This window comes from Aphidius gifuensis, linkage group LG3 (genome assembly GCF_014905175.1).
Source record: "Aphidius gifuensis isolate YNYX2018 linkage group LG3, ASM1490517v1, whole genome shotgun sequence".
In the NCBI taxonomy this organism is placed as follows: domain Eukaryota; kingdom Metazoa; phylum Arthropoda; class Insecta; order Hymenoptera; family Braconidae; genus Aphidius; species Aphidius gifuensis.
The window spans coordinates 8996047-9068135 of record NC_057790.1 but is presented as its reverse complement, the minus strand read 5'-3'; the positions used below and the strand labels follow the sequence as shown (position 1 = coordinate 9068135).

At 28.1% G+C, this 72089-nt stretch overlaps 1 long non-coding RNA gene and 1 pseudogene across 1 annotated transcript; both read right to left on the bottom strand.

Annotated features, from left to right (window-relative positions):
• Positions 1-29120: 29120 nt before the first annotated feature.
• LOC122850852 lies at positions 29121-52554 on the bottom strand (annotated as a pseudogene).
• Positions 52555-55550: 2996 nt separating this feature from the next.
• LOC122851897 lies at positions 55551-57872 on the bottom strand. The gene is made up of 3 exons (XR_006373750.1): positions 56408-57872; positions 56092-56318; positions 55551-56015 (listed from the first exon to the last, which is right to left on the bottom strand). It is a non-coding gene; the product is annotated as an uncharacterized LOC122851897 (long non-coding RNA).
• Positions 57873-72089: the final 14217 nt, after the last annotated feature.

Here is a 72089-nt window from a genome sequence, read left to right as displayed (position 1 = left end):
TAAGTTGACGGAACCCAAATCAGTATTACAAACAAAGCAGTGAGTGTATGGTTGTGGTTGTTTATGAAGCTGATAAATATTATCAAAGTTTTGATCATCATCCAATATTGCAGTGATAGCATTTACAATATTTGCCAGATTTGTTGCAGAGTGAGTCGTAGTATATTCATTTGACGTAACATGATTTTATTGCATGAACAATAATTTTTTACACTTTATAGTGTACAGTTTGCTATCAAAATGTTTTCGGACTCTGAGCTGACAAATACTGATGTTGAACTGTGTACGGTCTACGAAAAATCACAGTCCAGCAGTCTTTCAAAATATTAATATTCAACCGTGTATGGTTTGTCCATTGAGGCCATAAAATTGTAGGCCATGTGTGGTCTACATCGTACATGGTTCGATGTTAACATTTTCAAATGACTGATACAACGAAAAATTTTGATTTTCATTTTTTGATTCGTTAAAGTATTTAATGTATGCAAGAAATATGCGAGCACCTACTTTATTACTATTATAAAAAAAAACTACTATTATAATTTAAAAAAAAAATGATCATACAGTTGCTGGAGCAACTGTGCCTTCCCTGCGGGGGGAATATTAATATATATCAAAATTCGTGACTACAAGTTTATTTCATTCTCCATTGTTATAATGATTATTGTTACAACTAAAATTTATTCAATTTTTATTTATTTTGCTTGTTCCTTCTAATCGGTCATCTTCATGTCCAGAATCGCTTTCTTCTAACCTTTTAAGCTCACTGTTTTTATTCATTTTGTTGTACCATGATTTTAGCTTGTCAATGTTAAATATTTATTACGAAATTGTCGAGTTCGATTGTATTTATTTTATTTACTTTTATCCCCTCGGTTGAATCAGGATTTAACGTTTCAGTTGTTGCTGAAGTCGTCGTTATATATTTAATTTTTTTATATTCATTTATTTTCAATTCCTTTAATGCTATCACATCACCTTTTTTCCCTCGAAATTTTCTGCCTCTTCATTCCATATGGTTAGTTCCATCTAAAATATATTTTCTTTGGTAAATTTAATATCTTTATTCAGTTTAATCGAACTTTTTTTCATTTAAATTTTATTTTACTTTATAATCACTGTCGTCTGCTAATGTTATTGTTCTTTATTTTGAAAACCGTCCTGACATTGCATATATAAATTCCACTCCATTTATTGCTATTATGATTGCGATGATGGATAGACTTCTATATTTTGGAATAAGATAGATAACTATTTCATAAACCTACTCCAAAAATTTTAAAAAAAGTCAGAGATAATCGAGTGTTGTTCGAACTCCCTCAAATTGTCACATTAAAAACAATTATTTCTTTTCCGACAAAAAAAAAAATTGACTATTTCGATTAAATATTGCTTGTATTTATTTGATAGTAAAAAACGAGTTGTATTTAACGTGCTACATTTTTTTTATGAAGAAGTTTTTAACATGGTGTCTGCCAGTCTCACTTTCTATATATGTCTTTCTGTATTTCCAACCGTCAACTCCTTACAACTCATTTTGGCGACAATTTTTGAAGATAATGCTGAAACTAGATTAAATGATTAAATTCAACAATATTATATTTTTAACGTGCGTTTGCACATCTTTAGGCGCGGGTGACCGTTGGAGTGAAATGAAAAAACCAAAAAAAGAGCGTTATATCCTTTGACGGATGTTAGCCTGAATCCATCACTATAATAAGCGCAATGGTATAGTATAATAGGTTATCCAGCGGTCGGTATCTGTTACCATGAGGCAATTTTGAATGTTTCATTCAATGAAAATACAAAATAAATTTATTTTATATTTGGAAAAAATCTTAAGTAAATTCAAAATATATTACCTATTTGTACAGACATAATCAAAATTGTTTTAAAATTTACTTTCCGTTTTTTTTTTGTAAATTTTTTTGAATAATGAATTAAACATAACATTTTGATTTGTCGTTTTAATTAAACTATAAAATACACACTTTTTACCTTGAAAATCTAAATTGGCATTGTATACAAATTCTAACAGGTATAACTGAAATTTATTTACAATTTACTTTTTTTGTAAATAGCCAAGGAAATTTTTTTTTTTTTTTTCCATAAACATTAGTCAGTTAAACGTTTCAGCTGCATATATTACTTTTTAATTATATTGAAATATCGTAGCCGGATTACTTATTAGACAACCCAATATTGCCCTATAAAATGACCCTGCTAGATATTCCCTGCTATGATTTTAATTAATTAGCCCTATTTATCCTGCTCACCAAAGAAACATTAGAAGGGTAGGGAAACGATTTTGCGTAATGTAGGGAGAGGTAAAAAGAAACCGGAAAAATACGCGAAAATGTAACACAATAACACAATAAAAATAATTAATTTTAAACAACGCCTGTAATTTTATAAAAGTCGGAACACAATTTATTTTAATATAAAACAAGTTACCCTTTACATGAAAATTCGATACAAAACCTTTAAATTACTTAATCCACTTATTAAAAATAGTCGCGCGTCGCGTGAAAAGAGAGAAGCTAAAACCATGCGGTTGTTACGGAGTCAGTGACTAAAAATTATTTAAATACAAAAACGACCCATCAATTAACGATATACGAAGCCCGAAGCATACACGATGGGATTGAGAAGCAATCCAGTCATTAATTAGACAGAACACTGACTCTAAACTTGACGCAACGATGACTCGTGGTTTTCACATAAGTTAAGTTATACAAATTTTCTAATTTTCGCGAAAGAAACACTGAATTAAATTTATTTAATAAAGGTACTCACATTGGTTGTGGATGTTTTAATTTATAAATCTGGTGACGGCGTGTACCTTGGTTTGACCTCGAATTTGGCTCGTATACGACAGGTTGGCTTGGTTATTTTTATTGCCAATTAAATAATGATGTGAAAATATATGTATATATTTATATATATATATAGATGCGGTACAATATTATTATACAATTTGGTTGTATGATGTCGAAGGTTGAATTATGTCAAATTACAGACACAAGCGTAGCACTGATTTTACAGTAAAATTGTAATAAAACTTTTACTTTCATTCGAATTTAAATATAACACTTATATGAAACTTTTTACTGTACTTTATGAGTCGTATTTAAGATCAAATGGCTGACCACGAGGTCGTGAATTTTTATAATTAAATATTTAATTATTTTAGATAAATAACTTGATTATTTACTGCAGCAAATTGTAATTTATATTATTCAATATTTATTTGATTAGTTAGTTTGACACAATGCGTGCCTTGAATTTAATTTACACGAGCAAGAAAAATTCAGACCATGCGGTCGTAATTTATTACAAGTTAAAATTGCAAATAATTTGATGAATTTGAATTGATAATTCAAGTAACTAAATGTTACCTAAATATTGTTAAAACAACAATTTAATAAAATAATCAATAAACTATTGAGTAAGAATAACTTACAGTTTGTACTGTTTCGTAGAAAAATATTCTAATTTTTTAAAGCAATTAAATTCAACGAGGCAATGTGCCTAAGCTATTAGAAAGTTAGAAAGTTAGAAGCTAGAAAAGTTGGTGTAGGTCGAGGAACTACCACTGACCAAGTGACCGAGATCTAGCGATCAATCTCACTCGATACTCTCAGAACATAAGGGTAGGTGGGGATCCTTCGGGGATGTTCGGTTCTCCTCCTTGGTCCATTTCCACTTTTCTTTATGTCAGTTATTTTTTATTGGTCGAAAAAAATCTTATGATTTTCAATCATTAATTAAAGTTATTTCTAGTCATTTAATTATGACATGAGTGTTATCGAAAGAATCCTTATATTTTTAGGATTTCGTCGATATCACTCATTATATTAATTTATATCTAATTTCCCCAATTAAAATTAGTGGTAGATGCGCTTGGCAATAGTGCCGGCTCAAGTAATATGTTGAGGGTGCTGAACCTCTAGCTCCCCTAAAAATAGTATACCTATACTCTGTAAGATGAAGCTCGGGGTGTCGAAATGCACCTTGAATATTTAGTATAAAAAAAAAATAAAAATTAAAAAATTTTGTGAGCCATCTCGACTCGCGGGTTTATTATGTGTAAACATCTTCGGCGTGTTTCTACGAAAAATTCCTACGAATGCGCAAAGTGGTTAAAAATGGAGTTGAAATATGAAAAAAACGGCTATTTATCGGTTATATGTCGTATAGTTATTGAAATAACGATTAATTCTCAAGTTTAATAATGGCAATTAATAGAGATCGTCGGAAAGAAGAAAATGTTTTTAAAAAAATTTCGAAATCTCGAATAGTTTTTGAGTCATAATATTTTTTAAAATTTCGATTTATCGATTTTTTTTTTTTTATTAATTTAATAATAGAAGTCAATTGAACTCATCAAGGAGAAAAAAAAATCGAATACAATTTTTTGATCGCGCGAATAGTTTTCGAATTATCGATATCTTTCTAATGTTAATAATAATTGTTTCGTAATTGATAATATAATAGAGCTAAGTAAAAAAAAATAGCTAAGTAAAAAATATAGCTAAGTAAAAAATATAGCTGAGTAAAAAATATAGCTAAGTAAAAAAAATAGCTGAGTAAAAAATATAGCTAAGTTGAAAATATAGCTGGTAAAATTATGTAGATATTGTGTGTTTGGCTATAAATATATAGCTAAGTAAAAAAAATAGCTAAGTAAAAAATATAGCTAAGTAAAAGATATAGCTGATAAAATTATGTAGGTATTGTGTGTTTGGCTATAAATATAGATAGGTAAAAAATATTGCTAAGTTAAAAATATAGCTAAGTTGAAAATATAGCTGGTAAAATTATGTAGATATTGTGTGTTTGGCTATAAATATATAGCTAAATAGAAAAAATAGCTAAGTAAAAAATATAGCTAAGTAAAAGATATAGCTGGTAAAATTATGTAGGTATTGTGTGTTTGGCTATATAAATATAGCTAAGTAAAAAATATTGCTAAGTTAAAAATATAGCTAAGTAAAAAATATATAGCTAAGCAAAAAATATAGCTAAGTAAAATTATGTAGATATTGTGTGTTTGGCTATAAATATATGGCTAAGTAAAAAAAAAGCTAAGTAAAAAATAAAGCTGATTAAAAGATATAGCTGGTAAAATTATGTAGGTATTGTGTGTTTAGCTATAAATATAGCTAAGTATAAAATATTGCTAAGTTAAAAATATAGCTAAGTAAAAAATATATAGCTAAGTGTTACGTACCAGGTTGATTTAATTAAATTAGTCTATGAAATAACAAAAGAAAAGAAGAATATTGAACTTGAAAAATAATAATATAATTTATTAGGAATAATTTAATTCAATCAACCTGATATTTAACGTTTTATTCAAAATCCTCGTATTTTGTTATTGCCTACAGGGTAACGGGTTAGGAGGGAATGTGTAAATTTGTAGATTCTACCTTGTTGTTGTTGGTTATCCAAAAATAATTTATAGAGAGCGTGTCAATCCGGATGGTCGCCTGATGATGTTGAAAATTTTCGAATAATCCAATAGGTAACACAACTCGTAGCACAGAAAACAACACCCCGGAAAAATTCACAGTCAATGTTAGGATTAAGGAAGGGTATATTTTGTAGGAATAATTATTTTACACAGTTATTTAATTAAATTTTTTTATGCACTGATAATATTATTTGTTTATTATTAACTTCTTCAAAGGATTAAATTTATTTTGTTATAAGATTTTGTCAATTAGAATGATCAATAATTTATTATAAATTTATGAAATATTACTAAGTATTTGTTTGAATTTAAATTGATTTAAAATTTTAATTAAATGTTGTTCGGATTAAAGTCATCGCGAGAGTGAAGCTCCTTAAAATTAAAAATAAAATTATTCCCATAAAAATTAATTGTTAGGTAGGGATGAAAAGTGGTGCCATTTCTTGAACCAATCAGATACAATGGTTCCCATAGTAGTCAGCATATTCAAGTTGTTTAAACATTTAATAAATAATAATTTAGCAACTTCAACGGATGTGGCATCTCGCGTTGCAGAGGTGACTTTGAAAACTGCTTACCAAAATTTATATAAAAAATATAAAAATAAATTGTTTTATAAAAATTGCAAACTATGAATTTTTATTCCGTGTGAAAATAAAAATAAATAATTTATTATAAAAAAAGACGAATTTTATTGCTTGCTCGTCATCTATTGAATTTGTTAATTTTTTATTTATTATTGATTATTAATTATTATTTATACCAAGACGTAACAATTCCTCCCCAAAAAAGGTCGTTGTCTGTCTGCAAAACGACAGCAGCGAATAAAAAAAAAGAAAAATTTATCAATCGTTGTTACATTTCGTTCACTTAAAATTATAAACATTCAATGGCAAAAAAAAATTTTTATTTAATCCAAAAAAAAATTTTCTACTTCCTATTCAAGACTTCTTACGGACGATCGACGGCTAGAATTACTCCGTGCGAGTCGAGCGTGACCTACTTTTTATTTGATTCAAGTTTCATTTCTGTGTGATATTGTTGAGCTTTCATTCTTTTATCTTACCTTGAAAATTATTTAATATTAAATTTATTATTTTTTGATTTATTGTTTTTTTTTGTTTATTGTTAAAAAAAAATATTATTGTGATTTTTTTTTTTTTTTTATTGAAAATTTATTGATTGTTTATATTTTTTTTCTAAGGTTTTTCAGCGATGTAGAATGAAAATTTTTATTATATTTTTTTTTAATATTGTTTTGATTTTAAATTCTTTTAATTATTCTTATTTATTTATTTTGATTTGAAATTGAATTAATTATTGGTAAATCACCTGCCCACACGGAATTAATTAACCACCGACGCGCGCAGTAAGAAATCCCTTACAATTTTCTAAGCTAAAAATTTTATTATTATAATATTTTGTTTGTCTTTTTTTTGTAATTTTTTGTAAATTTTTATATCATTTTTTTTATTATTATTTTTTTTTTTATATTTTGTTTACTTTTTTATTTGTAATTTTTAATTGATATTATTGATTAAAATATTGTATTTCATTTGATTATTGAATATTCCCCTTTTTATAATATTGAAATTTGTAATTAAAAATTCAAAGAAAAATTTAATAATTTTTTTGTTTTTACGAATTTTTATATTATTTTTTTGTATTTTTTTTTGAAAATTTTTTTAAAAATATTTTAGTAAAATTCTACCATTCGTTTTATTAAATTAAATATTTTTTTGCAGTAAATTTATTTTTTTTTATAGTAAAATGTAATGATGAAATCCAATTTAATTTAAATATTATCATTTTTCCCTCAAAAGTAAAAAAAAGTTTCATTTAATTTTCCCAAAACTAAGTTCAATAATTAATTAATTTTCCCATAAAAAAAAATTATATTCTTTGAAAAATAAAAAATTAAAAAATGTAAAAGAGTTTAGAATAATTATAAAATAAAACTTATTTTATTCCTCTTCTTCGATGTACTCCAGGATGTCCTTGAATTGTAATCTGTTACTACTGCTTGCATTGTCTCTCCTCTCCGGCTTCCACTGACGCGGGATGGCTTGATAAACTCCCCTCAATTTCTTTTCTGATGCATGTTGATGACTTGATATTGTTTTCTTCTTTCCCTGCTCTCTCTTTTTAATTTACTGACCGCTACCATTAAATGAGATGCAATATTGCGGCGTTGCCATTTATATTACAATAAAATCTTCAGGCCCCGTGAATTCGCGACTCCCCGTGAACTGCACTTTATTTATTTATTTCAGGATTTAGGAAGATAAGGATTAGGATTGTTACCCTTTATTTTTTTATATATTTTTTTATTTTCAAAAAAAAATTTAGTCTCAGATTTGAATTTATAAAAATAGTATTCGATTTCAATTCATTTTAATTTTATCATTATTAAAACAATTTTGTTGTTTAAAAAAAAATTTAATTTATATTTTCGTTTTTACCATTTCTCAAAAAATATTTTTTTGTTTATGTTCAATGTGTTTATTTTAGTATAATATTTGTGTATTTGTTTTGTGTATAAAAAAAAATTATCAATTCATATATATATGTATAAAATTTTATTTTCAATTTTATTAGGAATATTTATTTCGATTATTAGTAATTTTTTTGTTTATAAATTTTTTGTTATATATTTTTTTTATATTTATATTTTTTTATCTAAATTTTTTTCGTGTATTAATTATTAGCAATTTTTCTTCCAACGAGCTTTTACCAGGTTTATAATATTTTAGATTCGATTTTAATCTCGCCCTATCCGGTCTACGTTCCCCCTTAAATTTTTCTACAATATTAATTTCTAATTTACCTTTGTCAAATACTTTATTTTTAAACTTCATCATATCCGACTTTAATTTTTCATCATATGTTTTCATTAGGTCATCTTGGGACTCATTCGCTTTAATATCTAATTTCTTCAGACTCATATTATTTTTCATTCTATTCTTTTTATTACTTTCATTAATTTTATTTAAATCAATTTCATTTAATACATCATCGGTTTTTCCATACGGTTTAATTATTACACTCTCAATATTATTATTATCTTCGCAATTTATTTTTTTATCATTAACTTCAAAATTATTTTTATCATTATTTAAACTTTTTTTATCAACGTAATCATTATTAACATTTTTCTCGATTTTATCCGCGTGTACGCATATATTTTTATTATTTTTGACAGTAACTTCGTCATTTATTTCATTATTACTTAAACATCTAGTTTCATTATTTTTCGACACAAAATCGTCATTAAAATTATCATCAATAAAATCTTTGTCAATATCAGACTTATTATTATATTCATCATTTAAATCATCATTATTTTTATTATCACTCAAATTATTAAACAAAAATATTTCGTCATTATCGCGGAAAATCTTTGTTTGATTACGTTCATTATTAGTTTCTTCAATAAATTTAATTTCTTCGTTAACTTCTTTTGCATTAGTAATATTTATATTTCGCGTAACAATATTTAAATCTTTATTTTCATTCATTTCAATTTTATTATTATTATTCGATGTCTCTTCCGATACAGATATTTCATCTATAAAATTTACTCTTTTTATTTCATTAACATTGTCATTTTTATTTTCTTTTTTTATCAAGTTTAGAATTAAAGTTTAATTTTTCTGGTCGCACGATAGGTTCATAATAATTATCAACAGTATCTTTTGACGTTGATGGTATTGGATTAATTATATTATTATTATTTTCAAATTTATTTTTTTTATTTTCAATTTCATTAATAGAATTTAATATTTCTTTTACTTCTGATTTTAAAATTAATTTGTCTGTATTAGTTGATCTCATTGAGGTATTGGCCATTCTTGTTTTCCTCCCTCTAGGTCCACCAGCCCATCCCCGTTTTTTTGAGCTTGACGTTCAACATTTTCTCTGAGCATTTTTTAGTGCAAAGCAATGATTCATATCATGCCTTGGTTTTTAGCAAAAATCACAAACTAAATTACTATTCGTTTGATTATAATCTTTTTCATCTTGATTAATATCATATGACATAAAGCCATTATCATTATAAACATTTCTATTTAAATTTTTATTATCAATTGAATCATTTATTGGCGCATAAGAATTATTAAAATCATAAAAATCATAATTATTGTTGTAAGATTTTTGTAAATAGTCATTTGTTGAATTTTCATATGAATTATAGTATGAATTATTATTATTATTATTATTATCGTTTTCGACTGGATTCGAACCAAAGATCTCGGGTGAATTTACATTTGAATTTTTTTGCGTATTTAAATCCATACTTTGACTTGAAACGATGGGTTCGTTTACTTCATAATTACCAAAATTGTTATTAAAATTATTATTATTATTTCTTGAAAAATTATTATTATATCTTAGATTTGAAAAATTATAAGAAAAATTATTATTTGGTTCCGTGACTACTTCCGATGGGTTCTCGATTTTATTTGCTTGCACGGTTTTAATTTCTTTTAATTTTCTAAGCTTTAAACTGTCAATATATTCATTATAAATTTTTTTAGTAATATTCCACACTTTCAAAAAATCTGTAGTGTCTATATTTTTACATTCAACTCTCAAACATACCTCAGGCAATAACCCTTTAATAAATTGACGTATAGTTTTTTCCTCAATTTTAGATTTACTCATTGTTCCAAAACTATCATTATTACCCTCATTACAATCAATTAAATCATTATATAATTTTAGTACTCTACTTCCATACTCATCCACATTCTCATTGTCATTCATTAATACGATAGATAATTCATTCCAAAGTGACTCGAAACTTTTTCCCGTGTATGTAACTGTACGGAGCAATACTTCTAGCTCATCAAGAGACGAAAATTCTGTGTTAGCAATTAGACTAATTTTAGAATCTGTAATTTTATTTTTAATAGAAAGCATAAAAGCTTGTGTCCATTGTGGATCTAGAAGTTTCAAGGCTGATCGAAAACTATTAATAAATCCTCGAATAGAATTTGTTTTTCCGTCATAACTAGGAACTACGTCTAAAGAGTCTCGTAAGGAACATTTACCGACCGTAATTGTTTCAACTGGCTCTGATATTTTTACTGTTTGATTGTTATGATTTATTACAGAAGGTATTGGTCCATTTAATTGTGAATTTGGGCGTTCAATTTTTAAATTAGAATCCATTAATTAAGTTTAGACATAATGAGGCAGTAACCAACTCTCTCCTTTTCTCTAAGGAAATCATACCTAATTTTTTACACATTAGAACATTATCAGTACCTTGAGGAAAGCTTTCATGACATTTCAACCAAAAAAACCGCCTAATAAATTTTCTTTGGATTTTTTCAACTTTATAAACCAGCTGCTTCGTGCTTGGATTCCAAATAACCCCACCATAATCAGTAATTGGTAAGACAAGACTATTATACAACAATTTTAGCGTTGAAATGTCATGAAAGCTATCCCATTGCCTAATAATACACCCTAAAACTCGCATAGCCTTAATAATCATTTGATCAATATGTACTTTAAATGTTAATTTTGAGTCAAACACTACACCAAGATCTCTTTTAACTATTGATCTTTTCAATACCAAGCCATTTAATTTATAATCATACAAAATGCATTTTCTTTTTCTTGCAAAAGTGACGACTTCACATTTACTCTCATTAATTTTTATTTTTTTATCATCACAGAGTGATTTAAATAAATTAATTGAGTCCTGTTAATTTATTACATCATTCTCACTTCTAATCTCAAGATAAATTTTTGCATCATCCGCAAAAAATAGAACATTACAGTTCATTTTAATTATGATATCATTAATAAAAATCAGATAAAGTAAGGGGCCCAGGTTCGAGCCTTGAGGTACCCCTGAAGTGGGCTCAAAAAAATTTGATACACCACCATCAATTTTAACAAATGTTTTACGTTCTAAAAGATACGAAATAATAAATAATGAAACCATGCTGTTGAGAGGCCACAAATGGCTCAAAGTATGATAATATAATTTCATAAAAACATTTTTCAAAGACCTTTGACAATGAAGAAAGAATAGTAATTGGCCTGTAATTATGTACATCATTTTTACTACCTATACCTTTAAATATTGGAGTAACACATGCTATTTTTAAATATTCTGGATAAATTTTGCATTTTAAACATGAATCAAAAATAATTTTTAGTGGGTAAACAAACTCATCACTACAATACATTAGCAAACTTGCTGGCAGACCATCTTGACCAGTAGCTGCCTTACTTCTAAGTGATTTTAATGACTTAAGAATAAGTTCAACACTAAATAAACAATTTATACCTGTAGCTGAACTATTAAACATTTTTAAAAAATTAATATCTTGAGAACTACCTGGGTCATATACTGTACAAAAATAATCTGCAAACAACTGTGCAACTGTATCTAAATTACAAATGTATTCGTCATTTGATTTGATTACCCACTGTGAAACTCGAGTACTTTTTCGTTTTTTAATATAGCTCCAGAATAAATTAGATTTGGTTTTAATTTTATCTTCCAAACATTTAAAATAATTTCCTTTATCCAAACTTATTTTATTCTTTACTAAATTCGACTTAAATCTAAAAGCTTTGTAATCATCATATGATTTACTTTTTTTATATTTTTTCCTAAAACTATTCTTAACTGAAATCATTTGTTTAGTCTCCTTTGTAACCCATTTTGGATATTTATATTTAATTCTATTAATTTTTGTCTCAAAAACTTTACCAAGTTGTGCATTAAGTATATTAAAAAATAACTCAATCATATGATTTGGATCATTACATTGCAAAAGGCTAGACCAGTTCGTAAATGACAATAAGTATTTTGCTTGATCAAAAAGATCCTGATTAAAAATATAATTTATACCACATGGTATATTTCGAATGTCATGATCGATATTAATAATTTCACCTTTACTCAACCATTCAATATTAATAGCTAATGGTGGATGATACAATGTTGAATCAACCAACTCCTCATGAGAATATTCAACCTCACAGTGTTGTGAACACAAAACTAAATCCAACAGCCTTCCTTTACTATTAATTACATTATTAAATTGATTCAAGCCTATATAGTTGATAAATTCAACAAATATATTTGAAAATTTATCAACAACATTACCCAACGTATGTTCACGAAACATAGGGAGGTTGAAATCACCCACAAGAAGTATATCACCTGAAACATTTAGTAATATATCTGATAACGTATTTCGAATAGCTTTATATGAGACAAAATTAGTATTGTAGCATGGAGGAATATAAACAACCAACAGATTCAGTATGAGACCTTTATAAATAATTTTAATAGTAAGCAAATCAATATTGTCATATGGAAATTGTAAGTTGTTTGTAAGCTCAATAACTTGCAAACCTTTATCTTTTTTCACAGCAACTAAACAGCCACCACCTACAACTCTAATTCTATCTCTTTTATCAGCCCTATATACATCAAAATAATCTAAATCAAAAAATTCAGCAGATAACCTGTTATCATTTAACCACGTTTCCGTAAGAATAAACAAATCAAAATTCATAGCAACAATATTGATTGATAATAGCTTGGATTTACCTAAAATGCTAGTAGCATTCTGATAAAAAATTGACAATTTATTTAATTTCAGCTTTAAAGATGTTGATGATAATGATGAATTAATATTTAATGCATCTGACTTGCACCCTGATGAATCAGGAAGCACCCGTTTTTCTCCTTGATGTAAAGATTGGCTTCCCCTTTGGCCACAATCTGACGAAGCTCTTCCTTGGTCTTGTGATACAACTTTCTTTGATAGACTGTACGATCCTGTGCAACAAATATTGCTGATTCCATTGCTACTTTCTTTTGTTTTAATAATTTTTTCAACTCCTGGAATATCAGCAAAGCAATTGCGTTATTATTAAATTGAATCAAAATAGGCCTGGGCTTAACACCAATTTTACCAACACGCATGAAGGAATACTTGTCTAGTGGTTCAGTAATAGCCTTATTATTCATTGCTGTATCAATCAAGGATTTGACTAGAATGAAATCATTATTATTAACATTATTGATATTACCTTGAGGAGTCGAACCATTTTTTCCATAATTAACAAACAATTTTCCTTGAGGATTAGCATTCTCACCACCTTCATCATGCCCATACACAATAATATTTTTCTTCCTCAAACTCTGCTCATGGAATTCATTCAAACAGTTACTCATGATTTCATCATCGAACCTCTCTATAGCCATATTATTATTGTCAACATTGGAATGAATGACCTCAAGAGACTTATCAATTCTGGAAATTTCATCACCCATTTTTGCAATTAAACCATCATGCAAGGAGAATTTATTCTTCAAGTCCTTAACAACATTAACAACATTTGACATTGTTGTTTCGATTCTGTCTAATCTCATATTGACACCACCTTCCAAGACTTTGTTCATGACACGTTCAATGTCATCCAAGGTAAATGTAGAATTTTCCATACCTGTTTTTGTAGGAGTAACATAAACATCATGACAAATAGGCTCAGTATCTTGTGAAAAATGAGAACCCCTTGTAGACCTTGTAAAAAATGAATTGACGCATAGAAGGACGTCGGAGTTAACTTGATGAAACTTAGAAAAAATAAGAAGTCCTGTGGTCTACTGGTCGAGGCGTTTGCCCGGAAAGCAAAAGCCCCGGGTTCGATTCCCGGCAAGGGAACTTCGTTATTTTTTCTAAATTTCTGGTTTTTTTTTTTTTTTTTTTTTTTTTTTAAATTAAAATGCATTTTAATTTCATGTGTCCAACTTTCATCTGTGGATGATATCAATATATCATCTACATATACCACTACTAATAATAATTGTTTATTTCTCTTTGACATATATAAACAGCTGTCATACTTTGACTGTACCATATTCAAGCTTGTTAACACACTATTTAACTTTTTGTACCATTGTCTACTGGCTTGTTTCAATCCATACAAAGCCTTGTTCAAGTGACATACTTGGTTACCATTTTTCAACTTGTTTAACATTTGTTTTGCTTTATGTGAACAATCATTATTTTCTTGTACAATCATTTTTAATGATTCATGTATATATTCAGGTATTTCCATGTATATATTTTCTTCTAAATTAGCATTTAAAAACGCTGTATTCACGTCTATTTGATGTACCTTCATGTCAAATTGTACTGACAGTGACAAGAACACTCTTACTGTGCTCAGCCTCACTACTGGTGCAAATGTATTGTTATAATCCAACCCTGGACGTTGTGAATAACCTTTAATTACAAGACGTGCTTTTCTTTTATTTATTTTACCTGACTCATCATATTTATTTTTCAATATTATTCTACTACCAATAACCTCTCTGTCATTTGGTCTAGTTACAGTATTCCAGGTTTTATTGTTAAGCATTGCCTCAAATTCTTCTTTTATGGCAATCTTCCACTCATTTGTATCATCACCATTTAGTGCATCTTCAACTCGTACTTCACCAATACATGCTGACTCTTCTTCATAGTTTAACGTCTTTTGATGTTGAACATTTTGATATACTTTACGTGGTCTACCACGTCCACCAGTTCTAATTATCATTGGACGTCCTTTGCCTCTTGGTGTTACATTATCTTGTTCAAGATCTAAATTTATTATTTTGTTCATCTTTTCTTGATGCTTATTTACATTTTGATTACTTTTACTTATTAAAGCAGGACTGAATCCTTTAAAACCATCATTTATACTGGTATTATTATCATAATTTTGTATCATGTTTTCTTCATGTTCATTATCTTCATTGTTTATAAACTCATTTTCTGACAACAAATGTTCTTCATTAATAATTTTTATATTGTTATTATCAACATCATCATCAAGTATAATAACATCTCTACTTATTTTTAATTTGTTTTCATTTGTTAACCAAACACGATATGCTTTAGTTTCACTTGTTCCTGTTGTCATCTTGTCATCATCGTATCCAAGAAAAATACATTCTTTTGTTCTTTCAGCCATTTTATCCTTGTTTGGATCTTTATTCGAACAATGACCTTTTGATCCAAATATTTTTAAATGTTTAATACATGGTGCTTTACCATTCCACAATTTATAAGGTATTTCTCCATTGATGCTTTTTGATGGACACCTGTTTCTTAAATAATTGGCAGTAGCTATTGCTTCAGCCCAAAAGTGTCCCTTTAAATTTGCTTGTAATAGCATGCACCTTGCCATATCATATAATGTTCTGTTTTTTCTCTCTGCAATACCATTTTGCTGTGGTGTATGTGCCACAGTTAATCTTCTAATAATTCCAGCATCGGATAAAAACTTATCAAATTCATTGTTTAAATATTCTGTTCCCCTGTCACATTGTAATTGTTTAATCTTTATGTTTGTTTGTGTTTCCACCATGTTTTTATATTCTTTGAATGCATTTAAAGCTTGATTCTTGTGCTTTAAAAATTTTACAGTGCACATTCGAGAAAAATCATCGATAAACGTAATCACAAACCTCATACCACCTTTGGAGGGTACCCTGTAAGGTCCAGCCAAGTCTGTATGTATAATTTCAAGTAACTTTGTTTTTCTTTGTGACTTTTTTGGGAATGACTTTTGACAACATTTTCCTTTAATACAAATTTCAGATTGTGGTGTTTCAATGTCATTAAAATTTATATTTAATTGTTTCAACAACAATCTTAAATCTTTATAATTAACATGACCAAGTTTTTGGTGCCACAACAACAAACTTTTATTTTTATTTTCACTTGACAAGTTTGCTTTCTCAATTTCTTCACTAACAAAGTATAAACCATTTTCTTTTCTTGCAACAACAACAACCTTATTATCTTTATCCAATATTTTTGCTTTATCTTTATCAAACAATATTGTAAAACCATTATTTGTAATTTTTCCAACTGATAATAACTGTGTTCTAAGGTTAGGTACCAATAGTGTATTATCCAATCTCACTATTCTGTTTTCATCATCATTTTTAATCTTAATTTTTATTGTTCCTTGTGAATCAATATCTGCTGTTGTATCATTAGCCATATTTACACTTGTGCCAATACATCCCTTTTTATTTATAAACTTATTTTCATGAGAGCTCATATGTGACGTTGACCCGCTGTCAAGACACCATTTGTATTGTTTATGTTCATTTTTGTATGTATGCATTGACGATTCACATGTAGCGACTTGTGAATACCATCCAGTTTCATCCGCCATTTGTGTCGTTTCATTATTATGATTCACATTAAAATTACAGTCGGCAATTTTGTGCCCAACTTTACCACACTTGTAACATTTTATTTGAAACTTGTGTTTACTATAATTATTTGATGCATTATGATTATTATTTTTACCTTGAGTTTTTTCAATGTTTTTATTATTGTTGTATCTATTTTGTTTCCAACTTTGTTTATTATTACATGTTGACACAAAAGCATTTGTTTTATTATTATTTATATTTTCACAATCTTTAACTTGTCTTGCATCACTTTCTTCAAGAATTTTTATTTTTAAAGCCTCTGGATTTGGCAATGAGTCACGACTTTCTATGGCACATCGAAAGTTCTCGAAACTTGCCGGAAGACTATACAACAGCATAACTGACAACATATCCTCGTTGATAACTACGTCCATGTCCAACAATTTATCCACTGAACTCATAAACTCACTTATATGCTCTCTTACATTTTGATTTTCATCCATTTTATTCAAGATTAATTTTTTCAATAACGTGGCCTTTCTTGCCGGTCCACTTGATTGATATATCTCATGCAATGTTTTCCAGACATCGTTTGATGTTGTACACTTCTTGATTTGTCTTAATTTAGATGGTTGAATACACAATATTAATTCTGATTTTGCTTTTCTATCATTTTCTTTCCATGTTTTTATTAATTTTTCTGAGCTTGTTCTTGTTGTTTCTGATGTTGGATCTATTTCGGGTTCTTTTTGTTCACCACACACATAACCCCACAAATTATTTTTCACCAACACTGCTTCAACTTGCATTTTCCAAGTATCAAAATTCTCTTTATTTAATAGTTCAATTCTTGATGCATTATTTGAACCCATTTTCATTTTCAATTGTTATTTTGATTATTCACTATTTCAATGTTCTATTAATACTTCTTTTCAATATGACGCTTCTGGAACTTTCCACGCTACCACGTTTTACTCACTTTTATTAAAAAATTTTATTGCTCCAATTTTACTAATCCGTTTGGATTGTGTCCTGGGCCCATAACCTATTGTGATTATGATTAGGAAAATGGTGCAATAATGTAACAACAACAATTATATTATTGATATTTAATAAAGAGTAAAAGTATATTAATTACAGGTGGAATGTGTGACATCCTCGCTTGAGGTGTCGCCAGAAAGTGTATGTACTTTGTGTGTGCATGAATGTATATGTGTGTGTATGTGATGTCACCAAGGCAACTGTTTGTATTTGTGTGCGTCGTTCAATTTCCAACATTTTTAAATAAAAAGTAAATATAATTTATATTTAAATTATATCTTCAAAATTATAAAGTAAATTGAAAATTTACGTCATTTAAATTCGTAAAAAGATATAACTCAAATTTATTTTCGATTAACTTTTCTTTTGTAAATTTTCGTAAGTAATATAAGTATAGTCAATAAAAAAATTAGTCAGTTAAACGTTTCCGCTGCACATATATAACAAATAATTTTTATTATTAGTAATTATAATCATTAGTAAATAATTTATTACAAATAACCAAATGTTCGCCATTATATTTCAAATAAAAAATGATATATACCTATCTATTTATTGCAATTTTAACCATAAAATTTGAAGATTAAAGATACAAATGTAATCAACTTGAGGGAGATTTTTCGGAAGAATGTATTTAAATACAAAATAAATTTAATTTATATCTTCCTAGTGTTATGTCCGAATTTACATGTAATAATTGTGATTTGTACTTACTTGGATTCGATCCTAACCTTGCGGTCAATAATTCAGGTTCACAGCGCGGAAAGGGAGAGACAACGGATGAGAGAGAGATATAGGTTGTTGTAATTATTATAATAATATTGATTACTTATTAGAATTATAAATGACATTTATTGAATCGTCGCGGTTATGTTATTACGAGTGGTGTGTTGTGTATAATATAATTTTACAATATTGAGTAACTTACGTTAGTTGATTGGTTTACAAATATTTCTGTGTTACAATTGCTTCTGGATTTGTCTCGCTTAATCGTGATCTGGTTACTGAGTGATTACAATGATTACGATTTGATTTCCAGTTGATTGTTGATTGATTATAACTTGATTGTTAATTGATGACTGGTTGATAATGAGTCGAGTATTGATTTTATTTCACAATCACTGGCACTAACTTTATTTTCCGTGGCAAAATATTTCTATTACGAATAGAAATATTGATAAAGATTTTTACACAATAATTTCAATTGATTCTAAACTTTGTTGGCTAATTAAATTCTGGATGTAACCTTTATAACTTTAAATTTTTTTTATGAACTCAAAGATGAAAATTTTCTAAGTTTTAATTCTTTATAAAATAATTATGTTGAGATTCAAGGAGACGATCTATAGTTGGTCCTGGAGTTTCGATAACTGAATTGTCTATAATTTTCCGGGGTTTATATATGGAACTGGGCCTTGGGAACACTTAGGTTTTTCGGGAGAGGAGAATGTCGGGTCAAAGTGTCACCGAGGGCATTCTTAGATACGGCGTTTGGTCAATCAATATTTATTCTGTTGCATTAGATTGTCGATGAGTTATTTTTTTGGGTTTCGTATCTCTTTGGTCCAATGTCTCAAAGTCGTTCTTTTTTTGTTGTTCTTCTTAGAAAACGCGATGAGAGATTGATTTCGTTAATGTTTGCCTCCTTTTATTTATTGTTTAATCCCTATCTAACCACTATTTGACTTGAAAAAGAACTAATATTTTTACATCCCGTCGGATGTAACACTAGTCAAATTTATAATTTACTTTATAGTATCGATAAATATAATTCAAATATAAATAATATTTACTTTATACATATATAAAAAAAAATTAATGATGCTTACAATTTAATTTTTTTGACTGCATAAATTCTTAGCTACTCCTTTTTTCTGGTATTTTAATTTATCAAAAAAAATCATATTAATATTATTTGTCTAATAAATAAATTGAAATACCAACGAAAAGCAGCAGCTAAGAAGAAATGGAGTTAACGAATCGATGCAGCTTACTTTTTAATTTCTTTGGCTGCATTAATTCTTAGCTCCAATTTTTCCGTGGCCACTGCTGGTCTTTGGTTATTATTAATTATTCAAAATAAATTACATGTATTTTATTTGTTAAATAAATTAATAAAAACCAAAGAAAAGCAGTAGCTAACAAAAAGACGAAGCTAAAGAATTGATATTGCTTACCATTTAATTTTTTTGGCTGCATCAATTTCTTAGCTTTATCTTTTTTTGAGCGACTGCTTTTCCTCGGTTTTTTTTCATTCATTTAACAAATAAAATACATGTACTTTATTTTGAAAAATTAAACAAGTATAAAATTTATTGATCCATAATTAATAATTGTATTCTATACAAAATGTATTTTAGAAGGAAAAGCAGTAGCTAAGGGAAAAATAAAGCTCAAGTATTGATATTGAAAAGCAGTAGCTAAGGGAAAAATGAAGCTAAAGTATTGATATTGCTTACCATTTTTTTTTTTTGGCTACATTAATACCTTAGCTTCATCTTTCTCTTAGCTACTGCTTTTCTTTGGTATTTTAACAAATGAAATTGATGCAATTTATTTCAATAACATAAAATACCAAGTCGCCAAAGAAAATGACAAGCGTTATCAATTCCAATTATTATCGTTATTTTAAATTACAGCAACACGCCGAAGATGTTTACACATATTCCGCGAGTCTAGATAGCTCACAATTTTTTTTTTTTCCAATGTCTTTCCAATATATAATTTGAAACATACTATTATAATGTAATAAATTTTAGTCATACAGCTTGTCAATTTCATTACAAAATAAATTTTTTAAAAATTATATAAATTATAAATTATAATAGTTTTTTTGTACTTTGAAAAAATCAATTCATTATGTGACCATAAAATTATTATTATTTTTTTTTTTAATTGTTAATGTTGTATATTATTCATCAAATTGAGTATGGAAAATAATTTAAGTATTTGTTACATCCAACAGGATGCAGCAATATTTAAATTAGATAAAAATAGAATGAGGCCAATGAAAGATTGAAATAAACAGATAAGATAAATACAAAAACTGTAAAGCAATAAAAACCTAAAACGCATTAGACATAAAAAGATATTCCAAGAAAAACTATAAAACTAGAGACGAAACACATGACTAAAATGAAAAAAGTACATAATAAAAAATATATAAAAAGTGCATAGGAATTAGGGAAAAGTTAAAATTCCAAGAAAAGTAATAAAACTAGAGTCAGACCCTTAGACGATAACACAAAAAACGACAGACTGAAGCAATAAAAAAAACTACAAGACGGACCGACAAGAATTATAAAAAAAAGGGATATCTTGAGAAAATAGAAACGACAAACACTCAGAAAAGTAATAAAATGTAAAATTTACGACCCTCGACCCATGGGACCTAGCGTACCCTCTTTTGCACACGAAAACGACGCTTTCCTCTCCCAAAAAGCAAAGCGTCCCTAGGTCCCAATTCATATAAATACTCCGGAAAATTTATCCAGAGTTAGTTATCGACACTCCAGGACCAGCTCTGTATCGTTTCCTCGACCCTCGTCTTAATTATTATTTCGAAGTTAAAACTTAGAAAATTTTCAACATTTGTTTTACATAAAGTTTAACTTTACATTTATCTTATATAAAAATTTGAATCAACAATTAGTTAAAACAATTCGTAATTTGAATTTAAAATTCCAAATAAATCTTTTGTAAATATTTCTATTTAACAATAGAAATATTTTTATTAATTAAAATAAAGCGTAGAGTCAGTGCGAGTGTTTGTGAAACGAATCAGCACTCGACTCATCATCGTTCAACCTCAATCAATAATCAATCAACAGTCAATTCATAATCAATCCAACACCGAGGGATAATCAAGAGAATCAGAGCTAAACAATTGAATCAAAACCATTATAACCAAGTCAACCAATGTAAGTCATTCATTATTGTAAAATTTATATTACTAGACCAATTAGCGCGCTTCGCGCGCTATTATATGTAATGTTTTGTCAATGATGTAAGAAGGTTGTAGTAAGAAATTTTTTGATCTTGATGACGTTTGACACGCATATCGAAAGTTCTAATATGAGTGATGGCAACCCGCCGTTTTGTTGCGCGCGTAATATAGTTAATGTGACCGCGCTCTATTGTTGTTAACTCAATAACTTTTTTAATTATTAATTTAAATTTTTGAAGTTTTAGAAATATATTCTACATATATAAATAAACATTTTTTATGCTGGAAGTTATTAAAATTTTCAAATTTCTTCGCTAAACGGGTGAGTCAAAGATAAGAAGATTCAATTTTCTATTGACACAAATTAAATAAATAATATAAATAAATAATATCATTATTTTCTAAAAATTTTCATGTTTCATTATTCTTTGTTAATAAATATATATATAGGTAAAATTTCAAGAGTTTTTTATATCGATAAACAAAAGAGATATACTCGTATTATTATTGAAAAATGAAAAAAATCAGAGATGGAATAATTTTCTTAATTAATTTTTTTCAATTTAAATAATTAAAAAAAAAAAAAACTATATAAGCAATATATTTTTCTTTTAACTTTTCCTACATGCCTATATTTTTTAATTTTTTTTTGACAACTTTGAAAATTAAGAATTGTCCAAGCCATTCGCCAATACTTTTACCGTTTTTCGAGCGTGCAGGTCGTTATTGCATCCGGACCCTCAATTCTAATTTAAGGCGGTATGTCAAAATATTGAAAAAAAATTCCCTCTCACAGATTTTGATCAAAGAAGGCTTATTTTTTAATTGAAATAAAGATCTATTTTATCAAATTTTTTTTGTAATTTTCTACCACGATTTAAGTGAGATAATTAGGGTCAAAGTTGACAACAATTAGCACTTTTTACACACGCATAGGAAGCATTGTCACGTTTTCCCTTCTATTGAAAAAACGCTCTCACAGAAAACCTTCATTTTACTACAGCTTATACTTCATTAAATTACGAAAATAATAAAAAAAAAATCATTGATTTCTACCACGGATTTTGAAAGTTATTAATTATTTAAGACAAAAGTTTAGAGTCAAAAAGTACCGGGCGAAGGATTGAAAATCTGCTGAAGTAGATTAGTGTGTGTAAATACGGGCCGCCCACACTCATACTTCTAAAGACGCAGCAGTCAAGTATAAAAATTTTAGACATTAGGGAGCGCTTATTATTTTTTTGAACTATGGTTATTAGGGTGCCCTTTGCACCCAAAGAGTCGTCCTACTTTGGGATTTACATACTGCCTTAATATAAAAAATATTGCTGTTAACGTACAACGCTAATAAACTTGATGGAATGAGGATGTTATGAAGTTTTGAGATTAGATAAATGAAATATTAATGCATCTTAATGTGCCCTTAGAATTAGAGGTACTGGTATTCGTTTTTTTTATATATTAATTATTAAAGTCTGCCTGTTTTAGAGAGGTTATACGTGGCTCTTATGGGAGCAAATGTAACAAAATAATTTCGAACATAAACAAATGTGGTCAAATGGAGTTACAGATTTCCCAAAAACTACTGAATTATAAAAAAAAATATCAAGTTTCTTTTGATACCAATATTATTGTGGTAACCCGTATTAGATTTTCTGTATATTATATGAACTATCCACAAAAAAATGGAATTTCATCAGGTTTTTCACTGTTTATCACCATCAGTCTGACAACATAATGAACACAATTCAGTGTTTTTTTTTTAAATACGATTATAAAATTTTTTTTTATGGAAAAATGATTCTTTATGCTATAAAATAATTATACTGATTAAAATATATATAAATAATGATTGATTTCATACAAAAAAAACTAATTGAAAATATTTTTTATTATTTTTTTGGGGTTGTCAAGCATGAATATTTCCTGTGTTAAAGGATAGGAGCTGGATTTAGGCCCCGCCCCACAAATTTTGCTAGCGTTGTACGTTAAATTAATCTAGATTATAAATTAATTTTTTTGGTTATCTCCTTCCTTTAGCAACATTTGCCAATAGCTATTTAACTAATTAAATATGGCAAACGTTGATAGCCAAATAAATTGATTTGTTATCTAAATTATTTTTTCAGCAATGTTTTCCATTACCATATCAATTTTTTATGGCAAATATTGCTGAAGAATTAATGAAAATTGTTAATTTATTTATTACATACATACTTTTTACTATTTACTACACCTTCTTACATCATTGACAAAACATCACATATAAGCAAAAAATAAAATAAGAACGGGTACACATAACAACGGATTAACAAAATAAAAAATAAATTATTTAAACAAAAACAAATATATTATTATAAACAGCCAATCAAATAGCTCGAAGAGAGGCCTCATTCTCCTTTTTATATAAGGATACACTACACACAACACGAAATAATACAACTGCAACGATTAGTAAATTAAATAAATGTCATTCATAATTTTAACAACAAATCAAGTGTGATCATTACAACAACAACCTATCCCTCTCTCTCGTCCACAGTCTTTCTCTATTCGCGCCGTGAACCCGATCTATTGACCGAAAGGTTAGGATCGAATCAAAGTAAGTACATATTACAATTATTACGGGTAAATTCGGACATAACAATTTGTAATTATCTTTAATCATGATGGTTTTCTTTACATTTGAGAAAGTGGCACAAATGTTTCTATTTTTTTTTTTTACATTGACAAGGTTTCCTGGTGATGCCTACTATACCGACACAAATTGATCATTTTATTTGTTTTAAGTTATTTTCCAATTTTTAAAATAGAAAATTTAGTATAATTTATTTATTTATGACGTATGGATTTTCAGATGAATTTTTAAATCTATAATTGATTTTTTGTTGTATTATGTTTTTTGTGATAATAAGTTGAGAAGAAATAAGTCTATATTGTTTCATCAGTTATTTTGTCTGACGATTTTTCATGACACTTGTTACAAAACCAATCTTCACTTGAGTTGATTGACTCAACAAATCCAACATAATCTTGATGGTACCACAAAAGACAACCATCACAATAAATCATCAGTTTATCATTGTCTTTACAATCACCAATATGTCCAGCACAAGTTAATAATTTTTTTTCTTTAAACTCAATCAATTTTTTTGCTATTGCTCTGTATGCGTCAGTTGTAAAAAATGGTTTCAAAATTTTAATATTAACTATATTATTATTAAACGATTCAATCAACTCAATATTCAACAAATCATATTTTTCGTCACCATTTATAATGCTGTTTATCTCTGTGGTATTTACTTCGATCCATACCAGCATTAATTTGACTTGGTCATTAGAGTCAAAATCACAAAATTTGAACAACTTTTTGGTTTCAAGAGACTTACTAATTGTTTTTTGAGGACGATCTCTTGGCCTGACAATTGTTGGACGATCATTATTGATTTTTTTTTTTTTTTTGATGCATTACCACTCCAATCAATTTCAGTTGACGCCAAGCATCGTTTTTTCCTTGGTTTTCTAAAATGTTGTTTATCATTTTGTTGTTCATCACTTGGATTATTAGACTGTAACAATGATAAAATATCATCAGGCAATGAATTGAAATTTTTTAATGTACCTAATAGTATTTTGTTTTCATCTTTCTTCCATAATTCAATGACGTCATCCAGAGATTTTATTTTTGACTCAACAGTACGATACGGAATATTTTCATAAAGTTATTGAATGTTATTAAACATATTCTGGACCTTTTCTTTGTGCTCTCGAATTTCTTCCTTAGTTTCGATGGGTTTCGATGAAAATGGAAAATGAAAATTAATTGTTCTGTCATTCAAATTATTCAAATGGATGATTTGATAAAAGAGAAAAAAATCTACATCAGAAATTCGGTCAATTTCATTTAATACAATATCAATACGAAATTGTTAGATTGTTCAATAAAAATTAAAAAGAAAAAAATATATTGACTTGATTCGTTTAAAAAGACTTATGTCACACTATACATAATTATAGTGTGTCAATATGCATCATGGTTTAATCATAACTTAATAGTCCAAAAAAAAATTTATTGTCATATTATTTATATTAAAAATGACAACTGAAAATAATAATAAATAAGTAATTAGAAATTTTTTTTTACTCCTGATTAATCATTTTACATTTATATGATAATTTTTTATATATTAGATTTTTATTGTATCCTTGAGCTTCAATTAAATCGACAAATGTTCCACGTTTGTAATACTTTCTTAATGTTTTTGAATTACAAATAATTATTTTCAGATCATATTTTTCAACGTCATTACGTAGAACTTTTTTAAAATTTGACAATGTTTCAAATTTTTCACCAACTTCTAACTCGACTTGTTGATCCATTTTATTATTTTTAAATTTTTGGAATATTATTTTATCGACAGCAATAAATGATAACTGTTGTCACATAGATCAGTGTGAGTGCGTGACAATTTCAAGTGAAGAAGAAAAGGAGAAGAAAAGAAATTCCCCCACTCCTAAGAATGAGAAGATATTCAACTGTTTTCCAGTGAACCAAGCAGTGGTATTTTTTTTTTGTTTCTATTGGAGCGAGAAATATATGTATGTATGTATTGATGTTGCATTTGATCTTTTGAATTATTATTGAACTTTCTTTTCTCCAAAACATTATCAGTTGAGAAACAACTCTTTAAACTATGGAAAATTCTGTGATTTTAAATTCATGAAATATCTAACATAGCTTTTATTAATCATTTTTTCATTAATTAATAATTATTGAAATTTTTTAATGTAAAATATCGTAGCCGGATTGATCATTAAACAATTGATTATCGCCCAATGAAGTAATTTCGCTAGACATATTTTTATTTAACCCAATTTACCCAGTGCCCTTAAGACGAACTATAGGAAGGTTGGGTAATAGTAACGTATTTTAGGAAGGTGAAAAAGGTAGCTGAAAAGAATGCAAAATACAATATGAATAAATGAGTACAATTCGATTATAAAATAATTAGATCAACACAAAAAAAAAATTTGTGAACCATCTAGACTCGCGGGTTTATTATGTGTAAACATCTTCTGCGTGTTTCTACGAAAAATTCCTACGAATGCGCAAAGTGGTTAAAAATGGAGTTGAAATATGAAAAAAACGGCTATTTATCGGTTATATATCGTATAGTTATTGAAATAACGATCAATTCTCAAATTTAATAATGGCAATCAATAGAGATCGTTGGGGAGAAGAAAATGTTTTTAAAAAAATTTCGATATCTCGAATAGTTTTTAAGTTATAATATTTTTTAAAATTTCGATATATCGATTTTTTTTTTTATTAATTTAATAATGGAAGTCGATTAAACTCATTAAGGAGAAAAAAAAATCGAATACAATTTTTTGATCGCGCGAATAGTTCTCGAATTATCGATATCTTTCTAATGTTAATGATAATTTTTTTCATAATTGATAATATAATAGAGCTAAGTATAAAAATAAGAATGTGTCTATTTGCACGCAGTCCGTGTATGTACGTGTGTGTAACACACACGTATTTACACGTCAAAAAACGTAAAAAAACGTAAAAATATAAAAGTCACTATACTAATTTTCCCTAGATTTAAATATTTTTTTGGAGTTTTTTTACGTGCGTTTACGTTTTTTGAAGTTTTTTTACGTGCGTTTATGTTTTTTGGAGTTTTTTTTACGTTTATTTAATTTTAAATTTATAGAGATGTATTACGTGAACTTACGTTTTTGTAAGTTTTTTTTACGTGAATTTACGTTTTTTTTTTTTTTTTTCCTAGTTGTTTTACGTGAATTTACGTACCGCGTACGTAATGTGTACAGTGTAAACCAATGTAAACTGTAATTGTGTATGTATACTGTATACACATTACGCACACACGTATCCACGTATCTTCACGTCTAACTCTGTAAAAACACCACAAATCACAATGATTATTTATGGATGAAGATAATTGATAAACAAATAAATTAAAATAATTTAGGTAATTCAACTTGAATTAATGAATTTATTGTATTTTCTTGTAAATATAAAAATACGTACACACACACACACACACACACACACACACACACACACACACACACACACAAATGTTGAAAATATTAAAGGCACATCAACAATACCATGTGCAGCTCTAACAGGACAAATAGTAGTTGTTGCTAGTAAAAATAGACTACTAAGTGAACCACCAATTTTACAATGTACAACTATTGGATTTGAACAATGTCCTAGTGATTGTTCAGACATAATATCAGTTGCAAATGTTAAAATAGCACCAGGACTACTTGGTAAATTATTTATTGGCCATGATATAATTTGCATATGTACAACTGTTTTTTCAATAACTTTTTTATTGTCAATAATATTAATTATACTTTGTATATATGTTGTATGTTTTGTTAAATTTTTAAGTATCAATGTAAAGCCACCAATAATCATTGGTACATCAATATTTGTTGACCAATAAATATTATCTTGTTCACTACTTTCATTTGATAATGATGCAATAACTTTGTTGCTGTTGTTGTCGTTATGAATAATTATTTGTTGCATTATCATCACTTGCATTATTGTACTGTTGATAATATGATGTTTGTGGTACAATTTCTTGGCTATTTAAATCTCCATGACCACTTCTCATAATTGATTGTTGCTGATTGACACAGATACTTGTGGCACTTGATATAATTGATTATGATACTGTGATGCATTATCATAGCCACCACTTATTGGATAGTGACTACCACCACCTGGTTGTTGTTGTTGATTACCATTAAAATAATTTGCATATACAGAACTGTCAGCTGATATATCTGGTTCAGAAATTTCTGCATCATTAACACTATAAATGATATACCTTTGACAAGTGATGCACCATTACTTGTTGGTAATACATCTTCATCTGGTACTTCTTCATGATATATAAAATCATTTTCATCTGTTGCTGCTTTTTTTTACCTTCAATAACATCATTTGTAAATACAAGTGAATCTTCAATTATTATTGATGTTTTTGAATTTGTATATAATAATCTTGCTGAATTAAGTGATGACAATGCTTTTTTATATAATGCAACTGTTTCACCCATTTTTTGTTGTTCTTCAGCTGTAAGACCTTGATATAAATATATGTTACTGACATAATATGAACGTTTAAATGTAACATAATTTCCCAACTTTTATATATTTTTGTACCAACTGTTTCTGATATTAAATTATCTTCATTTTTATTTGGTTCTAATGTTTGACATGCAAAAATATAATAATCAACAATTTGTTTAGCAACTTTAGCAACAATTGTTGGTTTTCTATGATCAAGCATACTTTTTTCAAGTATACATTCTTGTGCTTGTGCTAAACATAATTGATTCATAAATTTCATTAAATCAGATGTCATATCAACACCTGGTGGTTAAGGATTTGTATTTTGTAAATTTTCAAATCCCCATGTGATATTCAGCATCAACTGCTTGTTGATTATGAAGTGGTCCATAAAGTGTTTTTTCATCTAATGGATTACCAATTCTCTCAAGTATACTTTCAGATGAAATTTTTAGCTTTTTTAGAAATTTAATCTTTATATTTTTATGAATAATGAGACGTCTTGTTGTTGTACATCTTTGTCCAGCTGTACCAATACATGAAAATACAGCAGCACGTATTGACATTTCTAAATCAGCATCATTTGCAACTTGATTAATAAAAAAAACAATGAAAATATTTAGCTACACCATTGTATCTTGTTTTATTTTATATAATTTTATTTACTAATTAGTGCATTGTTACCACCAAGTTCAAGTAACAATTTACCAAATCTATTTTGTACTTTTAATCCAACTTTTTATTATCAACAAGTGTATCACCAATATCACCAGCACCACCACCAGTAACAAGTGATGCAACTGATCCAGATATACCATTTTTTTCAAGAGCATTTCATATTATTTTCGTTGTTGCTATTGATACAAGTGGTGTTGTTGATGAACCTTTCCATACAACAGTATTACCACATACCATTGCAATTGCACTATTCCATCCATAAACCTTTTTCATATATAAAAAAAATTAACCATATAACAATTAAATAATAACAAAATATAAAAAATAAAAAGATCTGGTAACGTGTGTTGGGGCTGGTGGCCCGCGTTACCCATTGAAAATTAAAAATTTTCAATACTCCGGCTAGGGCCATTGCGTGGCCGTGTTACGCGATTTTGTAAATAAAATTTTTTTTCATTAAATTTATTAAAATGCTTACGTTCTATAATGGCTATTGCTGCTAGACATTAAATCCTAAAAAATAAAGAAAATAGACAAATAACTTCCAAAATTATAAATTCATTTAAAACTTTTTTATTTAGTTTTCCAATCGTTAAAAAATATTTTATTAGTTTTGAAATATTTTTTAATATATGTACAATAATACCATAAGAAAAAAAAATAATAAATAAAAAGCAACAAGTACATAAATATTTATATATTAATTTTTTTTTTTTTGTAACGATTGAGTTTTCGATTTCCGGTCTTCATCAGTTCTACTGTTGTTATTACTTAGAATCATTCCTTTTATTAAAATGACGATATCAAATCCTGAAGATAACGAATTTATCCTGTTTTTCAGATAAAAAATAAAAATTAGAATAAAAAAATTAGAGCTAATGAATAATATTTTTTTTTGAAAAAAAAAAAAAAGAATAGGCTTTATATAGCGTCATTTAAAACTCCATCACGCTCTAACAGATCCAACTCGTTATTAATTTTTTTTTTCCAAGTAAAATACATCGAAATCGAATAATGAAAAAAATAAAAACCTTCATTTTCTTTTTTTTTTTCTTTTCCTTGAAAATTATAAATCATATCTTTTGGGACCTACATGAAGTCGCTGCGATTATTTTATCGAGAGTTATCGATTGAGTAACGTTACGCTAACCATGTAATAACAACGGGAACCTCGATAACTCTTGATAGAATTGTCGTAGGGTTTTCGTATATAGCTTAAAAAATGCGTCTTTCGAATACCATATATTTTTCTACAATATTTTTTTTTTTTTATTTATAGTTTCCGAGAAAAAACAAAAAAACTGTTTTTTTCGATTTTTAGTTTTTTTTTTTTTTCACTAAAAAGTATAAATAATTAAAAATTAATTTTGTAGGTAAGTGAAAGGTATTGGAAAGACGCTCCTTGGAAGCCTAACATAACCTCGCTACGATTATGCTATCCAGAGATATCATGTAATATCGTGTGAAAATCGAAAAGCGAAAAAACTATAAATTCGATAACTCTCGATAGGATTATCGGAAAGACTTCATTCTAGGCTTAAAAAAGCGTCTTCAAAAACTCTAGAGCCGCGTTCAAAAATCACTCTTCTAGGCATTATTGTTTTTCGCGAAAATAATAAAAAATAAAACAAGAAATTTTTTTTTTTTTTAGGAAATTTTAATTTCCTATTGTTTTCGCTTTTCTTCTGGACCCCCCCAACCATGGTAGACCCCCCCCCCCCCCCCCCCTAAAAAATTTTCTAAGTCCCTTAATCTCAATACAATAAATATGGAAAATATCAGTAAATATGAAGGAATAATCACTGAATATAAAGAAAAATACGATAATTATAGGAAAATATCAGGAAGATATCGGTGAATATAAAGAAAAATATAGAAAATTATAGGAAAATATCAAGGAAAAATTATTGAATGTAAAGAAAAGTACGATAAATATAGAAAATAACAGTAAATATGAAGGAAAAATCACTGAATATAAAGAAAAATACGATCATCATGAAAAAATATCAGTAAATTTGAAGGCAACCCCAACTAAAAAATATGAAAAAAGTACGATCAATATAGAAAATATCATTTATTAGAAATAAATAGAATGAACATAAAAAATTAAATTCAAAATTCAATACAGTGATATAATTCAGGCACGAATTATACATAAAAGTGAAATAAAGGAATGGATAAACGAATGAGGAACTGGTAAAAAATTTACGATGGATATATGGGATGAAAGTGACAAAATAAGATGTATTTTTTTTGAAAAAGCTGCGAATAAATATCGAAGATTTATTGAGGTACCGTTATCAATAATATGTATATAAAACAAAAAGGTTGCAAAAAAAAAATTATTTACATGATAAATTATTAAACATTCAAGTTAAACAAAATATATACGATCACTGGAGAATCAGTGAGAAAAGTTAATGAACAATACTCATTAATAAATAATAAAGAAATAATGATACCAGTAGAAGCTAATATAAAATTCGAAGACGATGAGGAAAATAGAAATATACCAAAAATTAATTTCGAGTTGAAAAAAATACAAAAAATCATACATCTACCAATTAATTCATTTGCAGGTAAAATTATTTTGGCAAAAAAAAAAATATAATATGACTTCAATAACAACTAAAACGTTAACTCCTGATTTAACCGAGGGAAAAAAGTAAATCAAATAAATAAAATCGAATTCGACCATTTTATAAATAAATATTTGACATTGACAGTCTAAAATCATGGTACAACAAAATGAGTAAAAACAGAGAATTTAAAAAGTTAGAAGAAAGCGGTTCCGGACATGAAGATGACATATTAGAAGGAACAAGCAGAATGAATGAATGGTATATTATATAACTAGTCGTGGAGGATCACCTTTTTCACGTACGAGTTATATACAATACTTTTTGACACGAGGTTTGTAATATAGACGCCATTTTGCCCTAATATAGTTCGTAAAAGATACTTTTAACAAGAAATCGTGCGTAAAAGTATTTCTTTACGCACTATAATTGGTCCGTAATGGCGTCTTTTACAAACAAAGTGTCAAAAAATAAAATAAATTTTAGTTGTAACAGTAATCATTGTAACGATGGAGAATGAAATAAATTTGTAGTCACGAATTTTAATATATAAAAAAAGAAATTAAAATTTTCCCCGCAGGGCAGGCACAGTTGCTTCAGCAACTGTCTCATCTTTTATTTTTTTCTCAAAAACTATTACGCCTGGAGGGATAGTTTTCCGATGCGGCTCTAGAGTTTTTAAAAACGCTTTTTTTGAGTCTAAGATGAAGTCTCTACGATGATCCTATCGAGAGTTATCGAATTTATAATTTTTGCAATATGACGTTTTTACACGATATCGTCTCAATTACATAATCCTAGGGAGGTTATGTTAGGCCTAAAAGAAGCGTCTTTTCAATACCTTTCACCTACTTACAAAATTACTTTTTAATTATTTATACTTTTTAGTGAAAAAAAAAAAAAACTAAAAATCGAAAAAAACAGTTTTTTTTTTTTTTCTCGAAAACTATAAATAAAAAATTTTGTAGAAAAATATATGGTATTTGAATGACGCATTTTTTAAGCTATATGCGAAAACTCTACGACAATTCTATCAAGAGTTATCGAGGTTCCCGTTTTTAAGAATTCCCTAAAATTGCCTTAAAACCGTCATTAATGCATCCATTCCTGCCCAAAAATATCTTTTATGAACTTATTATTATACAGCTGAATCTCTGAAAGAAAAAACATTGCATGATTAATAGTCTAACTTCATTAGTTTTCACTCTATAATTTTTTGAATGATGAAAAAAATCATCTAATTTTAAGTTTTCTTAAGTTTTCTTAAAAAAAAAAAAATAATGAAGAAATGTTTTCTATCACGTGCGATAGTGTTCCCCGAGACGCATCTTTTGAGCCCTAAACGAACTCTCTAGGACAATTATTTTATAAGTTATAACGGTTTTTTTTTTTTTGCCGATGATTTCAATACTGCGGCTGAGCCTTATGGCTCCTAGCCTCCGTAATAAATAAATACTTACAGCAACTGGAATATTAAATGCAGATATAACACCAACAACACCAATTGGATTCCATTTTTCTAATAATACATGATTTAGCCTTTCAGATGGATAAATGTAACCAGGTAACATTCTTGATAAACCAAAAGCATAATCACAAATGTCAATGTATTCTTGAACCTTCTTGTAGTATTTTACCCATTTTAAATTTTGCCTTAATTCATTACCAATTTGACGTACAATTTCACCACGTGCTGGTGCTGGTATTGATGACCATTCAATCCATGATTTATTTGAATTATTTATTACATTTATTGTTTTATTTTTTGTTGATTCATAACACTTGCTATTATTTCTCCAGTTGATGGTGATATTGAATCAATTATCCTTAATTTTATCAAATCAATTGTTTAATAATATTGTTTTTTGATAATTTTTCCTTGCCTGAGCCACTCCAGTTACCATCATAAACACCAGGATTAATAGATTCAATTCCTAGATCTTTTAAAAATCCATATTTTGAATTTGTCAATAGATTTCTTAATATTATATGGCAATTTTTAACTCAGAAATTTAATAATTGACGTGACATTTTGATTTGAAAATATTTCTTATACAGCTAGTCTTATTAACTCTTGCCTTAACATGTTTTTTATCTTACAAATTTTATTCACTGGGTTCAACGAGTCATCATAAAAGTAAAAAAAAAAAACAATTGATAATAAAAAAAGCACTGAAACACGTACCTATTTATGTTTGTTTTGAAAATTTTTAATATTAAAAAAATTGTTATGAACATACTTGTTAAAAAAAGATTATTTTATGAAAAAAAAAAGGTAGCAATTAATGTGATACATTATAATGGATAGGAAAGAAAAATAAATTCACAAACGTACATGATTGTAATAATTAATTATGAAAATTTTAATTTCGTTCAACTGGACTGCATATTTAATAGCATCGTAAATCCGAAAAAAAACGTAGTACTGATCTAGTAAATGTTGGTTGATCCTGAAAAAAAAATAATAAAAAGAGTTTAGTTGAATTATTATTATTATTATTATCATCAATTGGTGAATTAAACTTTTTGCTCAAACAATACTTTTACAAACAACAACTTTTAGTTCAATCTTAATTTTTGTTGATTTTTTTTTTTATTTTTAACTGGTGTCTTGGTGGCGTGCACTTTACATTTTGTTTACTTTGAGCTCCAAAATTTTTAATTTGTGGTGGAAGTATTATAGATGAAATTTCAATACTTTTATCATCAATTATATTTTCATTTTCTTCTTCAAGTATTGACAAATCTGCTAATCTGTCAACTTGATGCATTATTTTTTCTTTATTTATATCATCTTTTTTTGCAGGTAATATCAACAGTTGTTTATTTTGTCGCCGATTTGATACAATTACTCGTAGTTTGTAATATAGAACATCAAATTCTTCTTGGGGAAGTTTAATAATACAAGACTGAAAATTTTCAATTATAATTTTTTTTTTTTCACTGATACTTATTACTTCAAGTAATTTTTTTTCAATTGAATTCAAAGTGTTTGATAAATTGGCACCAACACTGAGTAACTCATTTAAACGAAAATTTAATTTATTCAATGGACCATCTCGTACCATAAAATATATTTCATTTAAAATGTCTTTTACAAAAGATAACTTTTGATTTTCACTCATTTTTTTGGGTATAATTGTCTTTTGTATTTGAACATCAGTTACTTCATTGTGATGAATATTTTTTTTTTGGAAGTTTGTAATATCAGGTTTCCTCCAACAAGTACACAAATCAGGTGTAAATAATGGCATATCAAACAATTTTCGTACTGATAATATATGTCTGCAAACCAGCAGGCGTGCAGTCCACTTGGAGCACGTACATTCATTTGGAGTAACGACAACTATTTGATCTTCATATTGTGCAGTGCATGTTTTGCTCAATAAATTTTTAATTTCCAAGTTTACTTCAGGATACTTTTTAATTGACCAATAAATTTTTTGAAAAGCAAACGATGTTAGTATTTCTTTATATTGATTTTCAATACTTTTTTTCTCATCAGGTATAGCATAATGAGTCTTTACGTACTCTTGACCAATTTTGTAATTAATTTCTTCTCTTCTACTATTCATCCAAGCAAAAAAATTTTTAAGTGCTCCAACCAACGTATCTGAGGCTTGCATCCATTCAGGTCTTTTCATTTTAGCATTATTAGATTCACATCTATTATTTGTTAAATTTCCTTTATGAGGGACTTTGTTCATCCCAAATGTTGTCCACTCATCTTGGATATTATGCCAGTTTTTATCGAAATATGACAATAAATTGAATTTTTTATTTGTATTACAAAGTTTTCTAAATTCATCATAATATTTTTCATATTTTTGTAAACTCTTGCTTTCACACATTTTTTGCATTAATTCCAAATAAATTTCTTTTTCTGCTGGTGTTAATGACATTGGTTTTGAATTTACAATTTTTCTAAAAGTTTGTTTCGTGTGAAACTGGCATAATATAATATTGACGTGTGGAAAAACTTTTAAAATGACAGTACGTCCAACTAAATCTTTGTCAGTCATAAATGTACGTATAGACTGACAAACTTCAGTTCCATGGTACATTGCAAAACATTCAAAGAGCCATTCAACTGTTGCTCGTCTTTCATTAGCTAAAACTGCAACTCCAACTACTTGACTGAATCCAAATTTATCTTGTACATAAAACATTTGTAAACAAAATTTGCGTTTAAATAGTTTGTACGTGCCATCAGTGAAAACGATTTCTGGTGACACTTGCATATTTTCTTTCATTTCTTTTGTGGCAAAAAAAAGTCCCATAAATTCACCATTTGTATGCAAACAATAAACAGCAGCATCTAAAAAATACATGATAAAAAAATATATATTAATATCAAAACTAATAATATAAGTAAACTATAAATAAATATATATTTTGATATGTCTCAACAAGAAAAAAAAAACAGATTAATGAATATAAAAAATATATATAACTATATATATATAATACATGTACAGACATCTCAATACATATATAGATTTATTTATAATTAGTATAATTATTACCCTATCTTGAAGTTTATTAATTAATCAAATAAATATACAGCTAATCGTAAATAAATCAATGTAAAAAAATATGTATATATCCTTACTATGTTCATTGCGAAGAAACTGTATCGTTTCTTGCAGTGTGTCATCACCAGGGCCTCGTAAATAACTAGCACGATAATTATGCAAGTCCTTATTTCTTACACTTTTACCTGTTGTTTGTCTCATTTCCATTCGAATTCTCGATAGAGGACACTGAATTTTCATTAGGTTAAGTGCTTTTTCAAGTTCTTCTCCTTTTAATCTACGCATCTGAAGAAAATCATCACGAAAAATCTGTAATGAAAATAATTAAGGTCTAATCAACAAGCTTCGTTATCGTTAAAACTTTAATAAAAAAAAAAAAAACAATCTTTTTTAGTATTAATTCAATATTTTTTCAAATAATAATTTGAATGTTCAATTTTAAAATATATTAATACATATAAAAAAAAAAATTGAGCATTATTATTGAATAGAAATAATAATAATAATAATAATAATAAATGGCAATAATTATAATTTATTATTATAAAGTTTAGCTAACATATTTTGATTAAACTGATAACTGTAATTATTATTAAAATTTTATAATAAATAGTGTTATTTGTCCAACGTGTTTTTTTAAACGACATAGTTAAATTGACCTGGATCAAAAAGACTATGAACTAGAAGACTATGAAAATTTTCAAAAGCTTAAAGTTAATTGTGGTCTAAAATCGTTAAAAATATAAATTAGACTGCATACCTCAAAACCAGTGTGATTAGTATGCTCATCATTTACATAGTGTACAAAAAGCCTAGTCCTTGACCTGTTAGCTTTAACAACCACAACTGCTGTACAGTTTTGTTTACATGTTCTGAATTAAAAACATAAAAAATACAATAAAATATATAATAAATTAAAATCAAATTTATATTATTTCAAGCAATATTTGAGTCAATTTTCAATAAAATAAATTATGATACTTACGATGCTTGTCGTTTATTTTTGGAAGTTGTATCACGTTTTTTGCCATATACACATTCGAAAGTTACCCTTTTATACATCAAATGAGCATGACTTGGCTCAATAATATTAGAATTTGCAACAACAAAATTTTGCTGAACGGTTTCTTGGTAGTTTTTAAAAACTTGATCAAAATCATTAAAATCAATATACTCTCGTTATTTGAGTGAATGATTATCATCCTGAAGTTGTATTTTATTCTAAAAACAAAATAAGTAAAGAAAAAAATTTAAAGATAAGATAAAATAAAAAAAATTGTATCATTGCATCATTTTTATGGATGACAAATAAATACAATATTCATAGATTTATATAAATTATTTTTTTATTAATGAATAGCCTGATATTTGTAAAGAAAAATAATTTGTCATATTTTACTTACCATAATTAATTTATTATTGAAATTAATTGTACTACTGGTTTTAGCTATATTTTTACTCGACTAAATTATGGGATTCCCCAATATGCATACAAGTCGCTCAAGTCGGGATTCCCGGGGATGAAAACATTGTGTCGCGTTGTGTGAGACGAAAACATTGTGTGGGATAAAAACATACAAAAACAAAAGTTAACGGTGGCGCCCTTGCGGGTTGCCAAAGCAATGGGGTTGGAAGACGTGTGTGCAAGTGAAAGACATTAAGTTTCAAGTGATCTCTTTTTGTTTTCACCACAATTCTCACACTCGACGCTAACGTTTGTCTTTTTTTTATTCTGTATTGTTGTATGTACGTTGAAAAAAGAAAAAACACGAAGCATTAATAAATTTATTTATTAATTTATATAAGTGAAGTATTTTAATAATTTATTAAATAAATTATTATTATTAGATTTATTAAAATTAAAATAATTTTAATCACTTTAATTATTTAGTCAAAAATACATTGATATTCACATCAAATTTATAAATTATAAGGTAAATTGACGCTTTCATTATACATATATATTATATTATTTAAATTGAGGCTGGAATTTATTTTTCAATAAATTATTTTTAGATGAATTTTAAAAATTGGGATGAGGTGAAAAACTTTCAAAAAAAAGTAGAAGGTGGTAAATATAAATTTGTACTAGCTGATTCAAGAAACATCACGACATACAGCCAAGCAAGACGCAAATATCCAATTGTGCCTGAATTAAAAAAGACGTATTGTATTTTAGTTTGTAATAATGGTGAACGTGATCAACATAAATCTCCAAGCAAACAAAAAAAAGTTATTCATAAAAAAATACGAAATCGAGTGTAAGTTACCTATACCTATATATATTTTTTTTAATTTTTTTTTTTTAAATAATTTATTTAATTTTAATTAATTAATTTTTTATTTTAATCAATTGTTAGATCAAAAAAAGTTGGCTGCAGTGCAAGATTTAAATTGCTTCCAACAAAAAATGGCAAGGCATTGGAACTGGTAGAATGTGATTTATCTCACTCATCGGCTTGTAAAAAAAAACAAAAAAAAAGTGGTAAGTTAATAATTATTATCAATATTGTTGTTATTACTACTTTTATTATTATTTTTGAAATTTGTTTTAGTTTTTTCATATTCTATGGTAGCAAGACAACTATCAGAGTCAAGTGATGAATTCAGTTCAGATAAAGACATGCAAAAAACACCTAAAAACAAAAATATTTCATTTGAACTTGATAACAAAAAACAAAAAAAAATTGGTGTGTTCTCATTATTATTACTATTATTATTAATAATATTTTATTTTCAATTTATATTAATGATACTAATATTTATTATTTTTATTTGTTTTACAGTTTCTTCAGCGAGCATGATAACACCAGAGTTGTTGGTGCAACCAAGTAGTGATAAATCAAGCTCAAAAATAACAACATCTAAGAAAAAAAATTTGGAAGCTGAACCTGTTTTTTCTTTTGATAGATCTGAATTAGCAAATCAATCAACAGAAAATATTGAGTATCACAAAGATTTTCTTGGTGGTGAATTTGAATGCTCTTCATTTTCTGTTTTTAATAAAAATATTACAGCTGATAATACTGCATCATCGTTATCATTATTACCATCATTTAATGATAATAATAATATTAATAAAAATAATGAGTATAATGTTAACAACTCTGATGATGAACCAGATAATATTAATAACAATAATGAGTTTAATATTAACATCTCTGATGATGAACCAGATCAAAAAGGTAACGAAGTTATATCAGTAAAACTTTCGGAAATTTTTCGCAATTGCATCATGCCAAATTTGAATGAAACAAATGAAGTAAAAATATGAGGAAATCAACAAAATAAAATTGAAAAAGACATGGTTACTGTTGATGATAAAGTGAAAGAAATTAACTTATTTGAAGCTGGTTCTAAAGGTGAAAAACCAAAACTTGATAAAAGAAGAGACAGTATAAATACTGTCAAAATATCAACTTGTAAAACTCGAGGACGTCCGAAAGGAGTGTCAAATAAAAAACTCTCGACTAAACTTATTAAGTTTATTGACTTAGATGATGATTCTAAAATGAAAATTATCATGCACTCGTTGTTTGATGAAGCACTGGTTGGTAAAATTATGCAAAATAAATGTTTTGTTGAAATCAAAGATTTGCCCAAAGATCCATTTTCGTTACCTGATAATTTTTATGATGAGCTAATTGAATTGTCATTGGTTGCAAAATATTTCAGACGAAATGCTTACATAAAATTATCAAAGTTACTTCAGTCAAAACGTGCTTCAAGCCAAGGTGTGTATAAATGCCAAATGTGTAAAAACAAGCTTCAAGAAAAATCAAATAGCTGTGATCAATGTCTTTATTGGCATGATTTTGTTTGTGTTGGATTAAATAAAGCTCCATCGAGAAAAGTCAATTGGTTTTGCCAAGATTGTCATTAAAAGACAATTGAATAAACAAAAAAATTACTTAAAAAAAAAACAACATCACATCAATATTATCCACAACAAGAACAAGTAAAAAAAATCACAAAGTGTTACACCATCAAATGAAAGTTCATCATCATCATAAAATGCATTATCAAATGTAACAGAAAAATCCTCATCGTCATCATCATAATCATCAACAACAACAACAGCAGCAGCAGCAGCAGCAGCATCAGCATCAGCATCAACATCATCAAAAGATAAAGACAAATAGATACAACATCACAGCCAATGCGATCAGTAACACCAGCAAGTTTAAGTTCACGTACAATAAGTCCAGCAACACCAGCAAGTAGTAGACCAACAAGAAATACAACACGTAATATTTTCAAATATTGGTATTGAATTACGTAGAAGAACACGTAAGAGATCTGGACATACAGATTTATCAGTTGTAAGTGAAAGTGAAGATTGAGATGCTTATAAATCTGATACAATTAAACCAGAACGTGCTAGAACACGTGCACGTGGTACTGAAGAACGTGATATTAAATCATGATATTAAACATGATATTAAATCTGAATTTGAAAGTTGTGGTAATGCTGATGAAGATTAGGTATATTGATGATGGTAATAATAAAGATAAATTAATAAAATCAACAACAACGACAACAGTTGAACAATGTACAAGAAAATACTGATAAAAAAATAAAACCAAATTTAAAATCATCAATTAATTTACTGTATTTTTATCGTATTGATTTATTTGTTTTTTCCTTCATTTGTTTATTTGTGTGGCAAGATGTTTTGTCTTGTTCTTCTTCATATGTAAATAAATAATGACTGTGACGTTTTTAGACGTGTAAATAGTAAATACGTGTGTGTGTGTGTGTGTGTACGTATTTTTATATTTACAAGAAAATACAATAAATTCATTAATTTATTAAATTTATTAATTTTGATTCAATTTAAATTACCTAAATTATTTTAATTTATTTGTTTATCAATTATCTTCATCCATAAATAATCATTATGATTTGTGGTGTTTTTACAGAGTTAGACGTGAAGATACGTGGATACGTGTGTGCGTAATGTGTATACAGTATACATACACATTTACAGTTTACATTGGTTTACACTGTACACATTACGTACGCGGTACGTAAATTCACGTAAAACAACTAGGAAAAAAAAAAAAAAAAAACGTAAATTCACGTAAAAAAACTTACAAAAACGTAAGTTTACGTAATACATCTCTATAAATTTAAAATAAAATAAACGTAAAAAAAACTCCAAAAAACATAAACGCACGTAAAAAAACTTCAAAGAACGTAAACGCACGTGAAAAAACTCCAAAAAAATATTTAAATCTAGGGAAAATTAGTATAGTGACTTTTATATTTTTACGTTTTTTTACGTTTTTTGACGTGTAAATACGTGTGTGTTACACACACGTACATACACGGACTGCGTGCAAATAGACGTAGGTAAGTAGAAAATATAGCTAAGTTAAAAATATAGCTGGTAAAATTATGTAGATATTGTGTGTTTGGCTATAAATATATAGCTAAGTAAAAAATATAGCTAAGTAAAAGATATAGCTGATAAAAGTATGTAGGTATTGTGTGTTTGGCTATAAATATAGCTAAGTAAAAAAAATAGCTAAGTAAAAAATATAGCTAAGTGAAAAATATAGCTAAGTAAAAAATATTGCTAAGGAAAAGATGTAGCTAAGTAAAAAATATAGCTAAGTAAAATTATGTAGATATTGTGTGTTTGGCTATAAATATAGCTAAGTAAACAAAATAGCTAAGTAAAAAACCTAGCGACCACGTAAAAAAACCTTGGATATATTCATTATTTTCGAAAAAAAAATATATATTCGTGCTTAACTATACGCGACAATCAATAATTAGCAGTTTTTTTGAAAAAAAAACAAAAATTTCGACTTTTTTGAGAATTGTATACATTTTCAAAAAAATATCGATAATTTGATAACTATTCGATATAAAAATTTTTATTGGGCTTTTTTTTAGCTTGGCGAGTTTGATCGATTGCCTTTATTAATATTAAAAAAAAAACTTAATATATCGAAATATGTAAGTTATTATAACTCGAAAACTATTCGCGATATCGAATTTTTTTATGTTGACTTTTTTTTTACTTGACGAGATTCATTGATGGCCATTATTAAATTTGAGAATTGATCGTTATTTCAATAACTATACGATATATAACCGATAAATAGCCGTTTTTTCCATATTTCAACTCCATTTTTAACCACTGCGCATTCGTAGGAATTTTTTCCGTATTTTTCCCGTAATCGTGAGAAAATTTTCTATAAAAACCGAATAAAAAAACATGTTGTCTCGGTTATGATAACATCTTCTGAAATTCCTCTGTACAATTACAATAACAATTTTCTCTTTCAAACTAACACATCAGTCATCAATGTCTATTTCTCTTTTTTTAAAACATAAAATTAGTCAATATTATAAATAAATTATTATTGTATAATAATTCAATATTATGTTTTGAATTTAGGAAATAATATTTTATATAAACAATAATATCAAGTATATTAATCTTGTAAATGAAAAATACTTGCATATGCATGTATATTAGGGTGTTTTTTTTTTTTTTCAATATTCCACCATCTCTGTTTGTCAGTAGGCAGTTCATTTGATTAAAATGGTTTATCACACTTCATTCATCATTTTGAGGCTTTACGAGTTGTTCGCGGTATTTTATAGAGTATTGAATTTTATAGCATACAATATTCATAGTTTTGATCATTTACAATTTTGTTTTTCAGAAAAATTGTAAATACTACCTTTTTGAAGCATTATTTCACCATTTTTTTAAATTGCAAATGATCAAAACTATGAATATTATATGCTATAGAATTTATTACTCTATCAAATGAGACCAACGTGAACTTGAACGGTCGAAAATTAAAGCCTCCATGATCAAAATAGTGAATGAAGTGTATTAACCCCATGTTAATCAAATGAAAAAAACAAATGACTCCTGAACCACCTCTAAATATTTTTCAATTGAGTTCAAATTTTTTCTGGGCATGATTTAGAGTTGTATGAACTTGTATAAAGATGGGTGAAGAGAGAAAAAAATATCGAAAAAAAAAAACTCGCTAATGTATATATATGTACAATATGAACTTTACTTCGCCTAACAAATGCAAGTATAACTAATAAATACAAATAAAATACTTGTATATTAATATATACAACGGCGCATATATATATTATATATATAATAATAAATAAATTGAATATATAAATACGCGCATTTAAATTCATCTATACTACAGACCGGCTGATGGTAACGGTTACCGACCGATTACCATGGCGCTGCAAGGCGCAATGTAGACTGACAGAAAGTGGATTCCTGCCCAGATCCGTTACCGGATCGGACGTCTAAACTCTATGTTTTTCTTTTTACTCCAACCCGACCCGCGCCTAAAGATGTTTACACAACAAAAATTGTATACATTTAAAAAAAAATATCGATAATTTGATAACTATTTGTGATATAAAAATTTTTATTTGTGCTTTTTTTTCAGCTTGGCGAGTATTATCGATTGCCTTTATTAATATTAAAAAAATAAAATTTAGTCAAGTCCCCCAAGGTGCACCCTAAGTGTTCCGTAGGATTTTTTATTTTTTTTTTTTGTTGTTTGATTTGTTTTTTCATTTTGTTGTAAAATAAATGACTATTTTTTTTGTTTTGTTTTATTTTCTAATGTTGTTTATTTCTGTTGTTTAATAAAAAAAAAAAATAAACGACCGGAAAATTTCAAAAAAATAACGTAAAGTCTACAGATGAAGCGTCATCGATTGAAATATTGCCGGAATCGATCTGTCAATATTTGAAATTGGGCCCTATCGAAAAATGGAAATATTAAATCTAATAAGGCCCAAAAAATAAAAATAAATATGATAATTGCTTTTGGGAAAAATAAAAAACACAAATTTCATTTAACATCAACTAATTCGGTTCGGCGGTTCAAAAAATATCTAACAAAAACAAATACTGACACTACATTTTGTTTAATAAAAAAAAAAATAAACGACCAAAAAACTTCAAAAAAATATCGTAGAGTCTACAGATGAAGCGTCGTCGATTGAATCATTGCCGGATCCGATCCGTCAATATTTGAAATTGGGCCCTGTCGAAAAATGGCACTATCACATCTGATAAGGCCCAAAAATTAAAAGTAAATATGATAATTGCTTTTGGGAAAAAAAAAAAACATAAATTTCATTTAACATCAACTAATTCGGTTCGGCGGTTCAAAAAATATCATGCAACAACAAATTCTGACACTACATTTTGTTCAATAAAAAAAAATAAACGACCAAGAAATTTCAAAAAAATATCGGAGAGTCTACAGATGAAGCGTCGTCGATTGAATTATTGCCGGATCCGATCCGTCAATATTTGAAATTGGGCCCTGTAGAAAAATGGCACTATCACAACTGATAAGGGCCAAAAATTGACAATAAATACGATGATTGCTTTTGGGAAAAAAAATGGAACCTAATGGGCTTTATAGAAGCCAATTCGATTCGTAACTTTTATTTTTATCGCGAAATAACAAAAAGTCACACGAAAAGTGAAAACATAAGTGTCCTACGGAACACTAAAAATTTAATATATCGAAACATATAAGTTATTATAACTCGAAAACTATTCGCTATATCGAATTTTTTTATGTTGACTTTTTTTTTTACTTGACGAGATACATTTGTTATGTCCGAATTTACCCGTATTAATTGTAATATTTACTTACTTCGATTCGATCCTAACCTTTCGGTCAATAGATCAGGTTCACCGCGCGAATAGGGAAAGACTGTGGATGAGAGAGAGGGATAGGTTGTTGTTGTAATTATCACATTTGATTTGTTGTTAAAATTATGAATGACATTTATTTAATTAATCGTTGCAGTTGTATTATTTCGTGTTGTGTGTAGTGTATAATATAAATTTTACAATAATGAATGACTTACATTGGTTGATTTGGTTATAATGGTTTGATTCGATTGTTTAGCTCTGATTCTCTTGATTACCCCTCGGTGTTGGATCGATTATGAATTGACTGTTGATTGATTATTGATTGAAGTTGAACGATGATGAATCGAGTGCTGATTCGTTTCACAAACACTTACACTGACTCTACGCTTTGGTTAATTAATAAAAGTATTTCTATTGTTAAATAGAAATATTTACAAAAGATTTATTTGGAAATTTTAATTCAAATTACGAATTGTTTAATTAACGGTTGATTTAAATTTTTATATAAAATAAATGTAAAGTTAAACTTTATGTAAAACAAATGTTGAAAATTTTCTAAGTTTTAACTTCGAATTATTAATTAAGACGAGGGTCAAAGAAACATTAAAAATTAAATTAAAAAATTAAAAGTTAAATTAAAAAATTTTTTTTTATGTTAAAAATTAAATTTTTTACATTTTTAATTTACTGTGTAATATTATTTTTATGTTATCATCATAGTTAATGCAATTTCTTCGTTTATTCAATAAGTAAACTTATTATTATTACACGGTAAATTAAAAATGTAAATTTTTTTTTTTTCAATTCTATATCCAAATAAAATCAATTTTTTTCAAATTCTTTATACATATTTTTTTACAATATACAAGATTTTAAAATCAATTCATATTCAATAATAATATTAATATATAATTATATTTATTAATAATTAATATTAATAATATACATATGAACATCATTTAATTTATCGAATGAGTCTTTACGTGTCATACAGCTATTCTTTGTACTGCTAATACGCCTGAACTCATCGACAGTAAAATGTTCGGCTGCAGCAGCAGTGCTGTACTGCTGTGAGAGCAGTACAGAAATTCCAAGTTGGGTGTACTGCTCTCGCAGCAGTACAGCGCTTCGCAGTCTACTTTACTGCTACGGCAGCAGGAACGTACCGTGCCTGCAGGGGGAACGTTTTTTCAGTGTGACGTTTAAACTCTATGTTTTTTCCTTTTACTCCATACCCAACCCGCGCCGAAAGATGTTTACACATCAAAAATATTATGATTGAACATTATACTTAATTTATTTATGAAAACACTATAATTTTACTATAAAAGTTGTATACAAAATCCCTTAATTTTACGTTTAATTTAAAATATTATACGGTTAAGAATAGATTTGAAAGCCCCATGCGTCGATAAAAATAAGAGAGAATAACCGTGTAAATATTACGGAGTCCATGGCGAGGAATTATATAATAAAGACCCGTCAATAAAATATTACGTGGCCCGGAAAATAATCAACTGTACTGTGAGGCAAATTGTTTGTTAAATAATGGGAACGCTGACTCTACAAACACGTAATAAACACTTGGTATTCGACAAAAATCTACTTGAAATTTCACTAATGAACCGCCAATAAAACACTTAAAATATCACATAAAAATTGTACATACAGTGATTGATGGTTTATTACAATTTAATACAATCGGTATGGACGTGGATTGGACCTTGGTTGGCTTCGTGATAACTCGATATGATTCTTATTTTATTTATCAATAAAAAAGGTTCATACATATGTAAATATCACAATATATATTGAGGCATGTCCAACGCGGAACGAAAATACAGAGAAGTTTTTGAAATTTTGACACTAGATTATTTATGTAATAATACACAATCTCTAATTTTTTTATAATTTTTTTGTCGGTGGTTTTTTTTTTATTAATTAATGAAAAGTTACATATTTTGGACAGCCGAGGTTACACAAACCTGGTTAGAAACTATATGAAAAAATACAGAGACTATTTCGAAAAACTGATATATTATAAAATGAAAAAAGACGAAAATTTTGAGCCGTATATGAAAAAAGTTTTGTCGGTGGGTTTTTTTTAATAAATAAAAATAGACGCGAAAATTAGGAATTTTTACATATTATTGTCGGCATAGTTTAAAGATAGAGTAAAACTGACAGAAGAAGTTTGCATGTGTGGTCACACAGGCACGTAATTGTCGTGATCTCTTCTGCCAGTCTCACTCTATATTCAAGTTGGCCAACATTAAATTTCATCATAATTTTTAATTTATAGTAAATGATATTTTGGATAAATAAATTTAAATAAAATGTTGGATATATTGCCCGTTAAGGGATTTATATCTGGTATTTATTGTTAGGATGGATTAATTAAATAATTACACAATAATATTATTTTTTTTTTTTTTTTTATCGTTTCATTGTAATAATCACTGATCAAATTGTTATTCAAATTAATATTTAAATTATTTATTTTGTATTTTAATTTATTTAATAAATGAATTTTGATTTTATTTATTAAAGTATTGATTCGTTTCAATTTGATTTTTAGTAAGAACAAGTGACAGAGAGAGATGTGTCGTGTGTCAAGATGCCTAAGCAACTAATTTTTCCTAAGGCCCAAGGTACTGGCACAGCCCTTGGCACCTTGGCCTACGTGCTAAAATGCAAAAAATCCAGAAAGTTCTGCAACAACGCTTGAGAAAGTTTCTCAAGCTAGTTGCAGTTCCTAGAAATTTTATTTCATTTTATTTTCTTTTGCCTTGAGTTTTCCTCAATGTGTTGGCCTTTGGGCAGACACAATGCAAGGAAACTCAGGCGAAAACCGGTCAGCTCGAGTCGTGCGCCGATACGGTGCATGCCAATTATCGCTCGACGCCAAACCTGGCTAATGGTCATTCTACACAAATTTTAATTTCTCTTTCTTACTTTTATCTTATTTACAATATATTTTTTCTTCTTTTCTCTCTCTCTCTCTCTCTCACTCTATCTCTTTTCCGACGGAACATAAAATAAGACAATAAACATTTTTTTATTATGAAATAAGGTCAAATATGATAAAAATAACGTGTTATGATCGATTTAAAAAAAAAAATTATTTTTTTGGGGTTGGCAGTGCATTTCTTGTAATGTAAAATAGATAGGACATTCTCCCCTCCACAACACTCTAAAACCGGCGTTGGGCATGCCTTAAATATACGCCTCGATGAAATACAAAGATCCTTAAAAATTGGTCATGCACTTTCGTTACACACAGTTTTATTTTAACAATTGGGAATATGCAACTAATTAGAGCACTTCAACTTGAATTCACTCAATAAAATTATCAAGTTAATTATACGATTCGTCAATTTACTTTGATCGTTGATTTGAAAATATATTACTGACCATGTGGTCGTCTGAAATTTGCAAGTTGTATTTCACTTTATTTAATAGTTAGTTGATTATTCAATATTGAACTAAATGTTCAATTGATTTTTCTAAAAAGCAAGAGACGCTATTGACCATGCGGTTTGCAAATTCTGTAATTAAATACAAGTGTATTTTACATGACTTTTAAAATAATAAATTGTACAACCAAATGCTGTACAAAATTATTAGAAATATTCAATGATTGAATAAATTAACCTAAATATTAAAATAAAATAACTTACAACTTGTGAAGCTCGAGAATAAAAATATTTTAATTCTTTTCAATAAAAATAATTAAAAAGAGATATAGATGGTGTGGTCGATAATATGGGTCAGTGGCACAAGTTAACCGTGGAGTAGGTCGGAAATATTCGGGTGTGCTCGGTGTTGCGTTCGACTCCAGCCCCTGCTTACAATGATCTGCTCTGACGCTGAATTTTTATCGGTTGGCTGGCTGGTCCGATCTTTACTTATTCAATATTTCATTTTTCGTTCATTATTTTATTTAATGAGTGGTATTCGAAGAATCCTCGTAATTTTAGGAATCTGTCAATATCACTCATCATATTATTTTATTATTTTACTTAATAATTTAGTTCGGTGGCATTTCTCGCTCTACAATAGTGCTGGCTCAAGAATATTTTGAAGGGTGCAAAGGCTGTAGCTCCTCTCGAAGTGCTACCTTTGTAATACGTTAGATCTAGGGATGTCCAAATACACCCTGACTAGATAATTAAAAATTAAAAAATCAAAAAAGTTCGGCGCTTACCGCAAAATATTACAAATGTTAATGGTTTCAGTTTTTAATAACAAAAAAAAATTAATATACATATTTCATTATGAATTGAGTAAAAAAAAAAGTACTTAATGTTTAACAAGGTATAAGAATCTATATGGATATCAAAAAAATTAAATAATAGCTTGAATAGATTTATCATAACCTGGTGCACACAGTTAAATAATTTCTTTTTTATTCGTGTTATTATTTACATGCTTATTATTTCATTTGAGTTATTATTAAAATTACGAAAATAAGATAAGTAGATAAAATAAAATACAATAAAACAATCCTAATGTACCTTTTATGCTATCTTTAAAAAGTCTACGGTCATTGGTACCTTTGGGTAAGTTAACTAAAACTGCTGCTAGGATGATATGGCATTTTTATTGTCATTAAAAGCTGTTAATTTAAGTCGTTATTCTACTACTTTTATATTTTCAAGTTATGTATTACTCTTGGACAAACTGTTATAGTTATTGAAATTAGTTAATTAAATTTAAAATACTAACTAGTTCAAGCGATATAAGTTTTTCTACCGGAACGTCATCAATCAAGCACAGTTTTTTCACTGATCCAGTGACTACTAGCTCTTCCAGCTCTAACTGTTCTTAATATTTGTTTTTAACAGAACTTAGAATAATTTTAATAGTCACCAGCCGAAAAACTGTAAGTTATATTTATTCAATACTTTGTTGATTCATTTTGCTTAAATATTTTCAATTATATTTACGTAATATTTGGCTACTTAAATTATTTATTCATTTATCAAACATTGTTCTAGGCAAGTGACTTTCAGAACCAAGATATATACAAAAAGATTTAAATTAATAGTTTTTTTTTTTTTATTCTTTTTTCATTATTTCTTATTTATTTATCTATTGATTGATATTTTTCATTTATTTTTATAGAATCCTATGAATTAAAAGGCCAATCACAGGTACATAATCTCCTCAGACTCGATTGCTCGTAAAAGGTTGAACAATAGTAATTGAAACTGTTCAATTGAAGATGAATTTGTAATATTAGTGGGCAACGAGTTCCAGCTTTTGGATCCCATCAACTGTATAGAATTTACAAATTGCCTTGATTTGGCAAATTTAACATTTAAAGTATGGTTACAATCAGTGCTTCTTGAATACTTGTTACTCGTCTTTTCTTTCAATTTAAATATGTAATTCGTTAATGAGTTACATGACGAATCTAATGACTTGAAAATAAGACTATTAATTAAGTAGGCTCTTCGTCTACTTATTGACAGCCAACCTAGTCCCAATCTTGATTTAGAAACGTGATCAAATTTATTTAGTTTAAGAACAAATCGGTCTGAAGCAATAAAAGATCTTTGTAAACGTTGGTTTTGTTGATGAGTAATGTCACTTAAGGCAATTGATGAGTAATCGAAGATAGGCAGAATAAAAGAGCCAACCTTTTTCCTACGAAGATCCTCAGATAATAGGTCAATCTTCGAAGAGTACTATACACTTGTGAACAAATCAATAATACATGATAATCCCAGTGCAAGTACTCATCAATTATAACACCAAGGTATTTAATTTTCGAGCTGAAAGTTATTTTTACATCGTTTAAAACAATGTTGAAATTCAAGTCTATTATTGTTGAATTTATCCTTTTAACCAAAGATGGTTCACCAACTATTAAACCTTGTGTTTTATCTGGATTTAATTTTAAGTGCTTTGCTAAAGTCCATTTGTAAATTAAAGCCAAATCTTCGTTTAATTTTTCAATTGTTGAAAATAATTCTTCTTTTGTTGATGAAATAAATATAACAAAGTCATCAGCATAAAGCAAGTGATGACAGTACTTAATTGATGATGCAATATCGATAACATAAACAGAATATAATAGTGGACCTGAAACACTACCCTGAGGGACTCCTATTTTTGTTGTTAGTTGGGATGACCGTTGACCATGAAGTGATACAAATTGTTGCCTATTGTATGAATATGACTTAAACCAGCTGACAATGTCTGATTTGTAGCCATACTGAGTTAAACCATCACAAAGAATTTTATGCTCAACTGAATCAAATGCTTTTGAAAATTCAAAAAAAATTGCAATAGTGACTTTGTCTTTTTCAATACCTTGTCTATTGTAAAATTGCAATTGGTCTAATGTCCTTGTTTTGTGTTGGATTTTTCACTTTTGCTAAGGGACGAACTTCGGTGATTTTCCATTGTGATGGAAATTGTGAAGATCTTAAAGAAAAATTAAAGATGTTCGTAATATATGTAATTAGATATTTACCAAATGCACGTAAGTGATTCATTGAAATGCCATCTGGGCTCACAGCATTTGACTTAAGATTATTCAAGATATTTTTTATTGAAGATTCAGTTATGTGTTTGAATTTAAAATTATTATTTGGTGATTTAATAGAGTAAGAAGACCAACGTTGCTGTTGAGAATTAACACTTGATAAACTTGTTGATACAGAATCTGTTGAGAAAACCAAGTTGACGAAGTAATTATTTAAACTTGAAGCAGTGAAAGAAGATGGAATAATGTATTTGAATGCTGTTTTTAATTTTTTTTTTTGAGCCAAGATTATCAATTTGTCTCCAGAAATTCTTTGAATTTTTGTTGTTGTTATAACAATTTTCTATTAGTTGCTTTCTGTTTTTCCTGATGTCCAGAGTGATTTGCTTTCGTAAATTTCGAAAGTTAATGAGATCATTTGGATTTTTGGTCAATTTGTAACGTTTATAAATTTTTTTTTTTAGCTTAATTAAATTACAAATGGCTTTTGTAACACCTGGTGTTTTTTTGTTACTTGTTTTTAATGTTTTTTCTGGTAAATTTTGGTTAACAGTTGCTTTAACTCTCCAAGAGAATGCAGACAATAGGACATCAATGTCTTTACAATATTTCAATAATTGCCAATCATAGATATTAAACGAATATATCATTGATCGAGAGTGAACTGCACCCCAATCTCTTACTTCGATGTAACGTATTTTATCATTAGTTTTCATTTGACAATTGGTAGTTGAATAATTAATATAAATTAAGTCATGATTTGAGATAAATGAAACAATTAATTGACCTTTGTCCATAACTTTATCTATATTATCAACTAGACAAACATTTAGGCAGGTAGTAGAAGTTGCTAAGTGATGTGTTGATTGGAAGTTAATATTGTGTAAAGCAAGTGACGTATAAATGTTTGTCAGTTCAAGAGCATCATGATCATTAGATAATAAATTTGCATTTAAGTCACCAAGTAGAATAAAGTTTGGTAATGATGATAACGATATTGAGAGAAAATTTTCTAAATTGTTGAAGCTCGCTTGTTTATTTGGCCTGTAAGCTACGCAGACGACTATTGATGATAAAGAAGAATATTTTATTGACACAGCTAAATATTCAGTTGCAAGTGATGAATCCGATAATGATGCTTCTAGTAGTTGACAGTTGAAATTGTCTTGAACAAAAATAGCAACTCCACCACCTCTTTTAGACTTTCTGTCATTTCTCAGTAATTGATAACCTGGTATAGAAACTTGTGAGTCGTGAGTATCACATGTAAGCCAGGTCTTACTGATAGCAATGATATGATACTTCTGAATAATAAAGAAGTGTCTAATTTCTTCTACCTATATGAGCTTTCAATGACTGAGCATTGAAGTGACAAATTTTTAATGAAGAGGTAGTTGAATTGTTAACAGCCGATTTAGTCATTTGTCATTGACGATTATGAACAAGTGATTCATGATTATGATGACGCGATGTTTGACGATTATATTGTTCATTTTGCGAGTTGACTGAATTTATAATTGGCTATGGAGATGGTAATAAGTAAAGATCTTACCTATCTTTCAATGCAATGGGTGAACCGCCATTATTTAGACGTACAATGATCGTATTGAACGAGGTCCAAACGTTCTTTGATTTAACATTTAGCAATCGAGTTAGAATATCTTTTCCTAATTTAATTAAATGAGGTGGTGAACGTCTGTTTTTTTCATTTTTTCATAAAAAAATTACTTATTATTAATTTTTACATAACGCAAAGCATAACAATGGTCATTTCTTTTGGAAAAAAAAAAGTTTAAAGACACTTTTTCCTCAAAAAGTTTATATACGTAAGGTACTTTGTCTACAAAAGTCCCGTGATTGTTTAAAGATAGAAAAAGGTTGATACAAATTTTGGGTGAAAAATAGTCAAAATAAATTTTAGGCGGAGAATGCTTAGTGATTGTTGAAAAATGAAAAAATCATTTTGAGGTGGAGAAATGGCAGAGAAGGTTGGAGAAATGTTGAAGATATGGTGGGAAAAAGATGGAGTAAATTTTGGGTTAGAGAAATGGCGGGACAATGTTTCAGAAAAGTAGGAGATGTGGTGAAGAAAAGCTCGAGTAAATTTCAGGTTGGAGAAAGGTTGGAGAAATATCTACTATTTCCCAAACCATGGATCATTAAAGAAAGAAAGAAGTTCAGAAAAAGTTCAGAAAAAGTTAGGAAAAGTCTGAAAAAAGGTTAAGAAATATGTCTACCAGGGTATGGACACGTTCCGTTTTTCGTTTTTGTTCTATTCTATGTATTCTGCGTGAATGAGCATAGAGAATTCTATTACACTCGTCACATTTAATTTTATTTTTTTCTTCCAATATATAACAACTGTGAATTAATTATCAACAAAATATCAAACAGTACAAATTTATAAAATTTACTCTATTCTTATAGATTATTCTATATCATCATTTATTATACTATGGCATACCCGCGCTTCGCGCGGTTTTTTCCGTGAGTTTTTTTTTAACCAAAAATTATAGTCAAGATAATACCAAAAATAATGATAAAGACAACTTGTTCAATTCGTTAATACTGAAATAAATTGATAGAATTCAAAGAAAACCCTCGTGAATTCAACTACTGATGATAGCTAAATACAAACAGGGGTGAATAGAGGATCTCTGAGAGCCTAGGTTTTTTGGTCACTGAATTTTATAAAATGTCGATTTACTTGGAAAACAATAAGAAATATTTATTTTGTATTAATATTTCATAGCATGAACTAAGGCTTAAAAAATACAAAGCAATACGTATGAGGCTTAGAAAATTTAAAGCAATATGTATGAGGCTCAAAATATCAAAGCAATACGTATGAAGCTTAGAAAATACAAAGCAAATAAATGAGTCAGTTAAGAGTAAAAATACTGACAAATGTTAAACTTTACTATTATGACCATTAAAAGAGTACTTGAGACTGTAAATTATAAAAATAATTATATTATAGTAACGTCAAAAAGTAATCATTTATCAAAGAGTAGCCATTTATCAGTAAAAAAATTTGTGAAACTTGAATAAATAAAGTATTTAAGGTACCTCAAATAAAGTAAGTCAAGAGAGTTGAACTGCAGGTAATCCTACGAATATTAATATTTTTATATAAAAGTGTATCATAAATTAATCGTATGTTTAACTTTCAAACGAAATATTTGTTGTAGCTCGAATGTGAATCTAGCTAATTGTGATTCACTTATAAGTAAATCAGTATTATAATCAATACCAATTGATAGTCTTGTTGCTTTAATTGCACTTCCAATTATGTTAGCATTTATATAATTAGGTAATGGTACATGCGTTCATGTGTTCTTCATGTGTTCGATGAAGTGGTTTATCAATATTTTTAAGTAAAAATATTTGTGATCCCTAAGTAAATAAAGAATTTTTCGTACTTTAATTAATAAAGTATATTTAAGCAGTTGAACCGCAAATGATGTATTTGTTTGTTACATCGACGTATGACTATCAATATTTTATATGTAAAACGTGCCTTATGGAAACTTAATAGTTTTATTTCTTGATTATTTGTATTAGCTATTAAAATTTGCAATTATTATTGGTGCAACGTTAAATAAAACAAAAAGTTATGATACAAAAATAAATATACAAAAAGTATTGTTTGAAAATGTATTATGTATGACTTGTTTATATCACCTTTATTATTACAAACTCAAATGAAAAATTTTTTTATTCATAAATAATTATAAATAATTACTAAAATGTTTATTAATTTAAGTTATTAAAATTAGTACACAGACGGTTACGAGAGGCTTTTTCTGCAATGGTGTTTAGTTCAATATCATATTCTTGCACTGGATCATTATTTTCTAATCGATAACGATTACCATCTGCTATATACTCTCCTAATTGCTCTGCATTATTATCCAGACAAATATTATGGAGTTCACAACATGCAATGATAGTTTCTGGAATGAAGTCATTTCGATTCATGTTGAGAAAACGTAGTCTACGAAATCGTCCAAATAATAAAGCCCAGCTTCTTTCAATTGTTGCTTTTAGTCTAGATAAAGCTCTGTTGAAGTTTCTTTGATGCTCTGTCAAGTTTCTTCTGTCAATAAATAGAGTAATACACCACTCAAAGACCGGACATGCCTTATCACCAATTATAAAATAACCCTGATCAAAGTATGATCTGGATTCCTTGTCATATCATTATAAATATGTTAATTTTTGAATATTTTTCTATCACTAACTGACCCCGGATAACCTGTAAAAACATCGATAAATTTCAAATCAAGGTCACATATACCTTGAGCATAACAACATTTTCTGGTGACATAAACCTTTTTATCTTCATGAGGTGCTTTTATTTTTATGAAAGTTCCATCGATTGCCCCAACAACATTAGGCAAACCACCAGCCTCTTTAAAACGTTGTCTCATGATCTGGCAACGTTCTTGATTTGGCCAACGGATAAAACGTGGTGCAATTTCATTCAACGCTTGTATGACTAAGTGGAAAAGATGAAATAATAGATGACTTTCCCATATTAAAACGGTCTCCAATTGATCTATAACAAATGTAAGTTTCAAGAAATGTAAAAATGAGTGTAAAAAATTAGTAAAGGGTGTTATTAGCAAGATAAAATTGAAAATTTACCTGTATGATTCAGGTGTAACTAGTAAACATTATTAAAAAGTTGTGTCATTGAGTTACTTTCAATTCTTCACTTATATCAGAATCAATCTTTTTTACCCCCATAAGTATTGCCTTAATTTCTTTTAACCCAATACGTATTCCTTTAGGCTTCTTTTATTCCCATACGTATTGTTTTGGATTTCCTAAGCCTCAAACGTATTGCTTTAATTTTTTTCTGTCTTATACGTATTAGTAGAGTAGTAGGAGATGGGCGGCGTGCTGTTAAATGGTATACGATCCACGAGAAAACGGGTTTTGGGAGTCGTTTTTTTACCTGTTCCCTTTCCCTCTGGGCCGCTTGCTCGCGTTCCCCCCTCGAGCACCAACAAACTCCGCGGGGCCAACAATAATTCCACAAGGTTTCGGCCATATATGAGGTAATCGGTCACTAGCGTATACTCCTGCACTTGTCAAATCCGTAAGTGGTAATGCGTCAACTAATTGAATAGTAATACCAATGTTTCTTTGACTGTATTAAAAAAAGAATTAAACACTACATCTACTTCAATGTCGTCTTCACTTTTTCCTCCTCGTATAATTAATTTTTTTCCAATTAACCAATTTTTTAATTTATAAACGTTTTGTTGAGTACAAGTATAATTAGGATAATTTACTCCGTGAAATAAACAATAATATTCGTCTGCTGGCAATAAACCGAATCGTGGTAATATATTTTCTAAATTAATAATACAATGTTCTGGCAAATATTGTTGTAAAAACATACGTTTCTATTCACCTCTCACATAAATATTTTTACCAAGTTCTCCAATTTTTTCAATTAATGATTGTAGATTTTTGTAAGGTACTTCAGATGCGTCCCAATCAATTTTATGATAATTTTTTGTTAACCAATTGTTTTGTCGACGAGCTCCTTTTTCAAGTTTCGAGTACTTAAAAGGTGGTCCAATTATCCAATGACTGATAAATTTATCGTGTAATGTCAAGACAGAAATTTCTTTCGGGTAGTATTCATTGCGAGATCCAACTAGACACTGAATATCAATGATTAAAACTTCCGACATATTTATGACTGAATAACATAAACCAAAGTAGGTCTATATATACGTATACCCATTTTTAATTACTATAATCTAATAGTACCTGACGTGTACTATCAATTTCTATAATATTATCAAACTCGGCATACACTATACAATTTATTGTTTGAGCAAGTGCAACACCGAATCGTATCTCAATTCTGAGACTTCCATTTTTTATTAAATTCCAGTACATGCTATCATTAGCAGAGAGGTCAGGTGTTAAGTCAAATGCAAATAAAGTATAGCCCTTCGTAAAACTGGAACGAGAAATTTTCATTCCATGATCAGCAAAATGTATTACAGTTCCAGAAAATAATGTCTGATAGGCTTCAGCATCATGAATATTATTACTAAAACTAAGAGATAATGCTTTACCACCAACTTGGTTTCCATCGACATATAAGGCCAAAAATCTTAAATTAAAATGTTGAAAATTAAATGGATTAAATTTTCTATGACCATTTAATGCTGTATTATCAACTGAACCAACAACAATTCTTTCAGGTAAACTTCCTAGTATAATATTGTCGAGTGTATTTGATAATATACCCTGAGCTAAAATAAAACTCTTTACTTCTACTCTAGTCAAAGGATATTTTGCAGTCGTTTAAGCCAATGCTTTTGAATGTGCTACAAGTACACTTGGATTAAGCTTAGCACGACGTATGATGAGTGTTGCTTCTAAAATATTTACTTTATAATTTCCATCCTCTGTATTGTCCATCGAACAAAATTCATTCTTTGATCGTTTTAAAGTTATTTTCATTTCAACACCATTCAATAAAAATTTATTTTGATTAAAAACATCAACATGTAACTGGCCAAGCATCTCAAATTGATTGCCATTAGTCATAAAAAGTGATCGATCTTGCAATCCTTTATTTCGTGCTCCAGCAGCAGCTCCTACTGGTGCTTCCATGAAACCTGGAGTATCTAAAAACCATAGTCCCAATTGTAAATGACTGTTTGATGCATCTGATCCATAGTTTAATAATGTTTCAATATATGCGCGGTATGGATATGAAGAATTAGATCCAGATACTAACTTTTGATTAAATAAGACATCACATGGACTAATCATTGTATGTAAAACATTATTTGTTACACCCACAGCATCAGCGGCAACAGCAGTTCCATTTTCTTTTGTAATTTTACATCTTATCTTTAACATAGTATGTGCCAGGTCAATATATTTTTCTCCGTTAACTGGAATATGAAATTCAATTGGTGAATCCTCTGTAAGCGTTGTGACTGGATAGTAATAAACCCAATGAGACTCTTCAACAGTAGTCTGAGTAGGTGGTATTGTAAATAAATCCAATTCAGATTTACTACATTTACAAGAATGGCTATGAAGAAATGACATTATGACGAGAAAATATCAATTGACTTTTTTCTTTTTTTTTTCTTACAACTTTTTTAATTTTTTTCCCACCACCTTTTTGAATTTTTTTCTTTTTTTTTTCTTTTGACAATGCCACGACCTTTTTGATTTTTTTATCTCTTGGAACGTTGTCTTCGAGAAGTTATACGTTTCTGACTGGTTATTGTCTTTTGTCGTTTACTTTTATAGCCAACTCCACCTTCACTTAAAAATGTATCTAGTTTATCCATAGCTTTTCTTTTTAATTTATTACCAGATTGTGTCAAATGATTATCAATAGAATCTCTTAAATTGCTCTGACGAGTGATGACATCACCCAAAACATTCATTCCAACTGATAATAGTTCTTTCCCAACTGGTTTCAATGCACTTCCAATTAGTAATATTATTCCTCTACAGAGACCACCAAGAAACCCTCCTATCCCTTGACCACGTTGATTTAAATGTACTTGATGGATCAGTGCCCCACCACCAACTTGATTTTCATAATATTGAATATACATTTTAATTATTTTTTTTTAAATGAAGTGTCACGAATAATGGATCGTATGCGAATGAGATAGGGCCACCAAAACTATCTTCTATATCTATTGTAATAGTGTCAAATGAGTGACGTAATAAGGAAAAATAATATGGTTGAAATTTTTCAATTAACGACGAGCCGTATTGATAATTACTAGAGTCAAAAGGCACAACTCGAAGTACTTGCTTATTAGATTCACCAATAATATGAGGAGAAACAATATCACAATGTACATATAAAGCTGACGGAAGCCCACGTAATATGCTTGCTGGTGCATTTGCTTTCAAAACGTGTTGAATTTCAGTAAAAACAAGACCCTCAGCTTGGTATATAAATCCAAGAATATTTGCAATTTTTCTAGTTAATTTTATTTTATGTTTTTTGCAATCTTTTCCACTACATTTTTTTATTATAGTGACAAAACGTGTCCGAGTATTATATACTAATTCAAAATGTTATATAAAATTTTTATCTTCATCAAATGACCATATGACACTATCTGTATTTCGATATACACCACTTTCGATATTTACGTTAAAATTATTATTACCAAGATTAATATTAATTATTCCTTCACTTTTATTTATATGTAAAAAAGCATTTAGAAACGATATTTCACTCAATCCAACTGACCAGCTTCCTTCAAGATTAAATGCACAATGTAATTGTGTTGTAAATGCAGCTGTTGTATTATTCGGATAATATTGATTATTTTTATCACTAACAAGTGTAATATAAAAATCTTTATTGAACATGATCTTTTAAATTACTTGCTGGTACCCATTCATCAAAATCAGTAGAATAATTTTTCCATCTAACAAGATATTCTTTTTTCTGTCCTTTTCCCCGTGTGTCAAGAATTTTTTCAACATCAAAATATTCTTCATTTATATTTTTATTTACTTTACTTATTTCTTGTTCATAAAAATAACCTGAAATCTCTTCACCTTTTAAATCTTTAATTTCATAAATAGGTAAAGATTGTCGAATATAAACTTTTGATGTTATAAATAATTCTTTTGACCAAGCATGCTGGCATAACCTTTACTGAAAGATTGCTTTTCATTACTGATTCTAACATATTCACCAACATGGTATTTATTATTTTTTTTTGTCGCATTTGTATATTGTTTTTCTATATTCTCACGTGCCTTTTGAGCATTGTATATAGTTACAGCGGCTGGGGTCATTTTTGTTGATGAATGTATTGCATTATTATACGATTGTACAATTTTAGGTAAGACTTCAATAAGGTAAGACTTCAATAACGATGAGTTTTTTTATACGTGAAATAACGATAAATTCTTTCTTTGAGTGTACGATTAACGCGTTCAACTATAGCTGCTTTGATATCGGGATTACGTGCTACACGAAAATGAATTTTGACTTGATCCAGTAATTTTTGTACTATTTTATTTAAAAATTCTTTACCTTTGTCTGATTGTAAAACTACTGGTCGACGTCCACTAGTTAAAAAAATTTTTTCAAGTGCTCGACATACAGTATTTCCTGATTTATTAATCAGAGGTTCAACCCAAAGATATTTACTAAGTACATCTATGACAACTAATAAAAATTTATGACCATCATTATAACTTTGTAATGAGGTCAAGTCAGCTAAATCCATTTCCCATAGATCATCTACATTTTTTGTAGTATAATGTAAACGAGAAAATTTTCTCCGGACTGGTTTATGAAGTGTATAAGTATTTTGCGAATCTAACCAATCTTTAATTTCTTTTTTTGACTTTGGGTATTTTTCAAATATATTTCGTGCACCCGAGAATGATAGGGGATTTTTGGGGTTGTAATAAATGTTTGGTGAATTTATTTTTTTATGCTTAACCATTGTGATGACCTTGTTGTTGGTCGCAAAATTGATGTAGCTGATTTTACAGTTTTTTGCGGAGGTTTTTTAACTTTACGTACAGTAGATATTTCTTCATCAGAAAAAGACAATTTTCTTCTGCTCAATCATCTTTTATTAATTGGTGGTGGTCTTTAATTTGGTGTAATTACTTCTTCATCATCATCGTTATCGCATTGTTCCCAGAAACTAATATAACTAACAAAATCTCTAGGTGCATGAATATCTTTTAAAAATCGCAAACTGATCATGACCGATCGCTTTAATATTTTTACGATGACGTAACGCATCATTAATTGAATCAATAATACTAAAACCATGAATAGTTTTTCCGTCTATACTAACCAAGCCTTTATCATTCTATTTTAATTGATTTTCGTTATCTGCTCTGGTTATATGATTTATTAAACCTTGTGCTTTTTTTTGAAAAATTTTAGGAACTGCTTTTATAATCAAGTCTTCTGGTCATTTTGTATCATTATCATTACTTAAATTTCTGGAGTCAATATTATTATTGAAAAATAAAAATCGTCTTAAAACTTCTTTATACTCATTCCACTTTTCTCCGTCATTTTTATTTGAATTTCAAATATTATGGAGTTGATTATCAAGGCGTGACGTCACATCTCCAAGTGTTTGAACAGTACCTACGTCATTATTTGTATTTAATTTATTAATCGAGTCTTCAGGAATTAAAACCATTTTTCTTGCATGTTCCATTATATAAAATATTTTGTAATTACATCTGTAATTATTGGAGTAAGTAATAAAGGTAACAAGGAGCCGCCACCTGATTGATTAATTGAAATTTTTTTATTCTGTTTTTATATTTCCTGGAGAGGCCAGAGAACGTAGTATTGATTTATGTTTTTTTAATTTTTTTTTCCGTTTTTTTAATATTTATTGTACCTTTTAAAATATTTAATAAACATTCACCAATACAGCGAATAAGATTTTTGTCACTATGCTTTAAAATTGCTTGACGTTGTTCTGGATTAGCATATAATAATACTTCTAGTAGAACACTATGTTTTTTATTAAACGGATTACGCGTACCGACTGCCATTATATTCGTACAACTGGTATGTTATTAGATGACGTTATTGTATTTATATCTTTTCGTGGAATGTAAACAAAATTATGTGTATCACTTGGAAAAACACATGTACGAACACGGAGATTTTCTGGGGTACTCTGTTTCAAATCAAGTAAAATATATCCATGAGCTACAGAGGTCACTTCAAAATAAGCCTCTTGAAGAAAACGCAGATTCTCAGGGTATATTTGTCGTGCTAAAAAAAATACTTTTGCGTACGTTCATAACGTTCATTCAAAGTTGTACCATCTTTTTGTACATGATCACGATTAAACATAAAACACTCGATACATCCATGCCACCAACAACCATGATACTGAAAAATGTTTTTTCGTCTTTCATTTATACCATCAACTCTAATTTTTTTTGGACCTATTCTGACTTCATGAGAGTTACCAGCATGTTGAATATGCTAACCATTCCAGGAAAATAGCCTTTTGAAATTTTTTCATCAAGACCAAACATACGAGGTAGAGCACTCAAAGGTGCTTGAAAAAAATTGAGTGAATCTATACATTTAATATTTTCAATTGACAAAACATTAATACTTGTACCAGTAATTATAGTACTGATTTTTCCTCCTAATTTACGATTGATTAATTCTTTTAAAACCCACTGACCATCATAATTTTTTTGATTATGAGCTAATCCAATAATTTCACTATATTTATTTTTTATTCCAAATAAAAAATCAACAAATTTTTTTACAATGTCTTTCCCTTTAGCAATAAATTCGCGAGTAGTACATGAATCACATTTAATCTCGATCGGTATATAAGGGTCAACCAAATCAGTCGTATCATCCATACATTTATCGCACACAAGATGAACTACTACATAATTAACTTCATGAATTTTATAAATTTTATTATCATTATTAACTGTTTTAGATTGCATTGTCTTAAAATCATAAAAAACATAACCACAAAGATCTTCTTTTTTTTTAAAATTCATTTTACTTTTAAAATAACATAAATGTGATGGTGGTTGAAGGTCTTCACACGCAGAACAATAATAATATCCACATAAATGACGTGAATTTAAGGTAACTTTTTTAAAACATTTTTTACACTTTTTTATTGCCTCACACACTGGATGCTTTGAATTATAAGATTGAGCTGTCCTATGTTTGTCTAAACACTGTTGTCCATAAAAACTCCGAACACAATCACGACACTCGATTAAATCTACATTTATCTCACACAAATTATTTAAACATCGGTCACAACGACCAGGACATGACAAATGCGTTTCAGGTGATGAATATCTTTTATCACAAATTAAACAATATTTTTTTGTACCATGCATGAAAGTTATTATATTATTTATTGGTTTATAATGATGACTATTTTCATAATATGCAATTGGTATATAATTTTGTTCTTCACGAATAAAACCCTGAACTAAATCTGTACCATCAAATAATAATTCATGTCCATTCATATTATTAGAAACATATTTATATATGTTTAAAACGCGTTTAATCGGACATGTTGCTAAATACATCTGAAATTGTCTCACTTGCTCTAACCCACACCCCTCAGGTGGAATAACAACACCAGATTTATTTATAAATTCAAGAGTCAATGTTTTTTGTAATTCATATCGAGCGTCACGAACTGCTTTTAATCTAGCCACGTCAAGTTTATTTGTCTCTAATTCAGATAATTTTACTACGATTGATCTTGGTAAACATAAATTATCTTTGTTATTAATTATTAGTGTAACACGTCTCGATCTTTCACTTTTAGGCATTCCACATCCACCAACAATTCGTTTTAAAATTATAACTTTTATATTAAATGCAGAAGTCGCATCTATACCACCAGCACTTTGACATAAACTACTTATTATTGCCCATAAACGATCAAAAGTAAACTCATTAATTGGTGTTAAATTTGTAAATGAATCACTAGTCATATTTCCTGATCGGAAATTAAAAATAATTCAGTCAGTGTTATTGCTAGACAAAGACAAAACACGTTCATATACTTGTCGAAAATCACTCTCAATAAACTCAACAAGCCCGCGATTATTAGGAACATTTTTTATTTTGAATGTATACGTCGTACTTGTGAGTGAAAATTTAGGTATTTCTTCACGCGTTTCATCGAGTAATTCTATACAATCTTCACTTCCACCGTCTTGACATTCAACTTCACTTGAACTATCCATGATTGATATTAGAAATTTACTAAATAAAAATGATAAATTTCCCGAATATATATGTACTCCCACCTAGCTTACATTACATTGCATGCACTTGTTATATTAAAAAAATCTATTGAACTGACAAAACAAAATTTAATCGAATAAAAAAAATAAATACCATATTTTTTCGTTCCGGCAAGCGTCACAGCCTTGTTTGTTTACATTTATTTCTTTTCCACAAACGTAACACTTTCCAACCTTGATGCATTGGGCCGCTTCAAAATCCGTGACGTCAGAGTCACTGGCTTCTGGGACACCGATGGATCCCTCCCGTGAAGAAACTCCCATTCCCTCAGATGAATGACATTTTTTCGGGTTCGCTTTAACAATGAATGAATGATTGAGTGAATGAATGTTTGAAAAATAGGTCAGAAGAACGGTGAAAATAAAATGCAATAATGGAAATATAAGTTTATTGAAAAAAAAAAGTTGAGATAAAATTAAAAAAAAAAAAATATTTAATAAAAATGTAAGTAAATTTAAAAATAAAAAATTTTTTAAAAACAAAAATATTTTAGAGTAAAAAAAAGTTAAGAAAAGAAATAATAATTTTTAAAACAAAAAAATTTTTAAGAAAAAAAAGTTGACAAAATTTTAAAACAAAAAGTAAAATTAAAAAAGAAATAATTTTAAAAACAAAAAGTAAAATTAAAAATAATAATTTTCTAAAACAAAAAAATTATTTTTGAGAAAAAAATAACAATAATTTTCAAAAAAAAATAAATAAATATTATCATACAAAAAAAAAAAAAATATATATTTAAAAAAAATTTTTATTAAAAAATGAAAGCAATTAACAAAAATACTTACATATCCAATTATCACTCGATGAAGCAGAATCAGATCGTTCACGTTCTTTTTCTTTTTTCCATTCCTCAAGGTTTTTGAGACGTTGGATACGCCAACGCTCTTGAACAACCATCCTTCTAATCATTTTTCTTCTTATGATTTTTGCTTTTTTTTGGCGAATACGTAATTGTCGCTCACCTGTAAAATATATAAATTCACTGTTTTATTCTATTTCCACTTTTTTAATCCGCTCTATTATTTTATTCCACTGTATTATTTTCACTGTATTATTTTTAGTTTTTTATTTCACTGTATAATTTTTTTTTTTTTTTTTCACTGTATATTATTTAAATACTTACGTAACATTTTTTTGATAAAGCTCCGATTATTGATAGCATTGGTACATCTTTTTAAAAAACCATATAAAATTTTTTTTAGTGCATTATCTCTTGAAGGTGTTCCATTTATCCGATCTTCATCGAGATCGTCTTTAAATATTTTTATATCACCCTCAAAATCTTCAACCGACTGTGCTAAATTATCAATTGAAGTTATATATTTTATGATATAATATATTTCCTTAATACTACTTTTCAATTTTAACTGACCACGTATTTTTTTAATTATCTTTGGACGCTTAAAAGTGTAGTGACGAGTAACTTCAACTACTCCCGGTGATATGATCTTAAAAGATTTCGTTAAAAATTTTTCACATAAATTGTTCATGTTGAAAGTGTTGGAGACGATCTGCAACTGATTCGAAAATTAGGATCAAAGATGTCGGAAAAGCACTCCCCACTTACGTTTTAGTTTTTTTCTTTTTTTAAATAATTTTTTATCTTTTTTTTCAAAAAATAATTTACCAGTTTCTATTTTGAATAATCTATTGTAACTTGAAATTTAAATTTTTGATATCTTCCAAAAAAGCTAATAAAGATCGCTGTTAAATACTTAATAGATCTATATTCTTTCTAAACACTCGGGGGTACAATTTTAAATTGAATAATACTGCTGTCAGACAATAAACAAAACGTTTTCTATTTAAAAAAAAAAAAAATTTTCTTTGGAAAAAAATAAACTCAAACTAATTTTATATTCTAGCATTTCAATTTTATACATTTTAAATAATCAAAAGGACATTTTTTCCTCACATAATAGATCTTTAGACGAACCACCCATGTATTCACCCTGAATTAAAAAAAGCACGGCGCCAGCAGTAAACAATTCCATTAAAAATAAATATAGATGAAAAAATACCAAGACAGTGATTATTTCATTTTTTGAACAAAAAATATTGTAGTCGAAAGAGAAAGTATATTTTTGTATAAAGAATAGAGAAGTTTCTATTTTCATTTGCATTTTTTCCTATACCTGCTTTTTTCGTTGCTCTCTTTCTCTCCAGTTGTGACGCTCAGGTGTGTCATTGTATTATGTAAATATGGGGTATTTTATGCAAGTATGTCACTCAAATAAATAATTGTAATAAATATTTCAAGTACAGGTGGCGGCAATTACGATAAAATGAGTATAAATAGAGCTGATAAATCGTATTTCATGTTAGTTTATTAAAAAGGTACAATGTATCTATTTCAAATTTTTTCTGTGTTAAGTGTTTGTAAAAATGACTATACAGTCAAACAAATACAAACAGGTGCAGAATTATTTTACGATTATTTATATGATTTTAAATTTTCAATAAATAACTAGAAGATAATAACGTTTATAGAATTAGATTGGTATATAAAACAACAACCATATTTGAATAATGACGTATTGCTCGCTGTAAAAACATTGGAAGACAAATGTACACATGTGATGCATTATACGCACTCCTTGTGTGACGTAGTGATCCAAAGACAAAGATCAGTACAATTAAAATTAAATTTTACAGAAAAATATGTACGTCAATTAAAAGCAATTTCCACGCAACCTGAAATAGAAAAAGATATAAAACAAAAGCGTGACGTATTTAATGATAGAAATACTTTTATAGGAAAGTCTTCTTTCACATCTTTGAGTGATGAGGAATCTGCATTATACAATAATAAAATTGATAACATGTTGAGAGAAAAAAAAAATTTTGTATCAGATCTCAAGAATCTTACGTATATATTACCAGCTGAAGTAGAACGATTTAAAAAAATTTTAATAGAATATTCAACTATAGGTACTTGGGTGGTTTTACATAAAATTAGAAAATTTTAATAAATGGTTTGGTTATCATATTGAAAAAGAAAATCAAGTATATTGGGAGCTTTATTATCAAACAATTATCTATTTAGATGACTTTGCTACTGTAGTCGATGGATATAATCATTTTTTAAAAGTTCTAATTGATTCCATTAATTTATCGAAGCTAAATATACTTCATCCTGAAATATTATCGTCAGAAAAATTAGAAGGCACGCTTGAGTTTTTTGCAAAACATAGTGGTGAATTTAATTTGCCTATGAATATAAGAGATGCAGTAGCTGGTCATTTGAGTAAAATATCACAAATTGATATAGGTTATGACAATGGTAGATTATTTGTTTTAATGAGAATTCCATTGACTGAAGATAAAATTTATCATATACATAAATTAAGATCGTATCTTACATTTGCTCAACAATTAGGGAATAATACGATAGGATCAGCCTGGATTAAACCTAGAGCTCATTATTTGATTTTGTCATCAGATCAATCGCAATATACACTTGTAAAAAATAAAATTGATTTACCTTTTTGTCAAGCAATTGTGAATATACATATATGTGAATCATTATCATATCTGATGTATGAGAGCTCACATCAAGCTGGTTGTGAAATTTCTCTAATTACGAAAATTAATGAATCACCTTTACTTAATTGTGACATTGAAATTTCTCGTCATTTCACGCCGTACTGGAAAAAATTAAGTAATGAAAGAGGATGGTTATATAGTTTACCAGGAGAACAAGAGATACATATATTGTGTGGAGACAAGAAAAAAAAAACTATTGTCATTCGTGGTGTTGGTATACTACGGATCCGAGCAGGTTGCCACGCACGCATAAATTACGGAACAATTTTCGGTCAACAGGTAGTAAATATTGATACCATATATGAATTTAAAACTACAGCGACATTAAATGTTACAAAACTATTGCCTGAAATTGGTGATTTTACTATAAGAGAAACCAACTTTTCATCACCAAACCCAGCCGTATTGATTTATGATATATCTCTTAAAGAAATAAGAAAATAAATATTAGATCAAAAAGAAAAAATGAATAAAAAAAAGCTTTCAAAAAATATTATATTTAAAATTATTCTTGGTGAAATTATTATGGCTACAATATTACCCTCTATAATTTCATTTCCACCGATTGTAATTATTATGAAAAAAATTTTATCTTTCTTTAAAAAAGAAAAGTGTCATATAGATGTAAAGCCTGTCCCCACCTCAATATCTTATCCCTCTACTTATTAATTTCCCCACTATTCAATATCTAATTGTATAAAAGAAGATGTAATGATAGGTCAAATTAAAAGTTAACGATGGAATCAACTAGTAATCTTCTTCTGTCACATTCAGTTGCACTTAATAAGTCTAAAACGAAAAACCTACGTGTTGGATTTAGAGAAGATTATCGAATTAATATTCAAATTTGTGACAATATTCGAGAAAAGGAATTTCATTTGCAGTATATATATGGAAAATTTTTTTGGATAAACTAGAATTTATATTATCTTGGTACTCAGCTAGTGAAAAAACAGACGAATTAAAAAAAAAATATTCTCCAATCGAGTGTGAAGACATTAAGATATTTTTCAGTTATTCATACAAAACAAGATCTGTTGTATTTGATCAGGGCTCTGGAAAAATAGCACTACATGAAATGTCGATGAATGAAATTGTGAATAAATTACCGTGGGTTGATTGCTGCATAGAGAGTCTTGAAAATATTCCTGTCGACATTTACAATCATGCAACAATATCGTATATGCATAAGACTATAGGAAAAGATAATCTTGATTTTCCAACATCTGATTTTTTAGAACAAATGTTATTAAAAAATTTCTACAAAATTTCTGACGATATTGAAAGTACATTAAAAACAAGTAAACTTTTGTCATATAAATTATTTTTATTTGAAGTAATATTATATAATTTTGATCGTTTATACATTGAAGTCGTAAGAGCTTTTACAAACCGCTGGTAAACAATAAAACTACATCATGTACGATTGGATTATTACAACAAATGGATACATTAATAAGGACTATACTTATATACCAAAAGAAATTGCTGTTGCTAGTGTAATTGGCAACGTTGTAAATCATTGGATTCTCACTCCGCCCTGTGAATATTCAGAACTACCTATGACTGTCAAAGTTTAAAATCAACGACGACTAAAAGAAATACATGGACTACATTGGTTTGATGGAGAGAGCGACATAAGAAGAGTACTTGATATTTTACGTTCAATTGCAAAAAAAAGTAAATTAATTATTACATGTGAAGACGAGTCTGTAATGTATTTACAAAATCTTCTTGGTCGAGATATTATAAACGCAGAAAATATGAATGAATGGACTATATTTGTAGCAACAGAAACATCTAAATCTAAATGTATAATTCATAATAATTTACCATATCACGAGTGTGCACTTGTACATGCTAGACGTATAAAAAAATATTTTTTAAATAAAATATCTTCAAATAAAAATTGTAGTGTTGACGAAACTGGTTAAATATTGTAAGAAAAGTATGTCAAATAGAAATGAATATTAAAAGAAAACACATGTTCGAATAAAAATAAATGTCAATAACCTATGTTTTAATTATTTTCCCGCATAACATATTTCCCAGCTGCATACAAAAATGAGTCATACTTGAAATATAATTAAAAAAAATTGAATAATAAAATAATAAATGTAATAATATATAAACCCAATACGTATTGCTTTAGGTTTCTGTGAGCCCCATACGTATTGTTTTGGATTTTCTAAGCCTCATACGTATAGCTTTAATTTTGTCCAGCTCTATACGTATTGCTTTGTATTTTCTGAGCCTTATACCTATTGCTTTGTATTTTCTAGGCTTCATACGTATTGCTTCGATTTTGTTTAGCCCCATACTTATTGCTTTGTGATGTCTAAGCCTCATACGTATTGCTTTAATTTTTTTTAGCCCTATAAGTATTGAATTCATTTTTTTCGACCCCATACGTATTGCTTTGATTCTTTTGAGCTTCATACGTATTGCTTCGGAATTTCTGAGCCTTATACCTATTGCTTTATATTTTCTAAGTGTATAGCTTCAATTTTTTCCAGCTTCAGTGCTTTGATTTTTTTAAGCCCATGACGTATTGCTTCGAGGTATCTAAGCCTCATACTTTTTACTTTAGTTTTTTTCATCCGCATACGTATTGCTTTAGGTGTCTTTCAGCTCCATACGTATTGCTTTGGATTTTCTGAGCCTCATACGTATTGCTTTAATTTTTTTCCAGCCTCATACGTATTGCTTTAGATTTTCTAAGCCTCATACGTACACACTCTCAATTGATATCAATATCGTATGAATAATGATCATGATATTATTATTAACATTATTATTAACATAATTATCATTGATATTATTTTTTATATCAATATAATTGTTTTTATTATTATTAATATTCATTCATAGTATTGTAGCGTGTAACATAGTCACAGATAATAATATATGTATATTGGTGGCATTATGTGACATCGGTGACTGATGTATGTATGTAAATGTGTGGATGTTTGTATGTAAAGGAGAGAGGAGAGCAACATGGCGACGGAGAGACTTGTCTAAAGGGACGGTGCTATTTTTTTCCATGCCGGCGTGCCGGCTAGTAACAAACAATCATAAGCAAAATTAAATTTATAAAATTAAATAAAATAAAATCAAAACGTGGTCAAAAAAAATTAAAAATATATCGTACGTACAATCTTACAATTAACCTGAGGGTTATTGTATCCATTAAATGATTGCAACAACAACAACAAAACAACAATTACATTTTAAGTTGTCCAAGTGAAAATTATTTTGAACAACAATATTGGCATTCAGGACGGCGTCCATTCAGTGAAAATTATAACCGCCAATATTTTGTTCATATCAACAACATCAACACAGTATTTGGAATCATCTGGTATATTTTGTTAATTGGTTTTGGAATAAAATAATCAATATAATTTGTCATCATCGGGTCTGATCAACCCGGACAACATCAACATTCCTGCCAACATCATCATCCAGAGCAACACGTAAAACAAGGTTGTAAAATAATTGTATGAATAGTATGTGTGTGTGTGCGAGCATGTGTGCAAATAGGGTCACCAAATTATTTAAATAAAATTACAATAATACTTGATTAATATTAATATAAATATAAATTGTTGTGCCAATAATATTTAAACACCTAGACATTTTCAGGTTATATTTAATAAATTTGTTAATTTTCTTAAAGCAATTTTCATAAAATCACGTAAATTTAAAATAAATAAAATAAAATTTAGACTTTTACAGTATGAATAATAATGATAACAATGCTTTTCATGTTTTAGCAATAATAATAATATTAATGGTAGTTTCAATAATATTATAATTCCATAATATTATCAATATTTTTATTAATATTTCTAATATGATCGTTAATATTATTATTATTCAGTTTCAAAAACGTTTCCTTTAAAGAAAAAAGGGCGTAATTGCAAATTTATTAATTTTTGTGTTTTCCAT